The sequence below is a fragment of the Paroedura picta genome, chromosome 13 (genome assembly GCF_049243985.1).
Source record: "Paroedura picta isolate Pp20150507F chromosome 13, Ppicta_v3.0, whole genome shotgun sequence".
NCBI lineage: Eukaryota > Metazoa > Chordata > Lepidosauria > Squamata > Gekkonidae > Paroedura > Paroedura picta.
The window spans coordinates 11,651,859-11,722,053 of NC_135381.1; the positions used below are offsets into that span (position 1 = coordinate 11,651,859).

Consider the following 70,195-nt stretch of genomic DNA (forward strand, 5'->3'; position numbering starts at 1 on the left):
CAGGAAAATCAGCTGCAAAAGCACAGTGAAAGTGCATTATCCAGTGTGTGCAGAATGTGTGTGCACACTTGAACTTAGCCAAAAGAAGAGAATTTGCCTAGTGTGAAGGATTGGATTGAAAAATTGGGAGAACTGGCAAAGATGACAAAGTTTACAAGCTTAGAGCCAGTTTGGTGTAGTGGTTAGGAGTGCGGACTTCTAATCTGGCATGCCGGGTTCGATTCTGCGCTCCCCCACATGCAGCCAGCTGGGTGACCTTGGGCTCGCCACAGCACTGATAAAACTGTTCTGACCGGGCAGTGATATCAGGGCTCTCTCAGCCTCACCCACCCCACAGGGTGTCTGTTGTGGGGAGAGGGATGGGAAGGCGACTGTAAGCCGCTTTGAGCCTCCTTCGGGTAGGGAAAAGCGGCATATAAGAACCAACTCTTCTTCTTCTTCTTCTTAGTGAACGGCAGAACGAAGAATACAAAGAACATTGGAGGTTCTTTTCACAATATTTAGATAGCTAGTTACCTCTGTATTAATTAGTTCTAGGGTAACTGACATGTTTTAATTTGGTAGTCCTTTCTTTTTCTCTTTCCTTCTTTTCCTTCATTTTCTAAAAATTTAATAAATGCTGGTGATAGTCAGCATTAACAAAGAGGGGGGACATGTGGTTGCAGGGCGAAGGGCCATGTTCTCTGTGGGGCTTCGCCAGTCAGAAAAATAGGTAGCAGCATCAGATCCTAGTAGATTGTGAGAAGGAACATTTGGCCAATCTGTGTAGACAGCATTGAATTAGATAGGTTACAACGTTGTGCATGACAGCTTCATGCGAACCACACCCATCCTAAGCAAATGGCCTTGTATGAGACACATTGAGATGAATAAGTCTGCGTGTAAACAAAGATGATTGCTTCATTTTCCTAAAGCAAAGGTAATCTAATGACCAGAAATTTGCACATCATTTTAGCAAAGCAGATATGCAGAACAAAGTTCAAGTCCAATGGAGGCACCTTTAAGACCAACTAAGTTTTATTCAAGGTATGAGCTTTCATGTGCATGCACACTTCATCAGATACAATGAAATCGACATTACCCATCCCTGCAAACAGGTGAGCAGCAAATTAGCATGCAGCATAATAAAGGTACTTGATAGATGCTCGAACCAAACTGGAATAACAAGCTTAGTTTATATGGTCACAATTAGTTTCGGGTTAATTCCATAGCAAGAAATATAGTAGAGGAAATAAATATTTCAAAATTAGAGATTGATGGGCAGATGTACCTTTCATTGCTGAGAGGAATTAACTGAGACCCTTCTATCATGCTGCATCCAGCTCTTCTCAAGCATGGCTTTATTAATTTGTTTCTTGACTTCATCAGGTGGATATTTAAGTTCCAACAGGTTTGTTGTAGGTCCCTCCAGTGAGAATCTTTGTCTGCAGGACAAAATGGGGAGGAGGTAATCTAAGATAAATCAAAGGAGACTTGCAATATCATTCTCCATTGTTTCATGGCCTCTGAATTGATAGCTCCCCTTCCCAAATGTAATGCCCCAGTTTTGAATTACAGTCTTCTCCTTCATCCATCAGTGTGTAGTTACAATGGATCTTCAGCCACAGATGAGGCAATTCTCCTTCTTAGACATGCAGTGGGCAGTCTTCATTACCAACATATATGCCAAATATTGCCTTGAATTCAGGGTCCAGGGACAGCAATGTCATCGATGTAATGTGCTCATACAGAGATGTCATCGATGTAATGTGATGACATCAGTGCTTTCTAATATACAACTGCTGGCCATTTGAAGGATAACTGCGTGAGCAGACAGACAGCCGTGTTCGTTTATGGCAGCCAAGTGTACAGAGAGTCCTGTGGAACCTAAAAGGCTAATGAATTTATTGTAACAAACTATCATGAGCCTGTGTACTTAACCAGAAGCAAGCTTTGACTCATGAACATTTATGCCGTAATAATTATTAGTCTTTAAAACCCACAAGACTCTTTGTTATTTTCAATGGGCAGGATTTTCATATAAATCGACAGCCTCTTATTATGACTAAGGTCGTGACTTTCATGAAAGCCAGTTTTTCAGAGCTCCGGTGGACTTTGATAGAGGACGTTGCACACTGTGCATTTTGGTCTACCGCATGCCACTTTGCCACCTTGCTTGTGGCTAGTATACAAGCTAACAAAGACAGTCAAAAATGCTGTCCGTTGCCACTGATTGCTTTTTGGGCATCCTACAAAATTCAGCATGGACATGATCCCCAGGCAAACGAGACTTCTTTGAAATCTCTTGATTACATGCAATGGGAGCCCTTCATAGGATTGCATCAATGTTCCCTGCCAAAGTTCATCTCATGCATGGCCCTGTCTAGCTATCTAGCTTTGCACCTGTGAAGTAGCTGGCCGCAGGGCCATTTTGTAGCAGTTTCTGCCCAGTCCATAAGCTAAATGACCACAATAAGCAGAGGAGAGAAATCAATACACTCAGGAGCAATGGTTGGATCAAGAAATTGACTGGCTTGTATAAAGCACAGAATCTCTTGCTATTCACCCAGTCTTAGCACCTGGGCACTTGAATGCATCCATGAGATAAGTCACTTTGGCGGGATTGCATTGCCTGCTTTTTGTACCTGTGTCATCAACCGTATTGATTTGAGATATTATTGCAAGAGTTGATCACAGGGTTAGATGGTTTTCCAGGCAGACACTGAAGACACAGAAAGATACCTCAGTAGTAAGTCTCAACTCAAACACTTTAGAATTATATTTTCCCCATTTTTTCTTTGCGTTTTTTTCCCATTAGAGGTGGTAGCTGCAGAAGACGGTGGATTAGCATCTGTCAGAAAGCCATCAGATTATACAAGAAATCAGAGTAATTTTGCAAACTGGAGACAGACAAATTTACCCTGACTAATCGAAACAGCTCACCAAGCAATTGACATGCAGCTCACGACCAGAGAACAGAAAATGAACCAAATTGGCAGGCACTGAAATATAATTCATTCTTTCACAGTACACATTTCCTGTTGCAACCATGGAGCTCTGATGCCCAGGATGGGGAGCCTGTAGTCTTACACAAAAAACAGACCTCCGTAGTCAGCTGTAGTGACCAACCAGTGCCCCCCTTCAGCTTCTTGCATAGAGCAGATATGGTAAGAGCTGATAGGTGCTGAAATGACACAGGAGTTAGTCTCTGGCAATGTCCACTAAGGCACATTATAATGAATGGATGTCTTGAAAGAAGGATCTTCCACTAGGGAGAAGCGCTGCATGCTTGTAGCAATGAATTCTGCCAAGCTTGGCTTGTGTTGGGTTGCCAGATGGAATCCATATTTTCTTCCTTGCAGTGAACTCATGCCTTGGCAGATGAGTCATTTTTTAATGGGCTCTGGAAGTAAAAATTTAAAAGACAAGATGTGCCCTGCAGCGGGATGCTTATGGCCACAATCCCTGCTTCTTGGGGGGGAAATGGGTGGTACTTGAGCAAGAGCCAGTGTGTTGTGGTGGCCCTGACCTTAAGAGAACTTCCTTCCCTCCCCAGTTGTACATGCCTCTTGCAGAGATTGGACACCAAAGCTTGGTGTGGTGTGGATCCCACATAATAGATGATTCTACTCTGCTCTGATCCATGGGGATCAGTGATGGGGACACCTCCCTGCTAAAGCGACATGGGTTCTGGCACAGCCGTGAATGCTACTAGCTGCAAGAGAAAAGTACAAGGAAAATTGGGGAAAGCTCAATTGCTCGGTTCAGTGGAGGGACTTACCTATGCCTTTTTCTCCCTGGCTGTTTGAAGCAGAATGTCAAGGCTAGTAGCTTCCCCTGCAGAGGCTGCTTGGACCCACGTGTGAGGGGGTCACCACTACTTTAAAGAGCCACCTGGAGATTTAAAGCTCCTTGACTGAATAACAACAATGCATTGAACATTGAATGGTAGTGCTGCTGGAAAATTGAATGCTCCAGTGAAACATGCAACTTTTGCAGGACACGGTCTTCAGTCGCTAAGGAAGTTTTTTTTGGGGGGGGGGGCAGTATTTGCTCGTTTCAGGTTCAAAGTGAAACCCTGTGTTTCCCAGCCAATAAGCAGTCCCTATCTTAATTCAAACTTTTTATTTCAGAATAATAGGATTGGATCGGACCCAACAAAACATTGTTCTGTAGATGCATGGAACTCTGGTATACTGCTCTGTGATCACATAAGAGAGGATGGAGTATTTTAAATATATATATTTTTAATGCATGTAACAAATTAATGCAATACATGTCCAATACCTAAACTGACTTTTAGGAGGGGAAATGTCAGTTTCAAAGCTTCTTAACCTGAATCTTCTGCCAAAAAAGCTGGGAAAGGGCATTTTTTTGCTGAATTCCAAATCTGAGAGTTTCCCTCACCTCCCTTTTAGATGCTTAGTTTGTTTTTGGGATTGCAGTTACAGCAGCGTATTGGCTGAGAGGACAACCTGCTCCACCAATTGCCAGCTAAAGGATAGAAGAAGAAGAAGAAGAAGAAGAAGAAGAAGAAGAAGAAGAGGAGGAGGAGGAGGAGGAGGAGGAGGAGGAGGAGGAGGAGGAGGAGGAGCAGGGAGAGGGAGAGGGAGAGGGAGAGGGAGAGGGAGAGGGAGAGGGAGAGGGAGAGGGAGAGGGAGAGGGAGAGGGAGAGGGAGAGGGAGAGGGAGAGGGAGAAGAAGAAGAAGAAGAAGAAGAAGAAGAAGAAGAAGAAGAGTTGGTTCTTATATGCCACTTTTCCCTACCTGAAGGAGGCTCAAAGCGGCTTACAGTCGCCTTCCCATTCCTCTCCCCACAACAGACACCCTGTGAGGTGGGTGAGGTTGAGAGAGCCCTGATATCACTGCCCGGTCAGAACAGCTTTCTCAGTGCCGTGGCGAGCCCAAGGTCACCCAGCTAGTTGCATGTGGGGGAGTGCAGAATCGAACCCGGCATCCCAGATTAAAAGTCCGCACTCCTAACCACTACACCAAACTGGAAGAGGAAGAGGAGTTGGTTCTTATATGATGCTTTTCTCTACCTGAAGGAGTCTCAAAGTAGCTTACAGACACCCTGTAGGGCATGTGGGGCTGAGAGGATTGCTCGATCAGAACAACTGTATCAGGGCTGTGGTGAGCCCAAGGACACTCAACTGACAGACTCCAACCTGGCTCTCTGGATTGGACGTCCATGCTCCTAACCACTCCACCAAGCTGAAGAAGATTTTGGGATTTAACAAAATCCAAACATTAAACTAAGAGCCTCTTGTGGTGCAGAGTGGTAAAGCAGCTGTCTGAAAGCTTTGCCCATGAGGCTAGGAGTTCAGTCCCAGCAGCCGGCTCAAGGTTGACTCAGCCTTCCATCCTTCCGAGGTCGGTAAAATGAGTACCCAGCTTGCTGCTGGGGGGTAAACGGTCATGACTGGGGAAGGCACTGGCAAACCACCCCGTATTGAGTCTGCCATGAAAACGCTGGAGGGTGTCACCCCAAGGGTCAGACATGACTCGGTGCTTGCACAGGGGATACCTTTACCTTTAAACATTAAACTTCTGCTCCCTTACATTTAGCAGGAATGCTTTGCAAACCTTTGCACCACTGACTTGAAGGATTCTAGTAAAGCTTCATTGCGCCAGGTGATCATCCCAATAAATCAGCCTGCACTTTTGAAGTTGTGCAAAAGTCTGCAACGTGTAGGCTATTATCCTCACCTTTGCTGATTTTATTACACAATTTATTGTGTGTCCTCCCCCCCCCACCCCTCCCCAGCATAGCTGACTCACGGTGGTTCCAACATTCCATCATCCACCATTACGAAATTAGATTCATAAAAATACAATTAATTATTTTTAACATTAAAACATAATAATAACTTAAAAAACAATTGAGCCGTCTATCAGCCAACAAAACTCTCTTTCGGTGCTGTCGTCATAGCTTACTACTTAAGTTTCTTCGTTTCGTGGTTCAGGGGGGCTGTAATCATACAGAGGGAGCCCAGTGGTATTCTTAATGTTGCTCTTGGGATACATTGGACCCAACCAAGTGCCTGGCGGAAGAGCTTCATCTGCAGGCCCTGAGAACTAAGGCAGCTCCAGCAGGGCTCTCAATTTCAGGAGCTCATTCCACCAGGTGGAGGCCCGGTCTAAAAATGCACTGGCCCTCGTTGAATCTGAACATCCCTCTCTTTGGCCAGGGATCACCAGCCTGTGAGTGTTGGCAGAGCAAAATGCCCTTTGAGGGGTATAGTCATTTAAATGGTACCTCAGGTGCGCTGGACCCAGACCAGAGCTGAATTTGCATGGAGCTTTTATTCCAATCCAAGCTCAATTCAGTCCCTGCTGTCTACACTGAATGCAATTTCCATTTTGATTTTGGGAGCTTTAAATTTTCTCTCTGCAACAAGCAGGATTGATCCGGAGTGACCCTACCTTTCCCCCGCAATATCCTGGAGAAGATACAGATATAAGCCTCGAAATTTGAAAAATCGGCATGAGTAAAGGTTGTCCAGAACTAACTAGCTACCTCTAGCCTCCAACACTGTAGAAAAGCCCCGATTGGCCAGGGAGTTAATTCAAAGGCTTCCTTGTTACCAGGCAGCAAGGTTTCCCTTAAAGGGGAAGCTCTAACTTATCTCGGCAGAAACTCCAGAAGCCCTAATTTTCCTCAGCAGAGATTTTCCTCTTGGATTTATTCCCCCTCCTTTGCTGTGTCCAATGCTCTTCTCGCCCCCCTTCAAGAAAAGAAAGATTCCTGCTGCATTGGTTCCCCCCCCCTTCTGAGCTTCCCTCATCACATGCAGAACACATTTCTGTTTCAGTGGGGGTGGCGATAGAGGAAGACCCAAGTCCAAATAGATGTGAATTCAGCAGGATCCACAACACAATAAACAAAGTAAGTGCAGAATCAGCCCCTGTATGCCAGGGTGGCCAAACTGTAGCTCTCCAGATGTCCATGGACTACAATCCCCATGAGCCCCTACCAGATGGCCATGGACTATAATTCCCATAAGCCCCTTCCAGGTGCTCATGGGAATTGCAGTCCATGGACATCTGGAGAGCCACCGTTTGGCCACCCCTGGCATATGGCCTTAAAGGCAAACGTGTTTCTTTTGCTCATGTGACAGCACAGTTCTAAGAAAAAACAAAAGTGTAAACCGTTTCAGACACTATCCATGATTTCATCAAAACAAAACAAAAATCCTGCAGAAGTCCTTAGAGGATTCAGATCAGTGAGGGTCTCAGCCAGCATTACAGTGTGGCAATGATTTCTATGTCTACGACTATTTCTACGACTCTCTAAACCAGGGGTAGTCAAACTGCGGCCCTCCAGATGTCCATGGACTACAATTCCCAGGAGCCCCCTGCCAGCATTCGCTGGCAGGGGGCTCCTGGGAATTGTAGTCCATGGACATCTGGAGGGCCGCAGTTTGACTACCCCTGCTCTAAATCAATGGTTCTCAACCTGGGGATCGGAACCCCTTTGAGGGTCGAATAACCCTTTCGCAGGGGTCACAGCAGGACAAGCAGCTTGGATGGAGTGGCACCATCCACACAACAGCCTTGCAGGGTAGATTGAGAGAGAGTTTGTCTGTCTGGAGCAGCGGAAAAGAACGAGATCGGCATGGCGGGGCAAGAGGCAGAACTGAACTGAGAAACCCCAGAAAACAATTTCTATACCATCATGAACAAGGGATCTTCATGCCATTGGTCAGTTTCGGTTTAATGTCTGTGAAAGAACACTGGCATAATTTTATGGTTGGGAGTCCCCGCAGCATGAGGAACTGTCTTAAAGGGTTGCGGCATTAGGAAGGTTGAGAACCACTGCTCTAAATCCAAGTATTTTGTTGTCATAATCCGCTTTGACCCGCACCGTTCAGACCTGTTTTGCAATTGCTTTATACTCTCCTTGGCGGAAGTGAGAGAAAGCTGATGGGGCTTTAGATTGCTTCCTTGGAAAAGTTGTTTCTTTTCCTTTTTGTTTTTAATAAATCCAAAATATCTGACAGAAGCAGCAATAGGTGGCAGAGCAAAATGAAGGGCAGACGAGGAGGAAGAGGAGAGCGAAAGGTGAAAGAGGAGAGTGAATTTCACCTGTGCCAGGTGAAAAAGGAGGGACCGTGCCCTGGAATCCTGAGCTGCGATCCACCAGATAGTTGCCGTGGTGCCTGCTGAGTGTTTTGCATTGCTTTGATAGGCTCCATGGGAGAGACAGAGCGGGTGGGGCTGAAGGGAAACCTCTTAGCAGGGACGGATTGTTAGGTCGCTATGGTTCCGGGGGGTGAAATAGCATCCCCTGGCATAATTCCTTCATCTAGACCGTTTTAATAGTTAGGATGTGGGCGTAAGAGAGTGTGAATTAAGTCTGCCTGGGGTGCCAAATGGTTTTATAGCTTTAATTCTAGAAATTAGATTTGGGGATGCCAAGGTATGGCAAGTCTGCTGTTTATTGGAGGGCGGGGCGAGGTGTTCTTACAGTTTAATTTCTCTTCGTCAGTCAAATCGAAAGGTGGATTCTGAGAATCAGCAAAAGAATGAAAACAAACGAGACGGGGGGGGGAGGAGGAAGGGCAATAAATATAGTACACAGTAAAGAAGTTCCAGTCTTTAGTGCAGCCTCTCTCCATTGTTTTACCGCTGAGAAACCCCTGAAACCTTCTTCAGGCTTCGAGAAACCTCAGAAGTGGCAGGATCCTGCCAAATATGGTTGGGAAGCAGAGCTGTGGACATGCCCACCTGGGGCCCCTCCCCTTCCTACTCCCCCAGACCCATCATTGGCCATTGTGGGAAGGGGGGCGGGTTGATCACAGATGGTCATATCATCTGATAAATGTTTAACAAATTTAAATATATATATATATACAAATTTAATTAACTCCCACCTGTTCGGGGAACCCTTCCAAGGCAAAACCTGCTATATTGCATTAGAACAAAATTTGCATACAGTGGTACTTTTTAAGACCAACGAGGTTTTATTCAAGCTTTCCTGTGCAAACACATCTCTTCAGAGATAATTATATCTCTGCAGAGATATGCTAGCACACAAAAACTTATCTTTTGAAACAGGCTTTGCACAGATGGTTTCTGACGTCACAGTTTCCCTGGGAGGGTCAGACAAAAAAGGGACTGCCAGACAAAATCTAGCCTTCAGACCACTAAGGAAACCACTGGTCACCTCTGACTCCATCGTGGTCCACTGTTATCAGGCAAACTGTGGCCTCTCTGATGCTGAGATGCTGCGCATCCAGAGCCGCTTGTGACCCGGGAGAGCCAGTTGCAAATGAAATCTTCTTGTTTCTCAGCTGTGGTACCCAGAGCGCCTGGCTGGAGACCAAATGGGAGCCTCTGGTGTTCCTCAGCAAGCCACGGGGGCTCCCTGGAGGAGGGCCTACTTCCCTTCTACGAAGCGTCGGACCAGATGCCTGCAGTTTAACCAGAACAGCAGCTTCAAGATAATCCCTCTCCCATCATTTGGCAGAACAGAAGGCTGGAGTGTTTGGTGCTGGGGCTCAGCTGTGGAATGTGTGAAGTCATATTAAAAGAAAAAGGCTAAAGAATACGGGGGCTTATGCGTTTCGGAAGACAGGCGCCCAGGCAGGGAGGGGATGTGGTAGGCTAGAGGCTTATAATATCGTTCCTGGCATGGAAAGTTCTTGCCCCCTACTATTAGAGCTCAAGGTCAGCTGTCAAGGTCGAAGTGGATGGGCACCAGATTCCAAAGGGGCCAACCTTTCTCACACAATAGCCAGTTCAGGGGGTTATTAGAAGCGGTAATTAAGAATAGAACCTCCACGTCTGAAGGCAATCTACCCCAGGCAAACTCACCACACGCGCCCAAAAACCTGAGAGGAAGGTAGTTGCGTTCATGCCTTGCTGGTAGGCTTCTGAGTAACTGTGGGAAACAGGACACTGGGTTAGTTAAAGCTTTAGATTGTTCCCAAAGACGCTTCTTGTTTCCTTAAGTGATACTTTTGAACATGAGCCTTTATTTCCTCCTCCCTTCCCCCCCAGGGATAACCATGCCCACACAATCAGGGCTTGTGTCCAAAAACACTTAGATCAGAGGAGCTAAGTCATCCAGGTCACCTTGAGCCACCTGGTTTGGGTAAGCATCTTCTGCCTTCAAAGGAAGAATCCAATGCTAAAGTGCAGAAGTAGAATTCATCAAGGAGTATTCCTTCTCTTCCAGGTTTGGATAAAGACCTTGGCTCCCAACCACCACCACTAGGGGTGCTCATGACTCAGCAGGATTCACACTTTGTAGACATTAATTATTTCAGTTCTATCTTTGTGTGATCTTTGTTACCGCCCTATTGTATCTACTTGATGTCTTACATCATTAGATTTTCTGCCCAGATCTAATCTGGGAGTATTTATCACCCACTCTGAATGGACTGTTTAACCTTTTATCCGTGGGTATTTTTACACTGACCTCTACTTGCAATCTTCTCTCTACTGCATCTCTTTTTCCAGGGGCTACTTTGGAAGGACTATAGGCATCTGACAGAATAAGCCAGGCTTCCTTAAACCCTTGGGTTTCTTGATGGCCCTGGAAGGGTTTCCCAAATTGGTAGTAGTTAGTTTCTAATAGACAAGCTGGGTTTGATTCCCTGCTCCGCCACATGCAGCCAGTTGGATGACCTTGAGCTTCTCACAGAACTGATAGAGCTGTTCTGACTGAGCAGTTCTGTCAGAGCTTTCTCAGCCTCCCCTACTTCACAGGGTGTCTGTTGTGGGGAGAGGAAAGGGGAGGTAATTGGAAGCCGCTTTGAGACTCCTGGTACAGAAAAGAAGGGTATCAAAACCAACTCTTCTTCTTTTTCTAAATTTGTTAAATATTTATCATATTGACCCCCCACCTCCCCAAATGACCAATGATGGGCCTGGAGGGGGTGGGAAGGATGAGGGTCCCTAGGTAGATGTATACACAGCTATGCTTCTTAATTGTATTCTGCAAGATCACACCACTTCTGGGGCTACTTGAAGCCTGGAGACCATTTCAGGAGTTTCATAATAGCCAAAAAGTCTTGATCTTAAATGTCCTATTGGATGAATTTAATTTCTAGACCATCCCTAAGACTGGACTCCTACACATTGTCCAGAATATCTTTGAGTATCTGAAGAAGTGTGCCTGCACATTCAGGTTTATGCCCAGAATTAAACTGAGTTGATCACAAAGGTGCCACTGAACTCTAACTTGGTTCTATTACTTCACAACAGGCCTCCTGAATCTATAGACCAGGGGTAGTCAAACTGCGGCCCTCCAGATGTCCATGGACTACAGTTCCCAGGAGCACCTGCCAGCAAATGCTGGCAGGTGCTCCTGGGAATTGTAGTCCATGGACATCTGGAGGGCCGCAGTTTGACTACCCCTGCTATAGACAGTACATTCTGCTCAAATAAATGGGCTTTACTCTCAACTTGCTTGGGATATAGCACCATGACTGTTCATGGCAGAAGACATTTTAGGGGGTGATGGGTTGCAATCAGCAACTTCCAAGCATCTCTAAGGATGGCAGCAACCGGGAAGAAGGTTGAATTCTCAGAGCTAAACAAGGGCTAATCTTGATCCTGGTGTAAACTCCATCCACATGCAAATAAGAGAAACGGCGGTAGGGGGAGTGGAAAACAGGGCCTCTCCTAGGCCCAAGGAGCATTCTTGCCTTTGCAAATTTCAGCTGATAAAGCAATCTGGGCAAAGCGTACAAGATACCACCACAGTGGGCGTGGGCCACACCCAACCAGCCATGAATTAGCAGAGCAAGATGAATAAAGGCTGCCCAGGGGAGAAGATTGTTTTCCACAGCAAGCCTGCCACTCCCTGCAGGACAGGGTGAAAATTGCAAATTAACTCGAAACTCAGCAGTTTATTCGACATGGAATTCCCAGGAATCTTCCCCCGCCCCCCCAGACCCAACTCTCTTTAGCTGTTGCTTGCTGGCTGCACTAGGAGACTTGCAGTCAAATCTTGGGACTTTAATATGGTTATTGATGGTCTTTCTTGCTGACCCTCAAGGCGGATTCTGTAGTGAAAATCAAGTAGAATCCCCAGGATGAGACACCCAGTGAGTGATACAATTGGGCTTGGACTACAGAACTCTGGAAATAGACAGAAATCAGAAATAGGGTCGCAGCCAAGCAGGTGCTTTGCGTTCAGCCATGTGGAGCACACACATTTTAGACAGCTGTGCAGTGGTGTAGGCCAGCAGACAGGAGAGGTCAGGACTATGGAGGGTTTTGTGGCACCCGGTAATTGTTGGGCAGCTCATGGAGGGACTGCAGGAAGGGGGGGGTGATGCACATGTTCCGCCGAGCCCCCCCCCTCCCAATAACCTAGCTTCGGCATTTTCAACTAATTGATGCCTCCAAACAGACTCGGAGGGGAGACCTAGGTGGAGTGGATTGCAGTAGTCCAGCCTCCATGTTACAATGGCGTGGATCCAGACCGCCCCGCACCAGATCTGCAGAAAACCAGCTGAATGCTTCTTGGCAATCAAAGCATCGGGTCCCTTCCCAATTGCCTGTAAAACGTTCAGCTTCCTTAACAACCGCACTGCTTTCCCGTTCTCAGTGGATCCCCGCACCTCCGGCTTCCTTAAACAAATCCACATTCCTGCCCAACTCTGTTGCGATCCAACCCCGCCGGGCCGACGCGACTTCCCTGGCTCGGATCGACCCGATGTGTGATTAAGCCGCCAAAGGAGAAAAGCGGCGAAAGGCGGCTTTTGAGCAGCATTTTCAAAGCCAGCCTGCCGGGGAGATTCAGGTCGGAATACCCCACTCTTCCGTAAAGGTTGTGTGGGTGGCCTTGGGGGCCTGTCAATGTCTCCCAGCCTTCCTCACAGGGTTGTTGTAGTAAGATTTAAATGGTGTGTGTGTGTGTAGAAAGAATGATGCAGTATCAACTAAACTTTTCACCTAGGCTCATTCTGCACACCTTGGATAAAGCGCTTTCAAGGTTCTTTTGCAGCTAGATTTCCCTGCGTGAACCAGGAAAGCCTCCTTCGAAAGTGCCCTGGCAGTGCATTGTCCAAGGTGTGCCGCGATGTCTCTAGGGACTTTGATGAAGGCTAAGAAACAGAGAGCCTGGCATAGAAGAAATCCGAGTTCCTACAGCTCTTTGGCTGCTGGCGGCTCTCTGTAACAATTAAAGACAGGTGCTATGGTCACAGCCTCTCCCGTGCGCATGGGAGTTCCCGGCAGAGCCAGGACAGGGACTGGTTTGAAGGGCATAAAAGATCCAGCGATGTGGTGGACCCACACTGCTGAAACGGACGACTGACCTATGCCATGTCCTCTGTTGCCAGGGGCGCTTTCTGAAGGAAAACGCGGCCAATTAAGTCATCACAGAAGCAATTAAAGGCTTCGGGACATGTCCAGGCTCACCTGGGCACAAAGTGGAATTGGCTCTCAGGAAATTGCGTGGCTAAAGGGATCGGGACCATGGCCTGTTGCTGCCGGTCACTGAGCATGCAGGGGTAGTCAAACTGCGGCCCTCCAGATGTCCATGGACTACAATTCCCATGAGCCCCTGCCAGCGACCGCTGGCAGGGGCTCATGGGAATTGTAGTCCATGGACATCTGGAGGGCCGCAGTTTGATTACCCCTGCTCAACAGCCTATCCCTTTTGAGTGCCTATGCTTTGTGTCCGATTTGTTTCTGCTGCATTTCTGGGCTTCCGACCGGGTTGGTCCTGCTGATTGCCTAATGTTGTGTCATCCACCTTGGGCCTCTGCCAGAAAGACGGACTGTAAAGAGCCTCGATACAGCAAACATGGCAGGAGGATTTTGTAAGCGAAAACAGACTCTCTAAAATTTAAGGGCTGATGGAATTGGCAGCCAGGAGGGCCTTCAAGAGGCATTTGACCAAGGTGTGGAGGAGAGGCCGATCAGGGGCTTCTGGCCACCGTGGCTCAGTGGGAAAGACAGCAGTGGTGAACCTGGGAAGACCAGTTGCTCCGTGGCGACGGGGGAAGGCGGTTGCACATCCTGCGGGATGCAAAGCTAGACGGGCCAGGAAGACTCTCTTTACCTCCTGGTGTGCCTCCAAGCACCACGCAATGCGACCTACGAGCATAACCACATAGGTGGTGGTGAAATGTGGCTTTGTGCTCAGGGGAGGGGCCGTGGCTCGGGGGCAGAGCATCTGCTTGGCATGCAGGTTTAATCCCCCACATGTCCAGCGAAACGGATCAGGCAGGGGGTGATGTGGCAGACCTCCACCCGAGGCCCCTGGAGAGTTGACAGTCCGGACCTCGAAGGACCAAGGGCCGGGTTCGGCATCAAGCGGATTCCAGTGTCTCTTGGCAGGGAGCCCGGGGAAGGCCGCAGAAGAGCCCCCCCCCGGGGGGGGGTGCGCGTTTCTTGGCGTGCATGTGTGCTCCCGAGCGCGCATGCTCGCCTGTGCCACTCTTGATTAAGTGCTCTTCACAAAGGAATCCGACATGAGCTAATGAGGCAGGGTGGCAGCGCCGAGGTCCGCTTCCACGGAGGGGCTCCCCCCCGCGCCCCCGCGCCGCCGCCGCCCTCCTTCCCCCTTTCCCAGGGAGGAGAGCTGTCGCCAGTTCACAAAACCCACCGTGTCGCCCAGCACCACGCTACTCGCCTCCAATTTGTCCCTCACAAAAGCTGATCCTCAAATCCTTCCTAACAAACCCGGCGCTGCAGACAATTCGGCCGAATGTTTAGTTTGCTTCGTTTCTGGACTAATTAACTGGAAGCGCTCTTTCTCTCCTTCGCCGAGGACCCAATTAATCCGCAATGTATGTCAAAGGTCTTTCGCCCAGCGAGACCTTTGTCAGGGGTCTCTTCTCCCCCTGGCCAGACCCTCCCCCCGGATTGATCTTATTAGGAGCCGGTTTGCGCTTTCCCTCCTCCCGTCAGCCGAGCCAAAACCTCCACCCCCCCACCCCAAAAAAAGAGCTTTCCTTTTAAAAAGTTAATGCGATTTTTGTAACTCCTCTTCTCCCCCCAATCTCCTAAAAGGCAAGCTTTAAGCAAGAGGGGAGGGGACTCTCAGGCCGGGAGCAAAGAAGTCTTTGCAACTTTTGCAAATTGCTAGTTTTTTGTGCGCGCGCGGACACGCGTTTGGGAAAGGCAGCAAACGGGTCCGGCGAGGGCAACTCGCTCACTCCGCCCTCTGCCCCCTTTCCAAATCCAGGGGTTGGACTCTTGCACCGCGACGACCGAGCTTTGACTCTCGGGGGGCTCTCCCCCCCCCCCCCGCCACTCCTATAGGTCTCTAAAGTGCTTCTGGATCCGAATCTTGTTGGAATATTGACGCTTATAGCAGAGGCTATAACTCTGCTAACTTTGGGGAATATTGCCCAAATATCCCAAGAAGATCTCACGGTCGTGCCGCTGAAGACCGACAGACGCCTCCACCCTCTGACACCCCCAGCTTAAAGATCCTCAGCCAGCATAAGAGAAATCGTGGCGGCCTTAGCTCTGCGGACCGTGATTTTTGTTCGCGTTCCCAAGCGAGGTGGAAGGACGGAGGCGGGCGGGGAGAGGGAAAGGACGGAAGAGGGTCTTTGTGAGCCAGCCAACCTGGGAGAATTTATTAGCTTTCAGGCCCATCAGAGGAATAAACATTGATTTTATTGACCTAATTAGGGACCAAATGACCTTTTCCATCGATCAAGTGAAATGAAGTGTGGGGAGGAGGGGTGGGGGTGAAAGAAAGAAAGAAAGAAAGAAAGAAAGAAAGAAAGAAAGAAAGAAAGAAAGAAAGAAAGAAAGAAAGAAAGAAAGAAAGAAAGAAAGAAAGAACCTTTACAAATGTTTTCCATCTCTTGCAAGTGTATCTGCTTCCTAAATTGAAATCTAATGAAAAATCTCTCCCAGGCAGGAGATGAGAAAATTGCATTGACATCGAATCCGTTTGGTAAACGCCGACTCCCTCGCTGGTGCCTTCAGATCCGGCCGGTCAATTTGACTAAAAGAGCATTAAACAAATGGCCAGGCGCATGTTGCGCCGGCTTTCCTTCCTCCTCCGCCTCGTCCTTCCTTCCAAACGCGGCCGGGGCGGGGGGAGGGGGGAGGGGAGAAGCCGCGGAGAGCCTGTTATGGACCCCGACCAGGCGCGATCGCCTCCGGGCCGGATAGTCTCGGGGCTGCGATCCGGGGAAGGTCTGGCCGTTTCCCTGGCGGGCTCGGCAGCTGCTGCTGTCACGAGAAAGCTTGCAGAATAGCCGCTTCGGGTGAAATGCAGGCAGGGCGTGTCTCCCGAGCAAAAGCGAAAGCGGTCCAGTTTGCTCTGACCGAGGGCCCCTGAAGACTCCGCTCCGGCTCTCCTGGCTGGATCCGAACCTCGTTCACGCCGGCCAAGAGGGGCAGGCACCCAGATGGTGACTCGCTGGTCCCACCCCATCGCATTTGCTTGCATGTTTTGGAAGCCAAGGCAGCCCTGCCTCCCTGCAAACGTGGATTGAGTTGGCATAACAGGTCTAGCGCCCCAGGGAGAACTGTATTCCCACCTGACCTACCAGAACTCGCCTTCAGCAGCCAGGGACAGGAAAAGCAAGCTATATAACTCAGAATCATAGAGTTGGGAGGGGCCATACAGGCCATCTAGTCCAACCCCCTGCTCAACGCAGGATCAGCCCTAAGCATCCTAAACTAGCATCCAAGAAAAGTGTGTATCCAGCCTTTGCTTGAAGACTGCCAGTGAGGGGGAGCTCACCACCTCCTTAGGCAGCCTATTCCACTGCTGAACTACTCTGCTGACTGTGAATCCTGCGTCCCTGGGCTTTGATTTTACTCCGTTGCACGTGTGAACAGACACGGTGATGGGGGGGGGGGGGAATGCTGTCTTGGTAGCTATGAAAACAGTTCTGCCTGTGGGTGAAGCTAGGATTTGGGCGTATAAGAGGAGAGCAGAAGGAGAGCTGGGGCGTTTTATACCCCGCTTTTCATCACCAGAGGGAGTCCCCAAAGCGGCTTACAAACACCTTTCCTCTCGCTGCCACAGGCAACCTGTAGGAGGGGCTGAGAGAGCTCTAACAGGAGTGCTCTTTGAGAACAGCTCAGAGAGAACTGCGACTGGCCCAAGGTCACCCAGCTGGCTGCATGGGGAGGAGGGGTGGGGAATCGAACCTTTTCTCCAGATTAGAGAGCGCCACTCTATAATCAGCATACCACACTGAAGAGTAGAACAGGACTACTATTTTGGAGCAGATGTCTTCTGCACCAGGACCCATGATGAGAAAGTGGAGATTAAACAGATTAATCTGGTTGTCATTAATCATCATATTCCTCTAATGGTGCTCATAACAAGCTCCCTGATAGTAAATTGGCCTATCGGTCCATCAAGGCTAATATGACGATCTACTATGATCAACAGCTGTTCTTGGGGGGGGGAGGGTGGCAAAATCCAGAAGAAATGGGCCAGTTCCAGGGAAGGACAGAGTTTAGTAAAGAGGAAGCTTGGACCAGATGAGACACCATAGAATCCACTTTTCCAAGCTTGTGCTTCCTCCTGGGAAGAGCCCACGTGGTTTAGTTGAATCCCCACTTCTCCTCCACATGCAGCCTGCTGGGTGACCTTGGGGCAATCACAGTAATGTCAGAGCTCTCTCAGCCCCACCTACCCCACAGCATGACTGTTGTAGGGGGGAGGAAAGGTAGATGATTGTAAGTGGCTTTGGGGTTCCTTTAGATCGGGGGTAGTCAAACTGCAGACCTCCAGATGTCCATGGACTACAATTCCCATGAGCCCCTGCCAGCATTCATCTGGAGGGCCGCAGTTTGACTACCCCTGCTTTAGGTAGTAAAAAAACAGGGTTCAAAAATATCCCAGCTCTTCTTCTTCTTCTGTAGACTGGAAATCAATTGTCATTCCAGATCTCCAGGACTCATTGGGAGGTTGGTAACCCTGGCCATGTCTTGGGTGCAGATCCTTTTATTTGAAGCTGCCAGGGGCTGAACCCCTGCAGAGTAGCTGCTTTATTCCTAAGCCACACAGCCAGGCAGGTAGATCTCAGCTGTCAATTGGTTTGTGGCGCCTTTATGAAACCAGAGAAGAACTAACAAGACGAGAGGGAGAACTGAACAGTTAACTCGCGGCAAATACCCTTTCTCCAATACTAACAGGGATTGAGGGGTTGCCCCCAACACTCTATGATCACCCTAGATCAGGGGTAGTCAACCTGTGGTCCTCCAGATGTCCATGGACTACAATTCCCATGAGCCCCTGCCAGCAAATGCTGGCAGGGGCGCATGGGAATTGTAGTCCATGGACATCTGGAGGACCACAGGTTGACTACCCCTGCTCTAGATGACTATTCATTCTCAACTTGCTCAGAAAACATATATGCACCAATGAAACTACTTAATATGAAGTGATTCATGTGGCGTCTGCCTAACACCACCCATGCTCAGGCCGATGGAGGCGGGGAAAGTGCTGACCCAACAACACCAGCTGAGATCCCTTAAGTGGCTATCGGATCTGGGACCTTGCACTTTTTGAGACAAAAAATTTTGCACCCTGCCCTTTTCCTCCGAGAGAGTCCCCATATGGCTTACATCATGTTACCTTCACAACAACCCTAGGAGGTAGGTTAGGTTGAGGGTGTAACTGGCCCAAAGGCACCCAGTGATCTTCCGTGGATTTGACCCTCCCTGGGTCTTCTAGTCCCGCATTGCAACCCCGTTTTACCATGCCGCCTCTCACCTCTATCAGTTCTGCCATTCGCCCTGATCAGCGAGGGGCCTTGTTCCTGCCAGCCAGAGTCAAAAGTATTTGGAAGCCCTGTTCTTTCGGCTGCTGCATTTCTGTACAGGCCTTGGGGTGCTTGATCATGGCTGATTCGTGCCCCTTGTTGCTGACAGTCCACCCCCTAGACAACTTGTACCCCAAACTCTCAGCCCAGGCATCAAAAGATGTGACCCACGTGTAAGAAGCAACTCAACTGAGCAACTCGGAAGTGAATTCCATCGCGCTCAAGCAGTTTAGTGTCAAGGAATCTCTGGTTAGTACTACGATGGGAAGCCACCAAAGCAATCCAGAGTCAGGCAATGTCAATTCAGAGGCAGGCAATGTCAAAAAACAAAAACAAAAACACCCTCGGATCGCCTCTTGCCTTCTTATGCTGTCGCCATAAATCAGCTGATGCTTAACGACCATGGCTGACACAATAGAAGAAGAAGAGTTGGCTTTTATATGCCGCTTTTCCCTACCAGGAGTCTCAAAGCGGCTTACATTCACCTTCCCTTTCCTCTCCCCACAACAGACACCCTGTGAGGGAGGGGAGGTTGAGAGAGCCCTGATATTACTGAAGAAGAAGAAAAGTTGTTTCTTATATGCCACTTTTCTCTACCTGAAGGAGTCTCAAAGTGGCTTGCAGTCACCTTCCCTTTCCTCTCCCCACAACAGACACCTTGTGAGGTGGGTGAGGCTGAGCGAGCCCTGATATTATTGCTCAGTGAGAACAGCACTATCAGGGCTGTGACGAGCCCAAGGTCACTGAGCAAGCTGCATGCGGAGGAGGAGATTGCCAGATTTGAAGCTGCCACTCTTAACCACTATGCCAAAGCACGTGGCAATGACCCCCACGAATAAAGGCGCATGAGAATGACCTTTTGAAACACCAGGTGGAAATGCAAATAGAACAAATGGTACCCAATAAAATCAGAGTCCAGGAGCACCTTTAAAACCAACAAAGATTTATTCAGTGCTACCCAAAAGCTTGGCATTTGGTTCGGAAGTGGACTCACTGGGAACTTGGGCCAGATAGTGAGGTTTTTCTGATCAGGGATTTGGGGAGAGTTGAGATGAGTTAGAAACATACAATCATAGAATAATAGAGTTGGAAGGGACCTCCTGGATGATCTAGTCCAACCCCCTGCACTATGCAGGACACTCACAACCCTATCGTTCATCCACTGTCACCTACCACCCCCTTTGCCTTCACAGAATCAGCCTCTCTGTCAGATGGCTATCCAGCCTCTGTTTTAAAATCTCCAAAGATGGAGAACCCACCACCTCCCGAGGAAGCCAGTTCCACTGAGGAACTGCTCTAACTGTCAGGAACTTCTTCCGGATGTTTAGACGGAATTTCTTTTGAATTAATTTCATCCCATTCGTTCTGGTCTGTCCCTCTGAGTTGCCGGCCCCTGGAGCGCCCTCAAGCTGCAGAGAGGCGAATTCCCCGGGGTTTAACAGTGGCCTGGGTGACGGCTGAAGCAGAAGCAGAAGCAGATGAGACGATGAGGGGAGAAAAAGAGAGAAAGAGACCGGCGATGATCCAGTGAAGCCTTTCCGCTAGTGCGCCTGCGCCTTGGCTAGCAACATCTGTCCCAGCCGCTCCCCCAGTTCACGCAGCGTTCACCACTCTCTCCCCCTCACTCATTAAAGATGGGCGGGGGGGGGAGGTTATGCAGAACATCTGGGAGGCCAGGCCAACTCTAGGACAAGGCTTTTTACACCACTTCCTACTTAGCTCCGCTTTTATGTGGCTCCTCCGGATTTTCCGAGGCTTTGTAGCGTTTCAAGTCTTGTTCCAATGTTTGTAACATGCTCGGCCCTGGCCAGCTAATCTCTCAGTTCCGTCCCGCTGCCGCTGTGAGCCGGAGAAACAGGGCCGCCCCTCCGTGTAATGTGCTTTAAACAAAACCCAGGCGATGTTAGCAGTTTCAGGGGAGCAGATGTGCGCGCGCGGCCCTGCGCTTCGCTTTCCTTGGCCGATGCAAACAGACACGGGGCGGGAGAGCCGTCGGGAGAAAGGCGGACTCCCTAGGTTCTCTTTCTTTCTGCAAGAGCCGGCTTTCTTTTCTTTTTTCTTTTTTGCTGGGAGCTCTTAAATGACCCCCCTCCCTCAGTCCCCAGGCTTTAGTGACAGTTGCTCTGGGACTGGAAAAGCAAGACGTTATGCGACATATGAAGCCTTAGGCAAGACTCCGCGGGACCTGAAGTTTTCACTGTTTCACAGTCAGGCCTACCTCCCAGGGTTGTTGTGAGGTTGAGACGAAGAAGGGGGAAAGCATGTCTGCTGGCCAGAGCTGCAGGAACAATGCGATAAAAACACGTGGATGAGGGAGGGAGGAAGAGGAAGGAAGGAAGGAAGGAAGGAAGGAAGGAAGGAAGGAAGGAAGGAAGGAAGGAAGGAAGGAAGGAGGGAGGGAGGGAGGGAGGGAGGGAGGGAGGGAGGGAGGGAGGAAGCGTCAGTCTCAGTCCTAACTTTATGGCAGAAAGTGCCATTAAGTTGATTGAGGGGGGACATTCTTGAGTTTTCAAGGCAAGTGGAGTTCCCTGGTGGTTTGCCATTCCCTGCCTCCGGGTCAAGGCCCTGGTATCGTTCTATGTCTCCCATCCAAGTGGTGGCCAGGATCGACTCGGCTTCCTGGGCCAACCAGACCAGAATCATTCAGACTGTCCTTCTGAGCAAGCTGGCTTCCAAGGGCGTTGGAAAATGCAACCCAGTTGGGTGAGGGTGGGGGTAGAGATGGGATCGTCATCTTCCTGAACATCTCCTTCCGACCTCATCACCCTTAAGCTGAGCTCAGCATGCCTGCTGTTGCCGGGAAGGGACCCAATGTTACCTACTAGGCAGCCGAGGACAAAAGGCACCTTTCTATGGGTGGAGGAGAGATGTACATCTGAACAGCGTGCTCAGAGAAAGTACTCTGCATGAATAGGGGCAGGGAATAGGCCCGCTGTGCAGGGGTTGCCCAGTAGGCTTCCGCACACGCTAAATAATGCCATTCCGGTCCACTTCAGCAGTTTCAGGCCACTTTGCAAGTGGGTTTTGCCATTTCACCCAGCGAAGTCCAGGAGCCAAGGGCATTGAAAGGGCTTTGTGTAGTGTGTGAAAGCTTTTCCAAAGCTTTTCCACAAATGATCCCAAGTCCTTGGAAACACGGCGGGGATGCTCACCTGCGTCCTTTCTCGACGAGGCCATCCCAGTTAATGCAGAAACCTGCAAGAGAAGCGCCCTCAGTCTATAGGACAAAGGCTCTCCAAAGGGCGCCGAAGGCCCTTTCAATTAGCACGGCCTTCTCCCCAAACTTTCCCCTCCAAGCATAGCTCTAACACTGTGCCTGCAAGATCCTCAGGGTAGTTCAGGCAATCCGGGTTGACTCCAAGCCAGGCAAGAAATGAAGCTAAGGAAATATTTCCCCAAAGATGCGAATTCCCCCCTTCCCCCAGATGGGAATTTGCTAGTTTCAGTGTCTAGCAAAACTCCTTTGGAAGAAACCGGGGAGGGGAGGGGGGCACAAAGGCCTACTGATTTCTACAGCAAGAGGGCAGAGATCCAACCCAAACTGGGCCCTTTAAAATCTCGTTGTTTTCTATTGGAAGTGCCTGATTTCCATGGGAAACAGCCAGGAGAAATCATCTTTAGCTTTGATGGGTGCTAAAATGTTACCATCTTCTCCACCTAGCAGGCATTAAGGGGGTTATTTTGTGTGAAGAATTTGTTTGTTTGGACATTTTATCTTCCTTCTCCAAAATTAAAAAAACACACGCTTAAAGCAAGAAGTATCTTTGTATGCTCCACTATGTGGCATGCTATGTTAGGATATTATTGGGCTAACGACCTTGGGCTTGCCACAGCACTGATAAAACTGTTCTGACCGAGCAGGAATATCAGGGCTCTCTCAGCCTCACTCACCTCACAGGGGGTCTGTTGTGGGGAGAGGAAAGGGAAGGTGACTGTAAGCCACTTTGAGACTCCTTCGGGTAGAGAAAAGCGGCATAGAAGAACCAACTCTTCTTCTTCTTCTCATAACTTCACACACTTCTGTCCCTTTTGTTATGTCATGCCAGTGATCCTGAAACAGGCAGAGGCTTTCTAGAACAGATTGGCCAGGCCCCCTGCCCAGCTCCCTGTCTACGAAGTTGCAATGGACGACCCGCCCGTTTAGCTTTTACCGCGGTGAAAACAATATAGAGCCAGTTTGGTGTAGTGGTTAGGAGTGCGGACTTCTAATCTGGCGAGCCGGGTTCAATTCTTCACTCCCCCACATGCGGCCAGCTGGGTGACCTTGGGCTCTGATAAAACTGTTCTTCTTCTAGACCCTGCCCTTATCCAGGATTACTACGGTGTCTCGGCCAGTCTGGAGTCTGGCCCACTAAACCGGTTAATGGGGAAGAAGAACCCAGCGGGGCGCTTCAGGTTTTCAAGGAGAGAATGAATGCAACGTTTTTATGCAGCAGTACTGGCCGGGCGGGGGGAATGGGGGGGGCTAGCAGGTGAGAGATGGAGGAAACGAAAGACAGAGGCGGCCTCGCATCTTTCCCCACCGCCGGTTCACATCCTAGGCGACTCTCACCATGTTCCTGAAGTCAGCCGCGAAGTGGCGTTTAGAACTGTTAAAAGCCCTTCGGGTCCCTTATACTCAAGCAAAACGCTCTTCTGGGGGCCAGCTGGGGTCGCCCCTCCCCTTTTGGGACGGGGGGGGGGGCTCCCGCTTTATAGAATGGGCATCCTGGAGGAAGTGCAAGGACCGCTCTGTTTAGAAAGCATTCCGAAGCCTTTCATGATTGATTTCTTTTTTTAAGGATAGATTCAAACGGGTGGCCGTGTTGGTCTGAAGTAGCACAATGAAATCAGAGTCCAGTAGCACCTTTAAGGCCAACAAAGATTTATTCAAGGCGTGAGCTTTCGAGTGCAAGCTGGTCTGACGAAGCATGCTTGCACTCGAAAGCTCACACCCTGAATAAATCTTTGTTGGTCTTAAAGGTGTCACTGATTTTCTTTTTTTTAAGTTGACGGGGCGTTTGGAATTGGGGAAGGTGTACTGTTTATTGGGGGGGGGGTGTTAGTGGGTATTCTTCCTGAGTTTAGTGACCTGGATTGTCAGTCCATTTGAGCTACATGGGAAGGAGGGGTTGTTTACCTGTCCTTGCCAACAGTCAATGAATCCGAAGTCACATCCGTTTGAACACCGTTTTCCAGAACGTTCTTCTCGCTTAATGCTATTTGGGCACGTTTGAATAAGTCACTTTTTTTTTAAAGAAAAGAAAAGGTTCATCCACAAGGTGTGTTTCTAATGTCCTCTCCGGGTTCCGCGGGGATCCTTCTTTCTCCCTCGGTCCCCCTCCCCACTCTCGTCCTGCCACAGAGCGACCCTGCAGGGTGTTCACCGCGAGAGACGTGCAGAACTCTTTGCCGTGGCCTGCCTCTGCGGCCCGATCCGGCCGTTTCACGGGTGCAAATGTTAAGCGCGGCCGATCTCGCTTCAGCTCTAAGAATAAAAATGCTCCCGGGGGGGGGGAGAGAATTCGAGAGCAGGGGTGGGTTGGTGGGTGGGAATGAGCGGGCCAAGGGAGCCCAGAGAGAAACGCAGACTGCGGTGAATCTGGGTTGGGAGAGGGAAGCCCCCTTCAGCCAGCCTTTGGGCGTCACCCACTTGTTGGGAGGGTCTCCTCGGACGCTCTCCGCTCCCTCCAGTAAAAACAGGAAACATTCGAGTCGAGGGGCTCGTGCCAAGAGCAACAATTCCGTCCCCCTTCATCTCCACCGGAATCCACACCTTTTGCTTGGCGACTTTCCGTACTGCCGCCGAAGCCCATGCCCGAATTCCTCGCGAGTAAGCGCCCTGAAATGCCCCAGTAGTGGTTTATAACCTCTCCCCCCCCCATCGGCAGAGGGGAGCCGGCCGCGCGATCGAGCAGCCCCCCCACGGGCCGATCCCGAAGAACTTGAGCCGAGGGGTGGGTTGCAGACGTGAGCGGACGCACGTTCTCCCGGCGCGGAAGGCTCCTCCGGGGGGGGGGGACTCTCAGTCCAAACTCGCGGCCCGACCGCGGAATTCTCCCCCACTTCGGATCAGAGCGGGTCGGGGGAGGGGAGGGAGGGGCGCTTTCAGGCGGAGGGTCAAGTCAACGGCCCCGCCTCTTTGCCGGGTCCATTATTTACACCTGCGACGCAAGGATGAGCGTCTCTCGGTTCCAATTGGCTTCACTGTAAATCTTTTCCTTATGGCCTCCGAACCCCGGGCTTCATCTGGGTTTAATAAAGGTTCCCAACACCCCTCCTGCCAAAAAAATAAAAATACGACGGCAGGAACCGGCTTTGCCTATTGCACTGAACCCTGGCCGGACGGTAATTACGGCGAGCGGCCTAATGGGCCAAGGCTTGCTCGGGGTGCGCCGGGGAAGGGGAAGGGGAGGGGGCTGTTATGCAGGGGGGCTTCGGCCTGGCTTCCCCCGGCTCCGAAGCTAGACGCAAGCGCCGGGCCCGGCTGGAAACCGCATCTCAGCGTCTCCTTGAGACAGGGCGAAATTAGAAAGGCGTTTGGTAAATTGAATTAAAGGCGACTTTCAACTCGGCGGGGATTTTGTGTTGATTCTTTCCACCTCTGACTTTCTGGGATAAACTAAAGCCCCACTTAAGGGGGGAAATAATAATAAAGGCGCCATTGCCTCTTGGATCCCTCCCCCCCCCTTTTTTTTCCCTTTTCTTTTAAGTTAGCGCATTTTGAAAAGTTGATTAGTTTCTTGACCAAAAAAACCCCAAAAGAAAACAACCGAGAAAACCTTTAATGCTTACACTGTGAGCAAAGTATAACGCAGCCCTTCCCTTCCAAGGGGTCTGTCAGGACACTGAGAGGGGGGAATAAGTGCTACTGAAATTAAGAAGATTCATTTCCTCCGAAAGGTGGTCGGAGTGGGGGGTGGGGGTGGGAAGAGACGTTACACTGTGACCTGTAATCGGTTGGTTTAGAACTTTTCCTGTGGTGTGAAAAGCATGTGGAGTTCTGCATGAAGCGACATACAAAACAAATTCAGCGTCTTCTAGCTCTCTCTCTCTCTCTCTCTCTCTCTCTCTCTCTCTCTCTCTCTCTCTCTCTCTCTCTCTCTCTTTCAAGACAGAGGGACCTTACATGACCTGCACTAAGACCCGCAGGTCAATGGAAGCAATCCACGGTCAAGTTTGGTGTGGGTTCTAATTTTGCTCAACACAGTTTGCAAAGGGAAAAATTTCCCCTTTCGATAAACTGCACAGGGCGGTTTACTCCAGGTAAGGCCACCCTCAATTTTGGAAAAGCAGCAGCAGCAGCGGTTAATGGTAGGACATCTTGCTGTGTGTGAGAGAGAGAAAAGGACAGAGAGGGGAAGGGGGGCGTTATTAGGACCGGCTCCAGGCCGAAAGTTTGGATGGGAAGGATCCTCCTGCTGCTTTTGCACTTTCCCAGCGGAACAACAAGGCTTCTTAAAATAGTCTATACCTGAGCGAGACAGATACATTTCCTGTATTTATCCTAAATGAAATAAAAGAGTGTGCATGTTAAAATAACAGCCGACAGACGGAGGGGCGGTCGGGCAGGCAGGTCTTGGGTAGGCGGCGCAGAGGCGCTGTCCCTCGTCTTCCCTTTTCTTGAAGACGGACGGGGCACGGTCTTCCATGCCCGGATTCCCAGCCCAAGAAACTGCCGGGGGCGGCAGTCCCTTCTGCAGGATTCCTCAACCGGGAATTCTTCAAGTGGGCGGGACCGGTCCCGAAAAGACGCGCAAACCTGAAGTCCCCCCCCCCCTGGGCAGATCTGGCGCTTTCGCCTCTGCCAACTCGCTTCTCCTTTCCCGGATCGTCTGTCTTTTCTGCCCTGGGAGAAGTTCTTGTCGCCCCCGCGCCTTGACTCTCTCCCCCTCTCCTAGCCCCCCACACAAGGAGTCAGACTCGCCCACCGTCCCCGGCTCTGCGAATTTCCCGCCCAGGATCTAGGCGCTGACTCGTGAGTAAGGCCCACGCTGCTGGACAGCACTGGATGGACATCTGGAGGGACGCAGTTCGACTACCCCTGCACTAGATGATCGAAGGGAAAGGCCAGATTGCCTACCCCTCCTACGCACACACACACACACACACACACACACACACACACAAGCTATAAAATAAAGTAAATAAATAAGCCTCCCACCTTAGGCCAAAATACCTGCTCTTTTGGGGACCTCCCTCCTCCCCACAAGGAACTCCTTATCTTCGGGGCTCTTGGTAAGGTGAGAATATAATGAGGGTATTTGGATATGGAGCTCCACGGCCACGGATGGGATTGCTGGGAAGGGATCCCTTTGGTTCAAACCGTTCCTTTGTCCTCTACTTATTTTAGCTTTGTTCCTTCCCCCAAAATCTCGGTTTCCCCTCTAGGTACCTTTTTGTCAGCGCCCTTTTCTCTCCCACTCCTTCACCCAACTGTAGTGTAATGAAGACAAAAAACGGGTCCCCCCCCAAAAAAAAAAACCATTTCTCACATACACACTCTGCAATATATGAAAGGCAGACAAATGGCCCAAGCCATCTCTTCAGCCAGGCATTTTGGGATGCAGGCTCAAACTAAGCAAATGGGGAAGGGGCATATTTTAACCCGGGCAGCTTGTCCGGGTTACAGAGCCTCGTGGCTGCGGCAGGATTGCCTTGTGCAATTTCAGAAATAACGTAGATTCTTTCTCTTCCCCTCCCCACCATGACTCACTGCATTATTATGCATGGAAGGGAATGGGCAGGGGGGGGGGTGCTACAAATTTGCACCAAGCCCCCTCTCTCCCCCCCTTTGAGGCGGTGATGCTTTGAATGGGGGGAGGATGTGGACAATTGCAGAGATCTGCGGCTGTCAATCAATGCCTGTAAAAGGGAGGTCCACAACTGCAACCTAATTTTGTGTGTCCTTACCCATATACTGTATGTATGCACACACTCTCTCTCGCTCTCTCTCTCTCTCACACACACAACTGTATCTCTGGAAATTATACGCTAAATTAAAGACAGTCCTGGATATCTTCCCCAAAGCCAGACGTTCTTTCCTCTGTAACTAGCCTGTAAATCTCAGGTCTGTATACGAACACATATAGACTCTTTAAAGAGGCGGGTGTTTAAGACAGGCCGAAAAGAACCCAAGTCTTTTAACATTAGAGCTTCCAAGATGAGCAGATAGGCAGCTTCCTACCTGGGTTTTTTTTTTTGGGGGGGGGGACTATTTCACAGGGGAGGGGGAAGTGGCCAGAGGAAGATTACAGGAGCACAACATCTGACAGCACACAAGACAGCAACCCGATTTCCCTGCTGTTTTGGAGGCAAGTGTGTTTATCTTGCGCTGGTTCCCACAGGAGAGGAGAGGAGAGGTTTGGCCTGCGACCCGCGTTCTTCCTGGAAGGGAACGACCTAGTTGGTTGACCAAACTGTACTTGACAAGTTTTGGTTAGGCGAGTCTCCATCTGCTACTGAGAAGGAGCCTGCTGCACTGTTACCCGGCCGGTACTCAATGGCTTTTCAGTCTTCAGTATGTGTCTACTCGGACGCACTTACTTGAGAAAAGAAACAATTTGACTTTGATAAAGTTGGAGTCTGTCTTTCTTTCTTTCTTTCTTTCTTTCTTTCTTTCTTTCTTTCTTTCTTTCTTTCTTTCTTTCTTTCTCTTTCTCTCTTTCTTTCTCCCTTCCCTTCCCTTCCCTTCCCTTCCCTTCCCTTCCCTTCCCTTTCTTTCTTTCTTTCTTTCTTTCTTTCTTTCTTTCTTTCTTTCTTTCTTTCTTTCTTTCTGCCACCTTCCCTTTCCTGGCATGCTTCTGCCCTCTGTAATTGTAACCCAAAGAGGTAAGGCACCGAGCTTAAATTGAGAAAACGTGTCTCCGGCTACGAGATGAGCGTTAGTTCAGCATATCTGGAGGACTACGTCCTGCTCCTGCCTCTCACTCCCCCCTCCCCCCCAAAAAAAGAAAAAAAAAACAACAGCCACCCCTTTCCTGTCTCTACCGTACCTTCAAATGCCATGCCCTCCAAGCTAGACCGCCCCACCCCCACACTCCAAGAGACATGCGTGTTCGTGTGGTTTTTTTTTCCTTTCTTTTTTTGCCCAGCTTCATCGTTTAGCAGCGGCCCCCAGAGCCACGGAAATCAGGAAGTGTCCTGAACGCCAAGGCCGCTTTGTTTCGCTCCTCCGAATGTGAAACCAGAAGTGGAACCGACTTCTCGGTTTTCATACCCGGTTTCCCGGCTCCGTGGGAGGGGAAGGTGAGAGGTGGGATTCCTGCAAGGACCCCCTGCCAAAAGCAACTCCGCCCAGCCAGCCCCTTGGCTTGTTCTCCTCAGGGGAGGGTTCCACTTTCCTCACTTGTCTGTTGAGATTCTGGGGGGAAAGAGGCCTGAGAGTGAGAAGGGAGACCACGGGGGGGGGGGGCTTCCTGGCCATACCTGCCTGGTCTGCCTTGTTGCACCGGGTTTGCCAGAACGGGCGCTTGCGGGGAAAAGGCAGCTGGGGCAGACGGCAGCGTGCACCTTCTCCGGATCCTAAACACCTCGCTGGAAAGAAAGTTCTGCTGGCCGGAGTGAAACCGAGGGCCTGCGACTGGAAGTCCACTTTGCGGAGGGCACAGTGGGGTTGGTTCTGGGAGGGGACATGCAGGCCGGTTTTAAGAAGCTCATTTTAAATCCGGGTCAGGGAAGAGGAGGATCGCAGCAATATCTAAAGGCACCCTCTAGATGAAAGTGTATAAATGCCATTTGGGGAGTACTGCCTTTCCCCCTGCTTCTGCTGCCAGATTCAATTGTTGTATGATCTATTCACACACACACCACAAACAAACACATTTTTTAAGGGGAATAATTGTGCATTTTAAATGTACACTTAGAGCTAGGAGAGGCAGCAGGTGAAGAAGAAGAAGAAGAAGAAGAAGAAGAAGAAGAAGAAGAAGAAGAAGAAGAAGAAGAAGAAGAGTTGGTTTTTATACCTGGCTTTTCACTACCTGAAGGAGTCTCAAAGAAGCTTACAATCCTTTCCTCTCCTTACAATAGTCATCCTGTGAGGCATATGGGCTGAAAAAGCCCTCTGAGAACTGTCCTGCAAGAACAGCTCTAAGAGAACAGACTGGTCCAAAGACACCCAGCTGGCTGCATGTGGAGGAATGGGGAATCCAAGACAGGTCTCCATATTAGAGTCAGCTGCTTTTACCGACTCAACACAATCCCTTGCCCTTTAGCTGGCCTTAGCCCCGAGTAAGCAGGTGGAGGAGTGCCATGCCTGGGAAAATTGTGTCCTTTGTAGTCTGAAAGATGGGGGAAAGAAATGAAGCTCATTAAAAATAACAGGAACCCTGTTTTAATTGCAAGACAAACTTTTCTGAAAGGCAGGCTATATTCTGAATAGTTTTTGAGACCAACCACACCACGACTCCGAATTTAGATCTCCGACTGAAGCTTCCTAAACAACTTTTGAAAATCCCCCCAAAAGAGGAGTTACTTTTAAAACTTTTTTTTTTACTGTCCCTTTTAGATGTTATCCAGGGTGGCACAGTCATGAATTAGAATGAAAGTCCGAAAAAGTCCCCATCCAACCCGTGATTTGCTGGTGTTTTGCGTTCAAGAGAGGAAATATTTCAGATTGGAGGAATATTTCAATCTGCCAAGCGAGGGGAGAGCGCTCCGAATACGCTCTGCGTGCCAGGGCCACTAAATTCAAACTAATGCATATTCCAATCCGAAATATTTCCTTTCAAGTATATCTCTCTGTCCTAAATCACCCATCCTCAGACGACAGCCACGATTCTTGGGTTTTACTATGTCACAGGGAACCGGCAAACTTTCCGGGGCTGCAATCTTTAACCCCGGCCGCCCCCGCCCGAATTTATTTGCAAGAAACACCCCCTTAGCGCAGGGCGACTCATTTCTACGTGAGGCCGAGTGAGATATCCCGGCAGCCCTGCGCGGTTAAAAAATCACCCGACCGAAATCAACCAACCTCCGCACCACGGAGCTTGAAAAGAGCAGTAAATCAAACCGAATTCACCCGCCCTAGGAGAAAGCCCCATAGGTCAGCAAGCCTCCTGCCTCCCCCTTGCAATTCACTGTCTCACTCCTAAGTCATTCCGCGCAAACCGAAATCAACGTCGGGAGAAGACGCGAAGCGGGTCTTTTCCATTCACTTTTGGTTTGGTGCTTGGAAAGACGGTAATTCGGGGCAGAGGGCGAGGGACGGAGAGCTCGTGGGCTGTATGCAGCGCCTATGAAGATGCTTCCGAGCGGTTCTAACTTCTAAGCCGACCGGCGCCAAAGCTCGGTCTATAAGCTAAAAAAGAATGCAGCCCGCAGCAAGACGACCTCGCGAGCGCACAGTCAATATTCTTGGCTGGGGTGCTAAATCGGCAGGATTCCTCGTGCAAAGACGCTTTTAAAGGCCATGCCCGTGCAGGGGAGCGGCTGATGGAGGCATTTCTTCGGGCTAAAGACCGAGAGAGCCGGCAAAAGGCCGTCTGATTCCAGGAAACCATCCGAAAAAAACGAGAGAACTTGAATCAGAGGAAAGAAGTCTAGGTCGAGCTGTGTTTAAACCAAAAGACAGGTGACGACGTGCATTTTGGACACTCGGAAAGGGTCAGGGTTCCCATAACCTTCTGCTTCTCCTCAGCATCCGATATACTGCTCCGGAACAGGGAGGGTTTATTTAGCGACAATAACTTTTTATTGGGTCTGATCTTAGGTGAACTCACTTTCACGATTCCTTCCTGGGTCTATAGCATGAAAGGGGGAGGGACCTGAGAGATGTAACATTTGGTGAGTAGCCAATCCACTAAATGTATGGTCATCTTGATCCAGTTCAGCCGGGGAACTGGAGTCTAGGGCAGGGGTAGTCAACCTGTGGTCCTCCAGATGTCCATGAACTACAATTCCCATGAGCCCCTGCCAGCAAACGCTACCCCTGACTACCCCTGGTCTAGGGCCAAAAGCCTCCGGGAAGTTCTCCAGAGGCGGCCTCTGTGCAATGAATTGGCCTTTGCAAAAAACCTTGAGCCAGAATAGTAACTTTGCACCGTTGAAGGCGCCGTACAAAAGCCAAACCGTAGCCGCATTTTACAATCTTGTTTGGTGTAATGTAAACGGAAGGCTCAAAGGAAGAAGAGAGAAGATCTCAAAGGGCTTTGGAAAGCAGGGAGGTGCCAGATTCATCTCCGAGCCTTTGCTCTTGCTGCCTTTTCCACACCCAAGGGACAGCACCTGCTTTCCCAGATGCACCCAGGCAAACCTGTCTTGGAAAGGGTCAGAAGTCTTTCAGAACCGCATCTCTTTGGTTGTGTTCTGCGTGAGACCTGGACACTTACTTCCAGTTGATCTCCCTTTGACCCCATAGGCTTCCCTTGTGATCTGAGGTCATGGGCAGAGATTACTCAAGGAGTAAGGATCCTCACCAACAGGCCTTCACACCAGGGAGAAATCCATGTCCCTTTATCACACCTTTTCCCTCGCCTGGTCTCAGTGGCACCCTTTGCTATGGCGTTGTGAAGTCAGCATACCCGGTGAGAGCTGTGGGCAGTGTCCTCTTTGCCAATCTAGGGTAGATTTGCCCCTCCCAAGATGCCAAGCTTCTCAATCAAAGGCATTCCTGGGTGGGGTCCAGCCTCAGTGAACTCACAGCCGAATTTTGCAGGGCCTAAATCCCAATTCAGCCGCAAGCAGTTATTTTGCATGATTCCTGAAACATTGTGTGTGTGTGTGTGTGTGTGTGTGTGTGTGTGTGTGTGTGTGTGTGTGTGTGTGTGTGGTGTTGGACTACACTGGGTTTTCAGTTTGTGGGGGGTATGTTGAGCCTTTCTCCTAGGGTCATCTGGAATCTCCACCCCCACCCTCAGGGCCAGCGAATGGACAGGGAAACCACTCACTGGAGGGGAAGTTGCTCTAAGCGAAAGTCTGAAAGTCAAAGGGACCTGTTGGTCCATAGCAGAAGAGCTGACTTCCAGTCCCATCGCACCTCAGAGACCGGCTAGGCTCCGGTCTACCTGCATCCAACTGGCGTTGCCCCAAGTAGCCTGTAATAGCCATTCCCAACTTGGTGATTCTCTAACTTTGTTCCAGACCCTGGAGGAGGCTGCTTGAGCTCTGAATTCCAATGGGAAGAAGAAGCCAGCTTGGTGTAGTGGTTAGGAGCGTGGACTTCTGATCTGGCGAGCCTAGTTTGATTCCCCTGATCCCCCACATGCAGCCAGCGAGGTGACCTTGAGCTAGTCACAGTCCTGATAGAGCTTTTATCACAAAGCAGTCCCGTCAGGGCTCTCTCAGTCCCACCTCCCTCCCAGGGTGTCTATTGTGGGGAGAGGAAAGAGAAGGCGATTGGAAGCCGCTTTGAGACTCCTTCGCTAGAGAAAAGCGGCATATAACTCAAAGAAGACGGCTGGTTTCCTCCTGGCATCCTATGCTTAGCGTTGCAAACCTCCCCCCACCCCGAAATTGCGTCAGAAGCAAGCAGGACAGGCCCGAGATAGCTGAACACGCGTTCAAGTCATACGGTACAGGAGCATGATGCCGATTAGGATTTTATTCATTGCTTTATTTATTCTTTCATTTATACCCCGCTCAACATCTACGGCTTCATCGTGATCCCCGGCTGACTCCGGTGGCGCTGGAAAGGGGGAGGGGACAACACCTCAAACCCCCCCCCCCGCCAGGTGTAAAAGTTTATGTAGTCCGAGAGCTTATTAACTCACTCCCCAAGGGACCGCCTTAATGAGTCTTCGGCGCGAAAGGAGGCGGCTGTGTCAACGCACAGGCGCTGCTCCCGGGCGCCGCCTCCTTTTCTGCCAGCTCTGCAAACGGGGAAGGAGACGGGGTGGTGGTAGGGGACGGGAGGGGGGGGGGGGTTGAGAGTTTAACTTGGAAAGAGCGTGTAATTGCCGCTGGCCGGACCTCACACGTGCCTCCTGGAATATTTACGGCGAGGACGCCAAAGTCAAGCTGGCCTCCCCTCCTTTCTCCCACCGCCGCCCCCCCCGCGGCCCGAGGCATTGTTGATAAACGCTGCCTGTGAAAGACAGGGAGGCGAACCGCTCGGAAAGAACCGAGCGTGAGCCGGCAAGGGAGGAGTCCGTCCTCCCCTCCGCCATGAGGGCAGCCAGGTAAGCTTAGGTAGGGCTTGACCCTCCTCCATCCCTCTTCCCCCCCCCCTCCTCCGAGAGACTGCGGTTAACAATGACGGCAAGCTAATAGATGCCAAGCCTGAAGAACTGAGCCAAGTAGGCGGGTTAGTGACCAGACGCTCTATCGCTAACGTGACCAGAGGTGCCAGAGTGGGTCTTCTTGAAACGTACCTCGAGTCCCTGCCTACAGAGACCAGCTGTGACTCTGAGCCCAATCCACGCAGGTTAGAAAATGCACTCTAGCAGGAGATTGTCGTGTTCTACACAGAAAAAATCTTCTGAAATGCACATTGAAAGTGCATTATCCAGTGTGTGCAGATGGACCCAGAAGTGTGATATTATGTTAATTGTCAATTTCACCTTTATTTCATCTCCCTCCCTCTTTCTTTCTTTCTTTCTTTCTTTCTTTCTTTCTTTCTTTCTTTCTTTCTTTCTTTCTTTCTTTCTTTCTTTCTTTCTTTCTTTCTTTCTTTCTAGTATATCACACTAGGTATATGACACCTAGATATATACCGGTTCACCACACATTTCAGTACCAGGTCTATGTCAGCTGCACACGCACCAAACACTTGTGAAAGCACTGCCAGACCTTAACACAGATCGGAGAAATGTCTACAGCTCTTTAAACGTTTACAAGGCATCCATTACCACAAAAATAAAGTCCTGACACTGTCTAGGAAGCAATTCTTGGCAAATAAATGAACTCCCTCTGTACAGAGGCAGGACCAGATGAGAGGGACAGAAGAAGCCCATTTCCTTCCTGTTCTTCTGGGGAGCTTCCGGAAAGGGTCGGGCAGACCGTTATTGAAAACAGAATTCCCTGTGTCCGGCTCCCAGTCCCCCAGATCATCCCACAGTGCGGGAGGTCGTGCTGCTCCTGCGCTCCAGGTGGTTCCAGCAAACAAGCCAAACCGCATCACCTAGAGTTAATCAGCCTCATTTGGTTTGTTTCTCAAGGACCCTGGCCAGATCTGGAGGGGGAGGGGGGATCTTCTCAAGCAACAAATGCAACCATCAGTCAAGTTCTGGAGAAAAGAGCTGGATAAATAATTGTTGTCAATGTAATCTCCTATAATTCATCAACAGAAACACTTTCAAAATACTTCTCTAGTCCGCCTTTCTGGCTAAGACTCAAGGTGGATTGCTGAGGGATATAGAACAGCCTGAAAGAGTCCGGAGACCAAGGGCAAGGAACCTCGCAGCGTTCTCCAGGGAGGTCAGCATGGCTCATTTAACCCGGAAAGCCACCTCTTCAAGGCGAGCTGCGAAGATGGCAGCCGAAGAAGACTGGTTTGAATTCAGTGGAACTCACTGCTATGAGTCCTGCCTCCCCCCCTCCCCCAAATTCACATCTACCTTATGGGGACAACTCCTTGCAAACCCTGGGCCCAGAGAGAGAGAGAGAGAGATTGAGAGAACACATCTGTCTTGTTTGGTCCCCCCTCCCCCCAAGTGACTCTCTTCACGACTAGAAAAGCTTCAGCTGCCCATTTCACAGCCCTCTGCAAAAGGGACGGGACATTTCCACCTATTCCCGGCCTGTTGGCAACCCTAAGCGCTAGGCTCGGGCCGGGCACCGCCGCTGTCCCGCAGGACCTAGGTGAGCGCTGGAGGGTCGCTGCCGCCCGGATGAAACTTCCAGGCAAGCAGCAGAAAGGGCCCGGGGCTCCAGTTTTATGGCTGCCCCCACCTTCGCCCTTGAGGGAAAAGAGTGAATGCTCTCCCACCCACCTCACCCCACCCCACCCCGAGGTTCAGCCACTTTGGCTAGAGACAGGGAGGAAAGGGTTGTGTTTTCTTAATGGCCCTTTGAAGAGGCGTGATGGAGCCGAGCCGGCTTGACTGGAGTCTCCAAAGGAGGAAAGCCCAGCCTTATCTCCCCGGCGGCCCCGCCCTGGCCCTCTTTGGCTCCTGGCCCTTCTTTAGATATGTGGATATGGCTCTTCCGCGACTCACCCCTTCCAGCCTGCGACCGGCCAGCAAGTAGCTGGAAGCGCTGGCCAATATTTAACTAAGATGGTGGGCTGGCAATCGCCCCCCCCCCCCGGCTGGGGCTTTTGTTTGCTTGCAAATTAATCATCCAGCGCGCAGTCGGCGCCAGTGTAGATTTATCACACGCAGGAGGTGGGGGCGAGGCGGCCGGGGAGACACAAAGAGAGTTCGCACCTTCCCTGCGTTTGATCCTAGATGGCTGCGGCCTCGTTTCAGAATACGAGTCTCCCAGGGGCTTCGTCTGGCAGGGGGCGGAAGTTTGCACGCTGTTTGGGAAGAGGCTCCGAAATCCGCGCGCAGTTTGGAGCCTGAGCTATGGACGAGGGCGGCGGGAGAAAAGCAAAACAGCAATCTATCTGCCTGTCTTTCTCCGAGCAGAGAGAAAAAGCACAGGGAAAGTCCCCCACAGCGAGCGGTTTGCCCCCCCCCGGGGGGGTCTATTCAAAAGTCAGCCCGGGGCGATTTACTCCTAAGGGAGGACCGCAGTCTCCCTTCTGTTGTGGGATCGCATCCATCCCACATTCATTCACGGTCAAAGTGTGTATTGTGCGATTAAGCTTTCCTAGGCCACGCTGCCCACAGCATTGTCCTGCACGCGGCCTGGTGCCCTTGCACTGGGAGGCATATTGACTCATGGCTACAAGAGAAGCAGAGGGGAAGGAGTTTGTAAACGGCAGCCACGGAGGTCATGCATTCACGGAAAGGCGTCGCTCTGGATGGGAAACGATTAAATATTTTGACTTTTCGGGGGAGGGGGGGCACAGCGGCTTCCTCCTGGACTTCTGTTGCCCCCTGCCAAGTTCAGTGACCTGCAGCCGTCAGGGTATCTTTGCCAAACAGAAAGTTTTGCAGCGCGCCCCCCCCTACAGACTCCCTGCTTTTCTGGCTGGTGCTCACCGCCCCCCAGAGACGTTGTCATTCTTCTGCCCCTTCACACCCCTTAGAAACTTTTTTAAAAATTGCTTTTCAATAATAATGCTTTTTTTGGGGGGGGCTTTCGGCTTTCCCTATGCAGCTGGTATTTTTAGAGGTTTTTTTACATAACCCCCCTGGAAGCCTGAGTTGTTTCGGAAACAAGAGCCCCCAAATAAACCTGGCTTAAGGCCTGGCTCAAGTGGGTTGCCTTGTTGGTCTGAAGCAGCACTACAAAAGTTGAGTCCAAAAGCAGCAACCAGGACTGATTCAAGGTGTGAGCTCTGGCTTGCAGGCCTACTGAGGAAGAGAGCCTTGAATGAATCTTGCTGGTCTTAAAGGTGCTATTGGGGGCAGATTTTGTTGGCTTAGGCCTGAGGGACAGTTTCCGGTTCAGGGCTGAGGGGAGTCGAATGTGCAGCTTTAGGCTGAATTTCGGGCAGGCTGGTCTACGAGCAAAAGCCTTAGATCCCACAGAAGCCTACTTCTAAGTCAACAAGCCGAGGGTCATGAGAGAGGGGAATGCCAGGCGCTTGCTCAGGTCCGGAACAGGTAAGCAGAGCCCACACATGTTGGGATCGGGCCTTGTTCAGTGTCCCGGGCTGGCGGTAAGGCACACACCGGGCTTCCTTGCTGAGTTCAGGATAACCCCAGAGCCTCCAGACTCCTGCAGCACCAGCAATCGTGAAAACGGCCCTTCCCCGGTTGATTTCGGAGCCAAGTTGAAACCACAACGGGACCGGTTGAAGGGGAGGACCGTTGCATTATTGGACCTTCTCCCCCATGGGATTCCTGCTTTAAAACTGAACAGCTTGGTCTGCTTTCTGGCCCCAGTGAGAGGTCCCGCCTTGTCACGGCTGAACGGGCTAGGATGCAAGGGATGGAAGGCCAGGCTACCGATCTAGTCTCATCTTGGAAGCCAAGCAGAGTCGGCCCAGAAGAGTGCTTGGGCGGGAGACAGGCCACCTGGAATGTCCGGGTTCCCAAGGCATGCAATGCGAAAAACACTGCAGGATCGTCTTGCCACCTGACGCATGGGTCACCAGGAGCACCTAACTAGCCAAGGCTCGCTTGGTTCCCGGGGAGTTACTCCCCAGTAAGGGATTGGAACCCTTCCGTAGCACTGCAACACTGAGGTTACTTTCAAGACTGGGGGATTGGTGCCTGCGCAGGAAAGCTTCCACCTCCAATACAACTTGGTGGGTGTTCAAGGTGCCCCTGGACTCCAACTTGGGTCTACAGCTTCAGAGCAACACGGCTGCACACCTGAATCAATTTGAACACGCTAAGACCCCCGCAATGTACAAGCCGTTTGCACACGACAACGGATTCTTCCGTGCTTCGCAGTCTGCCTTTCCCTTCGGCCCTTTCCCCTCCCCTACCCCGGAATCAGCCCACGGGGCGGGGGGGGGGGGGAGAGCACATTTCAATGGGGAAGGCCGGAGAGATCCTAGACGCTGGTTTGTCCGCGGATCTCACCCGCCTGGCGCCAAGCGCTCTTAACCCTGTGCGTCAAAAATGCCATCTTAGAGGAGCTAATCGCGTTAGATGTTCCGCTCCTATCTCTCGCGCCTGCCTCTCGACGCCCCAAGCCGGCCTCCCCTCTTCATAAGCACAGGCCGCCGGCCTCGCTCCACTTCCAACACAGACCCCTTTATCTCTGGCAGGAAGCGGAGAGGAGCAAATGGAGAGGGAGACTCGCCCTCAGGCCGCCCCCCCCCCCGGCCAGGAGAAAGAGCAGGCATCTCCCCACCCCCCACCCCCATGTGTATTGCATGTTCATACCTTCAAATGTGCACAGGATGGCCCTCACACCAGCCCGCCTGCCCTCTCTGCACACTCCCAGTCCTTCAAGACAGACAGACAGACAGACCAGGCGCTTCTAGTCGCCTTGAAGACTCGACCCCCCCCCCCCCGCCTTCTTTGCTCAGACCTAGGGGCTGAGGGGGGCTGAGGCTGGGGCAGCTGAAGCAGGCGTCTGTCTGAGGGCGCTTTGAAAGAGGCCCGAAAGGAAGCTCAGTTGCTCAGATTAAAGATGAAACTGGACTCAGATGAAGGCAAAGGGGCACAAGGCCCACCCGCGACACCGTTTCCAGCGAGGGATATGTCTCTCCTGGGGCAATCTTCGGCCAGTGCAGAAAAGTTCACATGGTGGGTGGGTGGGTGGGTGCTCGGGGGAGCATGCTCTGCATGCAGCTGATCAAGCAAAAGCCTCTCTCTTGCTGCGCTTGGGAGTCTGTGCGGTCGGAGCCTCCTAAAAGAATCCGGATAATTGATTACTATCTCCGGGCACCCCGCTTAGCCGCCTTGAACACGAGGCCGCTTGCACACGAGATCCGCGCCTTCCCGTGTACCGCAAGGTCCCAGGCAGATCTGCCCGGATTCGGCTCCCTAAGATGACCCGGGGGGGGGGGAGAAGCAGGCGGTGGGTGGAGATCCCAGGACGGGGGTTGAGTTTGGGGGAATGCTCTGCTCCTCACATTCAGGCCCCTTGGGAATTAAGGAGGACCGAACAAGGGGAGTGTGTCTGAAACAGCCTTTTGTCGTCGCCCGCCCCAGTTTCTCTTCTTAGACCTCGAACCCCCCCCCCAATACCCCTAACTTCCAAAACTCCTAGCGCCCAGGGGTAGTCAAACTGCGGCCCTCCAGATGGCAGGGGCTCATGGGAATTGTAGTCCACGGACATCTGGAGGGCCGCAGTTTGACTACCCCTGGCCCTAGGGAAAAAAGGAGGTGTGAATTAGCAGTTGAATTGGAGTGTAACTCATTAGGCGCCAGGGCAGAGAGCGATAACTTCCCCCCCCCCCAAAAAAAAAACCTCAACTCCCTCCTCCAGCCTTTTCTCCCCTCCCCCCTCGCTTGTTCCTCCAGCCCCTTGTCTCCCCTGCAAACGCAGACGAGGACAGACAGAGGGATTTCGCCGTTTGCCTGTTCAAACGCTCCGCACCAACAAACAGACCGTCAGGAGGCACCGCTGATCCCAAGAGCCGATTAAAAACGCCGAGAAGAAAGAATCCAGCGGGGCGAAGGAAGGAGACTGCAGGCCCCAGGCGGGTCATAAAGGCGATCCTGGGAAAAGATAGCCGAGACCCCGCTCCTCCCCTCCCCTCCCCTCCCTTTTCCCAGCAAGTTGCGACAGCCCAGCCCTTCGCCTTTTCTCCAAACAAGTCGGGAGGGGAGGGAAGGGGGAGGGAGATAAGTGAGACAGCTTTGGAGAGGGGGGAGATTGAGATGGGCGCTTGAGACCCCGGGAGAGCCAAGCAAGGGGCGAGAGACACGCGCTCGGATGCCCAGAGATTCTCCAGACCCGGACCTCCGCTTAACAGTCTTATTGCTAAGCACAGGGTAGGGAAATACACATCTCGGGGGCCGCAGCTTGTTTGCGGCCGTCTCGCCGAGAGGTGTCATCCATTCCGCCATCACTGTGTCGCCCTTATTGCCGCCTTCGGGGGTCCTTATCTCTCTCCCTCTCTGCATCAGAAAGCAAGACCCCTCCCCGCTGGACGAGATCAAAGGCTACTCTAGTCTCGCCTTCTGTTTCCTCGCAGGGGCTTAGCAGATGCCTCCCGGGAATGTACAGGCATGATGCCCAGCTGGGAGCCCAGCGATTCAGGGGCGCCCCGCCAGCCGGCGCGGACAGACCTATTTCCCGCGAAATTCTGCGGTCACCTGACTCCCCCCCTACCTATCCAGGCCGATCCCTTGAGAAATTGCTGGGATTCGGTGGGGGGGGGGGGTGTAAGAATCACAGATTCTTCTGGGGTTTGTAATACCCATCTGCAACCCGCCCCCCCCCCTTTGACATACCTGGTGTAGATTTCAGTTAAAATAGAAGCCCCATTCCCAATACTCACGCCAAGCGGCGGTAACGGGCGTGTGTGGCTGTGTTCCTCCGGACTCTGCTTCCCCGCTTCTGCAACCTCCTCGAATAAAGCCAGAGGAATAGCGTGTGTGTGTGTGTATGTGTGTGTGTGTGCGTATGGGGGGGGGGGATGCTGCTTGCAGCCGACAGAGAAGCCAGAAAGAGCATCCAAGCCGGAGAGTTCCAGTGGCTAGAAATTTGGACTTTTGTGGGGGGGGGGCGTTGTGCACCGGGAGGGGAGGCTGGGAGCCGATCGACGCGTGTCCCCCCCCCTTCTGTTCACCTCCGACCACTCTCGATGCCTCCCCCACCTCTTACCCCCTTTTATCTTTCCCTGCCAATGAACGGGGAGAGAGAGAGAGAGAGAGAGAGAAGGCGATGAAATGAAAGCCGGGCCCGGAGAGGCTGTTGATAAGTCCAAATTGAAACTGTCCAAAGCCGGGTCAGCGAGCGAGAAAGCGAACCGGATCCCCCCCCCCTCCACCTCCTTGGCTGGCGCTCCGGAGCTGGCGCTTGGCTGCTCCACGGGACGATCCGCCTCTCCGAAGCCCCCTAGAGGCGGCTCGCCTGCCTAGCTCGCTCCCTCGCTCGCTCTCCGGCTTCCTCCCTCCCAGCCTCGCCTCCCCCGTGTTTGCTCCTCGCCCTCCCGCCCCCTCCCCGCGTCCCCTCCCCCCGCCTGCCCTCCCCTCTGATCATGTTGACATATTCGCCCGGCACCGAGCAGTGGGGATGCTTCGCTGCAGCGTTACAGTTTCCGACACCTTCTTTTTATAACTCGCCTCTGTCCCCCTCCGCTCGACCTGTCAAAACCACGCCTATGGAGCCACACAATTGGTCCGAAAGCGTCAAAGAGCCAATCAAGTATGCCGCAGCTGCCCTGCAACCCCACAACACGTCCATACAATCCGGCGCAGCCAGGCAGCTCAGCTCAGACACGCACACTCACACGGCGCGCTCTCGGAGGCCAGCGCCTCTCTCGCCGCCCGCTCCCGCCGCCTCGCCTCGCCAGCGCTGAGCGAGAGACCAGCAGCAGCGCCCGGCTGCCCGGCGCGGGTGGGCGGAAGGCGAACGGCGGGCCGCCCGCGTTCCCTTTCTTTCTTTTTTTCCTTTTCTTTTCTGGGGGGAGAAAAAAAAAACCCCAAGAACCCAACCAACATTAATAAAGGCTTTGAAGGAACAAAGAGCGGGAAGGCAGGAGAAAACCCGACGCGGACGCCGGAGAGGAGAGGAAGCGAGGGAAGAAGAGGCTGGCTGGAATCAAAACTTTGGCAAAGGCGCCGCCGAGGGGGAGGGGAAAACGGAAGCCACCTTTTCCCGACAACTTTTCGGGCGCCGCGAATCGTAAGAAGCCTGCATTTAAGAAGAGAGACATTTTTTTTTTCGAATCGTAGTTTCTTCTGCTCCTCTTTCTTTTTCTCTCGCTGCCCAGGCGCGCAGCGGCGCTCACGCCTTCCACCTTTCTTTCCGCTTTGGTGTTCGAAATAAAAAGGGAGAGAGGGGGGCAGCCGCAGGACGGGGGGGGGAGCTCGCCCTCTTCCCCACCGTCCCACATTGGCAACGCGAGAGCTCACCGGAAGAAGATCACCCCGAGGCACAGCTACCTGCAAGAGCACCGTCTCCTCTCGCCCCTTTTTGCTGAAATACTGGCCAAGGTTTGGGGATCCGAGGGGGCTTTTCTGCCCGCGTCCCCCCCTCCCACTGTTCCTCCCAAAGCAGACATTGAATAAAAACAGCTGTCGGTAGAAGAGGCTTTAACCCAAGAGGCAGAAGCGCCCCAAAGCGCCTTAGTTCCGGGTAAAGATGTTTCCCAGCGAGGAGTCGGTGGAGTGGACTCTCTGATGGCCGCGTGTGTCAGCCTTCTGCTCACACTCCCTCCGGTGGCTCGCCGCCTTTTCTGACGACCCCCTTTCCCCCTTCCTCCCTCCCGTCCTCCTCTCCTTCAACCGTGAACTGTAGCTCCAGGATGAGCTGTTAAAGGCCGCTCCACGATTCGGGACTCGTTCAGGCCGCTGCCAGACCCCATCCGAGGGAAGCATTGGATGAACATCTCCATGAGAGAGCCCGTAATCCCTGGGACCAGCATGGCTTACCACCCCTTCCTACCTCACCGGGCACCGGACTTCGCCATGAGCGCCGTGCTGGGGCACCAGCCCCCATTCTTCCCCACTCTGGCTTTGCCCCCCAACGGGGCTGCTGCTCTCTCCCTCCCGGGGGCTCTGGCCAAACCAATCATGGATCAGCTGGTCGGGGCGGCGGACTCGGGCATGTCCTTCTCCTCCCTGGGACACCAGGCGGCGGCTCACCTGAGGCCTTTGAAAACCCTGGAGCCGGAGGAAGAGGTGGAGGATGACCCCAAAGTCCACCTGGAAGCCAAGGAGCTATGGGAGCAGTTCCACAAGCGGGGCACCGAGATGGTGATCACCAAGTCCGGAAGGTAAGGCCAGGTCGAGGCGAGTGGAGCGGGGCTTCTTGACCACCTCCCCTCCTGCGGTTTTCCCTCCTGCTTGCCCGAGCAGACCTCCAAACAGTCCTCATTTTCCAAACTGCCGGGGTGGGTGGGTGGGGGAGAACAGCCATAAGAACGTTGCCCCCTCTGAAATTGTGGCAATATTTTGAAAAGCCCTCCACTCTCCAAAAACCCAGGGATGTGAGCCTGCAGTGTGCATAAGCCTGTGTATCTGTACTGACTTGCACACGCATACCCAACGCGTGCAAAATGCATTGTAGGCGTACAAACGCCATTTCCCTTTGCACTGAATCCAGATTTACCTTAGCGCTACCAGGGCAGGAAGACCGGGGTCGTAATTCCATAACAACAGCCTGCAACCCCTGCCCTTTTCCTGGAGGGTAAGTCCCACTGAAGTGAATGGGACTTGCTTCCGAGGAAAGAGGCAGGAGGCCCACAGGCGGATCCGCCAAGGCCCTAGCAGATTACTTTCCACTTTGATTAGATTGCCCCTCATTCCATGGCCAGAAATTGAAATCTGTTCCATTTCTTTCCACCGAAAGGAAATCAGGTTCTGGGGTGGGTGCTGAAGGGGGCTTTCTAGGGGAGGAAATTCACCGTGAAGCCCACCAGCGTGAAAAAGACACAAGGGCACTGAGGACCTGGGCATTTAGTCCTAGTTTTAGATTCACTGGTCTGTATGTAGGCCCCACGAATCGCAGCCAATCGTACAGAACTTTTTGTCCGCCATAAAAGTTCACAACTCTTCGAGCGAGCAATGGCGGGAGATGAGAATCGGGGATATTTTTGGCCCCCCTCCCACAGGGCTGCAATTTGGAAATATCTGATTGACACTTAATAGCAATTCTTGCGTTGAGTGCCCAGGCGAAAAAGACCACCTTTGGGGATTTATACCACCCCCGAGGAAGGCCGCTTAAAATTCAAGGCAGGACTTTTAAATGTGTTTTTAAATTATTATTATTATTCCTGCAAATGGCATTAAATTGACGGAGAAGGCTGAAAGGCAGAGGAGGTCTGTGGCCTCGGTATTCCCATGAATTGCCAGGAGAGCATTTTCCATTCTCCGGGGACCCATTTGTTTTAATGTTAGTTTTTAATTTGCGTGTGTGTGTGTGTTTTTCCGGACAAAAAGCGTACTTCGCAGCCTGGAAATTAACTTCAAGAACTGGGGAGGGGTGTGGTCATCTTCCTAGGTCTCCGGTATTTGTGGATTAGGAACCTTATCTGGAACATTATTGTATGTGAGGCTATGGATCCACTCACACACACACCCCAGCGCTTACATTCCAACAAGGGCCTGTTTTATTTTGCATAGAGAGAGAGAGAAAAAGAGAGCGCTAGCCCCCCTTTTCCTCAATAAAGCAACCCATTTTTAAATGGGGAGGGGGTTTGAGGGGAAATCCTTTTACAGAGATGGAAGCAAGCCTATTTCTGCAGAGGAATCGGCCGCCGATTGTTCTGTTCCACTAAACTCTTCGCCTTCCTTGTCTCTCTCCTCTTCCGCCTTCCCTTTCTGCCTGTTAGGAGAATGTTCCCCCCCTTTAAAGTGCGGTGCACGGGGCTGGATAAAAAGGCCAAATACATTTTGCTGATGGACATTGTGGCGGCGGACGATTGTAGATATAAATTCCACAATTCCCGGTGGATGGTGGCCGGGAAAGCTGACCCCGAAATGCCCAAGAGAATGTATATCCATCCGGATAGCCCAGCTACTGGCGAGCAGTGGATGTCGAAGGTCGTCACGTTCCACAAACTGAAACTGACTAACAATATTTCGGACAAGCACGGATTTGTGAGTGATTTTGCATTGTTATCATTAATATTACAACGCTTGTGTGCGTCGGTTGCCCCCCTCGGGCTCTCCCCCTCCACTTTTCCTTGCCAGGGGGGAGGGGAAGAGAAAGTTTGCAAAGTTAGAAGGGCTTTGGGCTGCAACTGAGACATGCACCCACCAGGTCGAAGGCCCTGGACCGATGCAGGAATGCCAGGTTTTCAAAAAGAAGGGCTAGCTAAAAAGATTTTCTGGCAGTTAGTTCAGGAGATGTGCTGCGTGTTGTGGGTTTCTTTGTGTGAGGATGTGGGGCGAGGTGGGGGGGGGGGAGCGTGCCTTCTTCGGCCCCTTGTCTATCGCAGGAGCCAATGGCAGGAACTAATGGCTTATTCGTCAATTTCATCTGCAAATTTATACTGCTTTATACACGCTAACATACACGCATTGGTATGCATACACACAGAGGTGTAGGTAGATATATGGCATCTACAAGAGGCTGATGTGGCTGGTGGGGGGCAGCAGAGAGGAGGGCACACACATGCACACCCACTGGGGGCCTACGTAAAATTGACTTGCCAGGCGACTCCATCCCCTAATCGTTTTGAAACCCCCAGTATGGCTTTTCGAAGGAAGTCGAGAGAGGCTCCAGGCCGCCCGCCCGGGGTTACTTTAGCCGGTGTCCTTGCGCCCTCGCTGTTTACTGTTCGCATATGGGCCTTTCAAGCAAACACTCCAGTAATAAGTACAGCGACCGGATCGATACTTCTTTCATCGGGAGAAAAGGGGGGTGGGTGGGAAGAGCGTCGCTAGCTAACAGGCGGCTGCCGATCTTAGGCGCTCACCACAAGGCCTCGGAGTTCCCAGGCCCGGCTGGAGTAGTCTGTATTTATAGATCCCACCATCCGCTTGGGTCCAATTGTCGTTCCCTGCAGCGAGGCTATTTTCGTTTGGAAGGGGAGGGGGGGGGGAGAGAGCATGTTCCCCTCCATGCCAACTCTTTCCAAGGGCAGACCTTGTAAGATGGCCGGCAAGGAAAGGCAGCTTGACGGTCGGTCGTGGAGAAGCGCCGGCTTCAGTGGCGGGGACCAGGTTTCCTTCTGACCTAGTCTTCCGTGGCTCTTGTCTCCCCTCCCCGCATCCCTCAACCCACCCACCCTCTTGCAGACTATCTTGAACTCTATGCACAAGTACCAGCCGCGGTTCCACATAGTCCGGGCCAACGACATACTCAAACTGCCTTACAGCACCTTCCGCACGTACGTTTTCCCGGAGACCGAATTCATCGCGGTTACCGCATACCAGAACGATAAGGTAAGGGGGATTAAGAGGAGTGTATTTAGGGGGAGGGGGAAAAGTATGCCTGAGCCTTGGATAACTCTTTGAAATTGGCTTAGAAAATTCCCAACATTTGGGCCTCTTCCCCCCCCCCCTTCCGCTTTCCCTTAGGCCGCTTGCAAAATCAACTTAAAAGGGGAAATTAAAATCCTCCTGATGGCGAATGTTCAATCTATCCAGAGAAAGCTCATTAAAGGGGGGGGTGATGCGTTACGAGGGGGTGGAGATAGAGCTTGCTCTCTGCGCCTGTGCGAAGATTTTCTACCTTCATGCATCGAGGCCTCGGTGCAACCCAACCGAAATCTGTTTTTTATTATATTTCAACACCACCCCGATATAAGGCAGTGTTTTTATTAATAGATTTTGAATTCTTTTATGGTGTTGGGGGGGAGTGGAGGGGGGAGATGGCACGCACGAAAGAGTCCACTCTGGAAGAAAAGGGGTGTTTAAACGCTGCCACCAATGCCCATTTAAAGTCTGCGGATAAGAGGCTGACCACCAAAGTGGGAGTCGGGCCAAGGGGGGAAATTTATGGTAATGGATTCAAGGCGAAGAATTCCCCAAAGGTGCTTCCCAGCCCTTTTGCTTGCTGCCAAGGAGAGAACTCCCTCCCTCCCTCCTGTGGCTGGTGAACTTGGGGAAGGCTTGGGAGGTGAAAAGGACTCTGGGGAGTGCCCTAGTGTGGCCAGACTTAGTGGACTGACGAATTCTACTCCGTAGTTGTGAAGGCGATGGACTTCTGTGCTCAGAATCTGGATACAGGGGAGGGGGGGAGCTCGAGCAGGCCTCCGCTTGGTCTCCTTAATGGGTCTTCTGGGGGCTGTTTTGGTGGCTTCTTCAGGAAATCAAGGCCACAAAAGTTTGCAAAACTTGTTCCGAAGCAGTTTCTCGAGCCACTCCGTATTTTCCCAGTAGGGTGGCCCAGGACCTTCCTGCGCAAGTTTGCCTTCCGTCTCCCTTTCATTGACTCCCCCCCCCCCCCCCCCACACACACACATACCTTCTCTCCTCCTGGAACTTAGCCCCATCCAATGAGAAAGGCGCTTGTCTGATTGCCGTGAAATTTACGTGTAAACGCGCATGGTAATTGAACCGGAGGGCCTTCTCCCATCCACTATCTCGGCCGATCTCTCGCAAAGGTCAGAACCCGCCATTCCAGCCCTCGCCTAGGCGGGCCCCAGTCGGATTCATTAAGTATTTTTCCTGCGCCATTCGGGGGTAATGGGCTGACCCTGCCAGGCCTGCTTTGCCCTGGCTCCAAACCGAAAGGCTGGCCTCGGGCCTCTAGGATCCCCCCACCCATTCTGAAAACAGAACTGAGCCCAGACGGAAGGGACAAGGAGGGAGAAATCTGATCCAGAGTCTGAACGCCCGAAAACGTGGCCTGCTCGGCAAAATCCCCAGGGGATAGAGGGAAAGGAAGAAGTTTGGGAACAGATCCCCCCCTTCGGGTCCCTTCCCACCTTATAGGGCCCCCCACCAGCTCCTATTAAGAGAAGTTAATGGCGGCGAGTTAAGCCTGTCGGTATCCCAGCGATTCCATAACCGAGCAGGTGTTTTGCTTTCTCCCCCAACCCTGCAAGGAGTTGTATGGGAACTTGCCAATGTTTGACTTTGGCCCAAATAACCTTGAAAAAGAACGCCAATCAGGAAACCAGAAAGGCGCAAATATTTTCAGCGCGATCTCCAAAGCTTGAAAAGGGCTCTAGATCGTGTTTTAAAACCTCCATGTTTGGCACCAGACCTGCTGCGTTAGCCCCCTCCCCCACAGTACACCCCTCCCCACGCCATCCTTCCACACACACACACACACACACACACACACAAGCACGATCGCTGCAGAAGGTAATTACATAAAGCATTTTATTATAGCAAGCGGGTGTGACCACCGTTCCTTTGCGGTTTAATTATGGCAGGTAAAGAGTTTAAACTGAAACATAACTTTTAATGGACGGCGGGGCTGCATTCCATTCATTCCTCGGCGCGGGTTTAGGAAAGCCAAAAGCAAACAGCCGCGGCGGTGTAATTGACGAGTCCGAGCGGGAGATGTAATTGACTAACAAAATGACTAGGCCTACCCTCGGGCTGCTTAGAGGTGCCCCCAAGGTAACCAGCAGTCCGGCTGTAAATGTAAGGAAGACAACTGATATGTCCTTCACGGGTGACTTTTTAAAATTGTAATTACGTTTGATTTTGAAAAAGAAATCGGTGGCGCAGGTTCTATTCATCCTGAGCAAACCCCATGGAAAGGAATGGGATCTCTGAGGCTTGTCCTTAATTTCATGGGAAATGTGCAGGAGAAGTTCTTGCCGGGACGACCTTTCCTTGATGAGGGACAGATTTACAGACAGAAATTATTGCAAACAAAAATTATTCTCCCTTGACTATATTTTCCCTCCCTCCCTTTCTCTCTCACCCTTTAAAAATAGATAACTCAATTAAAAATCGACAACAACCCATTTGCTAAAGGCTTCCGGGACACAGGAAATGGACGGAGGGAAAAAAGGTAAGTCCGCATATTCCTGTGTTTGGTTGGAGTTTGCAACTCGGCTGGGGAAGTCCAGAGGTCAGTTTGAAAAAAAAAATTCTCTCTTCCTTCGAGGCGTTTTGGTTAACAGCCAGTTGTACTGGGAAGGAGGGGAAAGAGGAAGAAATGCCTTCCAGCTTAATTAGGAACTGTCTTTTTAAGAAACCGAAAGAGAAAGAAAGAAAGAAAGAAAGAAAGAAAGAAAGAAAGAAAGAAAGAAAGAAAGAAAGAAAGAAAGAAAGAAAGAAAGAAAGAAAGAAAGAAAGAAAGAAAGAAAGAAAGAAAGAAAGAAAGAAAGAAAGAAAGAAAGAAAGAAAGAAAGAAAGAAAGAAAGAAAGAAAGAAAGAGCGAGCCCAGTATGGTGTTCCATGCCACCCAAGGGAGAAATCTTCTCCCAAAACAAGGATATTGGCTGAGACATGTGTTTGTAATTGGTACCCAGCTGCAATGAGAAATGTCGAACAGAAAAGGGGGGGGGGGAGAGAAATGTGGCAAGAGCTGTTGAGCTTCTGAGACATCGTAGCAGTAAAGGGATCTCCTCAGCGGTTGTATTAACCTGATCTTAAGCCGCCTGGACAGGGTGCGTTGGGTTTCAGCTATGACTTCATGAGAAAAGGGTGAGGTTTAAAGCATACCGGGTGAGTGAAGGGGAAAAGAAAAATGAGCAAAGTGCGATTTAGGTGGGCTCTGAACCTGGGATGGGCTTGGGAAGGCATCTTTCCCATGAAATATTTCTTTGGATCCAAGAGCAGCCATCCCAATATGTGGGAACCCGCTCTCTTTCGGTCCCGTAAAGCAGGGGTAGTCAACCTGTGGTCCTCCAGATGTCCATGGACTACAATTCCCATGTTGCTGGCAGGGGTTCATGGGAATTGTAGTCCATGGACATCTGGAGGACTACAGGTCGACTACCCCTGCTGTAAAGCGCCCTTTCCATCTGCTTATGCAGAAAAGTCTCACTGATTTCAAAAGGATTTAGGCCGGAATCAGGGCACATTGAGGGCAGTTGTAGGCATGTGCTTGGCTTCTCCCATGGAGAGAGGGTGCTTTTCTGCGGTAGGATCCTCCTCAAGATGTTTTCCTTTTACTAGAGTTAGAGGGAACAGCTTGGTAGGGGTAGGGGAACAGAAGGGTCAGGCAGAACTCGGATTCGAGAGAGGCCTAAGATTATTCCTAGTTTCTTGCCAGTTTGGTTTGGTTTTCCAAACTGTTAATTGTTTGCAGAGCAAAGGAGATTAAAGCGATCCCCCAGCAACTCTGAAGACCCCGGAGATCCCAGCAGTAATTTACCATTTTGCTGTCGTCTCCTTGGCCCTCCTCTGGGCTTCATTTTTTATTCGATCGCCACTCCACAACATCCCCAAACTTCAGAAAGTTGTGTAGCTCCCGTCCAGAATGAGTGATTTGCAGGGCATCTTTTTCAGAAGTTAAGATCAGGGGAAGAAATGGGGGGGGGGGGTGGCGGCTTACAATGGACTAGGAGGGGCGTCTGTGGATTTTGGGAAAGGCCGGTATACGGAGTAGGCTGAAGTACAAAGGCCTTTGGTGGCTTCCTGAACATCTTCAGGTGGAGAGTGCTAAACAGTAAACCGGAACCCCCTTAAATGGCCATATTATTTGGGTCTTGTATGTATTAACTTCATATAACTTGGTCTGAACGACTGTAATAAAGTTTGAACCCCCTTAAACAAACTATGGAACCCCCTTAAACAAACACCCTGTTTTGTTCCAGCAAATAAATGACCTAGGAGGTCGTAATCTCGGCCCGAGGAGACCATTTTAGAATTGTTAACTCAGTGGGGCTCTGTGGCAGGGGTAGTCAACCTGTGGTCCTCCAGATGTCCATGGACTACAACTCCCATGAGCCCCTGCCAGCTGGCAGGGGCTCATGGGAATTGTAGTCCATGAACATCTGGAGGACCACAGGCTGACTACCCCTGCTCTATGGGACTTGAGTTCCCAACACGCTGGGTTAGAAACCAGAGATTCATACCTTAAATATCTACCTACTCGTAGTTAGGGGTCCTGCTGGTGGCCAGTGGTGACCCCCCACCCCTGCGTGTTTAGGATCCAATTGCTGTCTTGATTTGGAAGCCGCTTTGTGGCGTAAGACCCCCAGCCCAGCTTGGGCTGCACTGAAATAAGGGGTGGGCTGGAATGCCTGGAGTGCATGTGCCTCCCTGCGATACATGTTTTGTTGTTGTGTATTTGAACCCGCTAATCCCTTCTCTTGCTTTCTTCTACAGAAAACAGCTCACCCTCCAGTCCATGAGGGTTTATGATGAGAGGCAGAAGAAGGAGAACGGGACCTCAGACGAGTCCTCTAGCGAACAAACCGCTTTCAAATGCTTTGCCCAGTCCACCTCCCCTGCTGTGTCTGCAGTGGGCACCTCGAATCTGAAAGGTGAAGACCGTCGGCCCTCCCTGGTAGGGTAATCAAATTGCGGCCCTCCAGATGTCCGTGGACTACAATTCCCATGAGCCCCTGCCAGCGAATGGACATCTGGAGGGCCGCAAAAGATCTATCTTTTCTCTGTGCCAGGCTTGTTCTCTCTCTCTGGCTTTCTCTGTCTGTCTCTCAACTTGTGGGTCATTACCCTTTTGGCATGTTCTTTGACTTGGAAGGAGCTTGGCTGAGCAGAAATCGTACGTGCATACTTTAAAAAGAAAAAAAGAACCTGGTAATTTTGCAAACAGATCTGCAGAGAGGGCTCCAAACCATAAGAAATCCCACTTTCCCTTTTCCGCCTTGTCTCTATATTTCTTCTGTGGTTTGAAGGGAGTCAGCCAGCCCTGGCTGAGGCAGGGGAGCAAAGACAGACCACGGGGCAAAAGTTCAGCGTTGCAACCACGCTATTAATATTCATATTGGAATGTTTTTTTCCCCTTGTATTAAGGGTTTCTTCCTCTGCTGCCCCCCTTCAGCCCCACCTAGCTGCAGAGAAAAGCAGTGAGAACTTTTCTTTCTTTCTTTCTTTCTTTCTTTCTTTCTTTCTTTCTTTCTTTCTTTCTTTCTTTCTTTCTTTCTTTCTTTCTTTCTTTCTTTCTTTCTTTCTTTCTTTCTTTCTTCATGAATATATGGGCTGCAGTGGAACTGAAGCAGTTTGGCTATATGACTTGGAAGCTGGCTCTACTGGCAGAAGTGATGAGAGTTAAATTGGATCACTTGGATTTTTTTAAAGCGGACTTTGGCTTGCTGCGTGTGTGTGAGTGAGAGAGAGAGAGAGAGAGAGAGAGAGAGAGAGGCTCAAAAGCCTTCAACCTGGAAGGAGAAAATAAATGAAGGGGGGTGGGTGGGATTAGTGTATATCGCAGGCAGTGAACCCAAAGCTAGAAAGAAGCCAGACTCCCATCTAAACTTGCCTGCATTTGAAGACCAGGAACTGTTCCAAGAACAGCCCATAAATAAAACCTGGGGAAGCGAAGGTTACCCTTCCTCTTGCCACAACTGGAAATTTAGCGCTGGAAGGAAAGAGCCCATTCCAGCCTCTTGGATGGGTTTACTTGCATGCAAAGAACTTTTCCCTTGGTGTTCTGCAGAGGACGGTTGAATCTGTCCAGTGCCTCCTTGAGAGCTGAATGCTCTCTGCGTTGGGGATGCCGGCAGGAGTTCACAGAGGGCCTCTCTGCGTTCTTTCCCGGGAGAAGCCTGGGCCTTTCCCGGGATAAGTCTTTCAGGGCTTTCTGGAGGACCCTGTATCAGCTCCTTCTGGCAGCATCCGGGCCATACCTGGACAGAAAGACGGAGGCCTTCCCTCCCAAGTCTGCCTAAGTTTGGCCAGGCAGGGTCTTCTAGGCCAGACTGGAGGCTGCAAAGGAAGGTGGGGGGGATGCAACAGAAAGGAGTCATTTCCTGTCATTTCCGCCCTCCTGAAAGTTCAGCTTCAAAGGCCTGTGCTGAAGCCCCAGTTCAATGGGGGGTGGGGGTGGCATGGAGGAGAGGGGATCCTTGGGAGAACCTGCAGCTGGAGTCCTTTCCCAGAGCTCCTCATCCCCGCCCCCCATCCCTCCCCCCCACCCCAAGCTCCTCCGACCTGTTGCTCACCCAGCTCTCCTTCTCCTGCTTCCCAATCCAGATTTGTGTCCCAGCGATGGTGAAAGCGACTCGGAAAGCAAAGAAGACCCGTTGGAGGCCAGCGATGCCGGGAAAATCACCACGACCACGACCACCACCGCCGCAGCGGCCGCCGCCCCCGCCGCCATCAGCCAGCAGAGCAGTTCAGCTACGGTGGCCCCCGGCCCCGGCAGAGGGGCGGCAGACGCCCGGGAGAAACGCAGCCCTTCCAAAGCTCCTCTCTACCCTCCGGACTCTGCGGGCAGCCGGAGCAGAGAGGGCGCCTCCAAGGCGGCCCCGGACTCGAGGCACAGCCCGGCCACCATTTCTTCCAGCACTCGCGGCCTGGGAGGGGAAGAGGTCAAGACCCCGCCGCGGGAGGACTGCCGGGGCCTGGCCAAGGAGCCTTTCGCCCCCCTGACGGTCCAGACGGACAGCGCGGGCCACCTGGCCCAAGGACACCTGTCCAGCCTGGCTTTCCCGCCAGGCCTGGCCGGCCAGCCTTTCTTCAGCCCCCTGGGAAACGGCCACCCGCTCCTGCTCCACCCCAGCCAGTTCGCCATGGGCGGTGCCTTCTCTGGCATGGCCGGCATGGGCCCTCTGCTGGCCACCGTCTCAGGCGCTTCAGCCGGCGTCACCGGCCTGGATAACACGGTGATGGCCACGGCGGCAGCGGCGGCGGCAGCGCAGGGACTGTCCGGAGCTTCGGCGGCCGCAGCCGCGGCGGCGCTGCCCTTTCACCTGCAGCAGCACGTCCTGGCCTCGCAGGTATTTATGGCCCCGGCCTCTCTTCGCGTCGGGATGGGAGCCCATTTTGGGCGGGTGGGGGTGGGAGCTGAGTGACTCGGGGGGGGGGGGGTCTCTTTCTGTTCTGGACCAGCTGGAGGATGCCTCTTCAGCTCCAAATGGGGGGGGGGGGAGAATAGAAGTCGCCAGGCCACTTGTCCCAGAAAGCATCTGTCTTTCTCCTTGCCCGGACCCCATCTCCAATAGCTGTTGCCGCCTAAGGTCCCCTCCCCCAAGATCTGCCCATTCCCAAAGTCAACCCTTGGAGGGGGGGGGCACCAGTGTCTTTGCGGAATGGATTTTGCTCGGAAATGCGGCTGTGGTCTCTTCGTTTTGGGCCTTGGTACTTTCCCTGCCTTCCTATGAATTTAGGGCAGCTCCCCCCCCCACCGGCCCCCTTTGTCTTTCCAACTGCCCCAGGAGGGTGGCTTGGGCGAAGCCGAGACTCAGCCGCAGGTCACACACATTCGTTTTTGTTTTTTTGGCTGAGTGGAGACTGGAATGCAGGTCCGCCCGGTCTATAAAATCGCACCCGTAGATCCTGTTTAGCTTAATCTCTCTGAACCGGCAGCCAGGCGGCCATCCGTGGGGCGTTCATCCAAACTAGGCCTCCAGGAGGCCTGGGAGGAGAATCCCTCCCCCCCCCCTCTCTCCCTCTGAAGCCTCCCTCGCTGCCTCTCTTTCCCAGCCCCTGCTGCCCTGAGCCAAGCCAAGATCTCCCGGGGTTTGTCTTCCTTTCTGTCTCAAGGGCCGCTTCCCTCCTCGCTTCCCCGTTTTCTCCCGAGGTGTTGAGAGTCCAGCGGTTGGGATGGCAGCCGAGGGTGCTCAGCGCCTCGGGGCGATGAATGATGGAGACGCGCCTCGCAAAGGAGCCGGGGCCTCGTGGTTGGCTGGACGCCCTTGGCCTGCGAGACGCAGCGGCGGCGCCAGGGAACGAAGCGGGGATTGGCCGGGAAAGGCGTCTCGGGGGCTCGGAGCGAGTCCTGCTGTCCACGTGCCGCGGGGGGCGCGCGTGCGAAGTGTGTGCGGGGGGGGGCGGAGGGAGAGGCTAGGTTGTGCGCAGGCGCGCTTTCTTAAAGGAGGGGTGTGTGTGGAGGGTGATCCCGGCGGGGGCGGCCCGGTGCCCCTCCTGCGCGCCCGCGTTCTTCCCCCAGCCGCCGACTGACCACCGCCTCCTTTGCTGCTTCCTTTCTCCTTGCAGGGCTTGGCCATGTCTCCCTTCGGAAGCCTCTTCCCTTACCCCTACACCTACATGGCGGCCGCGGCCGCCGCCTCGACGGCAGCCAGCAACTCGGTGCACCGGCACCCCTTCCTCAGCGCCGTGCGCCCTCGGCTCCGCTACAGCCCTTACTCGGTGCCGGTGCCCCTGCCGGACAGCAGCAGCCTCCTCTCCACGGCCCTGGTCGGCGGCGGCGGTCCGGCGGAAGGCAAAGCCGGCGCCTTGGCATCCAGCCCGGCCTCGGGAGCCTTGGATTCCGGCTCGGAACTCAACAGCCGCTCGTCGACGCTCTCCTCGGGCTCCGTCTCCCTCTCGCCCAAGCTCTGCTCGGACAAGGAAGCCACCAGCGAGCTGCAAAACATCCAGCGCTTGGTGAGCGGACTGGAATCCAAGCAGGACAGAGCCCGGAGCGGCTCGCCCTAGAGAGCCTCCCCTCCCCGGCCCACCTCCCTTCGGAACCGGGGACCCCTTCCTTGGCCTCCTGCCTCGGACCCGGACTCTCCCGAAGTTGGGAGGGGCAGAAAGGGAAGGAAGGCCGAGGGGGTCCCGTCGAACAAGCTGCTATGGGGAGCCAGGCTGCCTGCGGGGGGGGGGGGCGGGCACCCATAGAGGCAAAGCGCTGAAGTCTGGTGTCGGCCTTCTTTTGTGAGTCCTTGGCTGGAGGCCCCAGAAACGGAGGAAACCGGAGGAAAGGAGTTCCACAGAAAGGCTCGGAGGCATCTTTCCGGGACTGAAAGGGAACTTTCCATCGCAGCCGGTTAACACACACAGGCAGACACACAAAAGCGCCTGATCTTGTCAATCGTCGTTGGGGGAGGGTGTGACCCCTTTAATCGTGTGACGTCTGTCAGCCGCCGGAAGCTGACTTTGCATGCTCTGGTCGCCTTCTTTTGGAGGGTTGCTTTTTTGTTTTTTGTTTTAAAATGCTTGCTTCAAAGCCCAGGGACCTGTTTTTTTTTCCCCCTTTACAAAACTTTCCCCCTTTTTATTCTCAGTTCCTTCCCGTAGCAACAATTTTAAAATGTAGATTTGGGGGGGGGGAGGACCAGGGAGGTGGGTGGTTTTGCTTTACTTAATTTTTTTTAAGGGCCTCGGCTTCTTGTAGAACTTTCAGATTCACCCCCCCCCCTTTTACTGTATATGCAATAACAAGGTTTAAAACATATTACGAAGAAGAAGAAAAGTGGACACTATTGATAAAGTATTTATGTAATTAATGGATAACTTGTAAATAGGTGGCATATGAAATACTAGAAAATTAAAATTTAATTTATTGAGATTGTACATAGGACTGTAAATACGGACTGCAGCTGTCTTCTTTCCGGGTTTTTTTAAAAAGCCGCTTTCATTTCAAAATCGGGAGCCCCCTCGAAAATCAGGGGACAGGGTGGGGTGGAATTGTTTACATGGATATTGGGAGCTTTCTTTTCTTTTTTGGTTCACTGTGGTTTTAGGGGGGAGGGGACGCATGCAGAGAAAGACAGAAAAGTTACAGGGGTGGGAGAAGGGGCGACAACAGGACTGTACAAGGGGGCGCTGTCGGACTGGCCCTCATTCTGGGGGTCGCCCCCGTAGAAATGGTTCAATAAATTTGTTGATTAAACACCAAGACACTTCTCAAGTGGGTTTGTGAAAAATCAGTCTAAGCATCTGGGATTTCCCCCACCCCCTCCCCATTGTCTCGATATGCCAATCTCGCTCTCCTAGCCCCCCCCCCTTCTCCCAATGAGTTTTCACTGCTAAATTATTCCCTTGTTGGGCCAATTGAGTGCTCAGATTTTATATATAAAAATCGGGTTAGTGAAAGTTTAGTTTGAAAAGTTCTTAAGGGTTTTTTCCCCCATGTCCTCCCCGCACTTCCCCACCCCAAACTCGTTAAAAGAACTGAAATTTCTATAATTTTTTTTATTGACATCTCATTGGGCCTCACGTGATGTGCCTGGAAGGGGGAAATCTCTCGTGATTCGGTGGGGAAATATTTTAGGCGATTATATTTCGGGACCTAACTGTTCTCTGAATTACAGCGTTTGCCAGAGTACAGAAAGAGTCCGCTGGTATCTAATAAGGAAAGAAAACGCCAATTCTTCAGTATCTTATTTTCGTTTCTCTTTAGAAACACCGGTGTGTGTTTGTGCTTGTGTGTGTTTGTGGGTGCTTGTGTGTGTTTCCAACTTGATTTAATCCACGGGTGTGTAAGATCTGACCGGATCCTTAATATACAAGTTTGTAAATCAGGACAATTAAACGTGCTCCCCCCCCCCCCCGCTGACTCAGGGCATTCAACAGGATTTACTCCCGAGAAAGCGCAGAAGGGATGGCAAGCAATCTTCACCTCCCAAAAGTTATCCCCGATGAATTTTTTTCCTTAAAAAAAAAAAAAGTCACCGGTCTTTCCAACTTTTTATGGCTTTCTCCGTGCAGATATCCGAACGACGCGAAAGATGCTAGGCAAGGGGGTGGGAGAGAATTCGGGTCCCCAGATCTGAGGGCAAAACTCCGCCCCTCCTCCTTCGACTTCCTTTTTCCAAATTGCTATATTTAATAGGGGGGAAGGGTGCTCTATTGAGGAAATATTAAGCCACAGTCGGCGAAAGACCCCGGCTTCATTATTCGGTGGCTGGCTGCGCTCGGGCTCCAAGGCCGGGACTTCGAAGGGAAGGGACGAATTCTCAATTGGGGACCCTCCATAACCGCGCCGGAGCCTCGGCAAGCCGCCTTGATAAATGGCTGCTTTTAAGCCCTGCTGCCTCCAAGCCCTCCTCGCCGTCCGGACGAGGCGATTCAACCCGAGCCAGCTGCAAATGTGATTTGGACGGGGGGGGGGGGGGGAGGCGGGGAGGAATCGTTTCCAGGCTGTGTCTGCCACGCGCGCCCCTTCCTCTGAATGGTGTCCCCGGGGCCCCTCCTTCCCACGGGGAACTGCGGAGCGTCTTTGCCCCCTTCCTCGTCCCCAAAACGAGCGGAGGCTAAAACACTCTCTCTGCGTGCGTGTGAAGTTTATCCACAACTCCCGGCTCGTTTGATTAACATCTGCTGAATGCGGCCTGGGCAAAGCAAATATTAGCTCCTGGGCGCTTCAGGAAACGCCGTGAAGTGCCCCTCGACTCCGACTCTCTCGTCCACTCCTGAAAGAGGGGGGGGGGCGCGCGGGGGCGGTGGGATAAAGAATGGCTCCGGGTTGTCTTCCTAGGCACACCGACTGCCGTGTAAACAGTCCGAGGATTGGGAGATCAGGCGGTCACCCGGCTTTTTTGCACGCCCAGGAAGAATTCCTGGCCCTTATTCCCACCCACCGGTGTGTATTTGTGTGTGTGTGTGTGTGTGTGTGTGTGTGAGAGAGAATTCTGCAGAAGGAGCAGTGGAGAAAGTTGACGGTGTGCTTTCTTGAATATCCCCCCCCTCCCGCCAGATTGTACACGGGCTTTCCTCCCCAGCCCATTTCAATGCGCACAGAGGACCATGGTTAGTCGCCTCGGGCTCAGGGGCCTTTCCTGAAAAGCCAACGCCTTCAAACGTCCAGGTGGGTCCCCAAGTTGATCTGAAGCACAACACAAAGTGCGAGCCCAGGGGTCCCTTTAAGACACGGAGAGTTTTATCCAAGTTTAATCCAAGCTTTCGTGCGCACAGGTACCTCTTCAGGGACGGCGCAGTGGAAATGACCGGCCCAGAGGGACGGGGAGAGGGGTGGAGTAGGAGACCGCGTCATGAAGACGTCGAACGGATGCAAGGACCAAACAGGAATAACAAGCTTCGTTTACAGGCTCACCATTTGTTTTGGGTTTGGGGGGGAAACGGAGCGAAGGAAAGAAATGCGTCCAGATTGTGGAGATGGAGGGGCAGAGGCGTCATTGAAACGAGGAGCCGCATAGCGCGGGCTCGCCAGATCTCGGAGGCGAAGCAGGGTCGGACCTGGCTAGCAGTTGGATGAGAGACCTCCAAGGAACACCAGGGTCGTTCGGTGGAGCCAGGCAACGGCAAACCACCGCCAAACCCCCACGGGATCGCCACAAGCCAGCCGTGACTTGGCGGCCTTCCCACCTCCCTCCGGGGGCTCCTCTCCCTCGGCCCAGAGCGAACGTCTCGCGGAAAAGACGTCGAAAACGACCCTCTTTTCCGACCCCTCGGAGAAAGGCGCGGCCTCTGCCCCTCTCCCCCCCCCCCCCAACACGCCATCCTTTCAGCCGCATCCGGAACCCCTGGTTTCCTCCTCGGAGGGTGAAGGATGGAGTTCGAGCGAGATTACGGGCCTTCGGACCGGGTTTCCTTCAGCCACTCGCCTCTCCCCCTTCCGCCTCAGTGTCTAAGGCGGTTTACTGTTTTTAAAAACAACAAGCGCGGCAGGGCAGGCGGGAGAGAAGCGCCGATCAATGCCAAGCGAGCTGGCCCCCAAGAAGCGGACGCGGCCAAAAAGGGCCGCCGGGAAGGCTAAGAAACTCCAGCGCAGCCTGACACCTTCTGCTCTGGGGAAGGAAGAAGCTCCCTTCCGTGGCGGCCGGACACTGGGTTGGGGGCCGGGGGAGGAAAGCGAGCGGGGGACGCGGAAAACGCCCCGTCGATCGCCCGGCCTCCTCCTTGTGCGCTCCCAAGCGGCGCCCCGACCGACGCCGGGGCGATTCACGCCGAAGGAAGGCAGCGTCGGCAGGCCCAGAGGACTGAACGGGCCTTACTCCCAAGAAAACGCCTGTCGAGCCGTCCGCGTTCGTGTCGGCAGGACTCCAAGGGCGGAAGGGCTCCCCGAGTCCCGTCTGAGCGCCGCACAAAACGCGCGACGACGCCATCCCGCTGCAAAACCTGGCCCAATAGGAGCGGCATTTCGGGACGCACGTGTGCAACTGTTGAACCAGCTGGTTCGGCTTTCACGGAGACTTACTCTCGAGAAGGGCCGCCGATGTGCAAAACGGCAGTCACTGGGCCGCAAGGCTCCGCATAGGACTGAGCGGCTTCTACGGTTTAGTTCCGGTTTATGTCGCCGGAGGAAGGCCGGATCCGTTCAGACGGCAAGCGAGAGCGGGCCAAGCAGGGCTCAGGGGTTTGTACCCCGCGCCAGGGGGCACAGCTATAGCTCGGGATGGGGGGGGGGTGAAGCCTTGGGAGGGAGGTTGACAAGAGGAAGGAATTGAGCAGGGAGGTGATGCCATAGATTTCACACACACACACACACACACGTTCTCAGCCGTTTTCTTGCGGGGGGACTGATCTCTGCCATTTGGAGAAGTGTTGTGATTCCGGGAGATCGCCGGCCTCTGCCTGGAGGTTGGCAACCCCGGATTGTGCGAGACGCGATCCCCGTACTGCTGGGACAAACCTTAGCGAGGCAAGAGTCGCTAAGGGCCTGTTGGCTTCAAGCCCCGCACAACCCGTGGAGGTACGGGGACAAGACTAGCTTTGCGCAACCAGTTGGATGCCCTGCGTATCTTAGGTGTAAGGTTACGCTCTTCCTTCTCGCACCCCGCCACCCGCCCCTTAAGCAGCCTGGACAATCTTTCAGAAGAGCTTCCTGGAGTTTATTTTCAACCCCCCTCTTCCCGCTCCCGCCCCCCCCCCCGAAAAAAAAGATGCACCACGTTAAGCGTAGGACTCATTTCAAGTAACGTTAATGAGTAACTCTTGCGGCGCTTGTTGGGGGAGGCAAACAGCGAGCAATCGCCCGGGATTATCCTGTCTATTACTCACCTGGCGCCTCGGGTTGATATCCCGAATGGTTTTATGGCTCTGCAAGCCGGGGCAGGGCTAGGCTCGGCGGCTCCGGGCTTCTGCCTTCTGCGGGGCCGCAGCGCCACCTATCGCCGGAACCGAAGAACAACACCCAAGGGGTCCTCCCCCTCTCTACACACACCCACTTTCCTCCGGCGTGTGACTACTTCCTGGGTCGGCTCTGCCCTCGGCAGGGAGAGAGATCCACGTGGGGAGTCGTGTTGGTCTGAAGCAGCAGGAGAGAGTTCGAGTCCAGGACCAACCAGGTTTCATTCCGGGCAGAGAGACACAGCGAAGGTAGCTGCCAGGACCCAGGGGACTTTGTGATAAGGAGAACAGTTCAGTTTAAGCCGCCTGGCTGCAACTTTCCAGGGTCCCAGGCATCAGGTAGCACAGGTGACTTTCAAGGAGAGCTCCAGGGATGCAGCCCGGTAGCTGGATGCTCTGCCACGGAGGCAGGACTCCACCAGCTTCTATTCCTTATGGCGCCTGGAATTCTGCTGGGCTTCCATTGGTTGCCTTCTGGTTTTGGTGTGCAATGGCTGTCAAAGCTCCCCGGGAGAGATAAGACTGGTCAACAGCAAAATAAAATATTGTCCATTTGGCCACAGGGGGCGGGGCTAGACAGTGACTCCAGATGTCCATGTTCTGTAATAACCAGGAGCTCCTCCCAGCATGGCCAACTGGCTTGTGGGAATTGAAGTCCACCATGGACATCTAGAGAGCCACCGTTTGGCCCCCTCTGGGTTAGAAGACATGGCAAATGACTTATCCAGAACCTTATTTGACAAGACAGGAGTTGCTTTCTAGGAGGAAGTCCTCGGAGGGCCAAGGTACAAACGGGTGAGGAAGGACCTCTCTCTGCCCCGGCTGGCTGCAGACCTTGCAGTGATCTGGCTTCGTGATCTGGCTCTGCAAAGGTTCTCTCCATCTCCAGTGGATTCACAGCTGCCAGGGCCTTGAGGTGGTTTGGAACTATCCCTGTATCTGGTCTTCAGAGACACACCACCGGTGACCATAGCTTAGGTGCCAGCCCAGTAAACACTTCCCTGGGAGGAAGCCACATTGAGTAATGAGCTGATCTCGGTAAACACTTCCCTGGGAGGAAGCTGCATTGTAGACTGAGTCAATCTCTACTGGATTGTCCCCCCTCCCCCCAATTTCAGCCATGCGGAGATTGGTGAGGAGGGAGGGGAAGTATTCACTAGGAAGGAAAATGAGCACTGAACACATCTTACCCAGTCTCCTGCTTCCAAGGCCCAAGGGAAGGCAGCCCAAAGAGTTGGAATGGGGTCTAGGCCTGTTGTGGGCACTGGAATGCCCTTTCCAGCCACTGACCAGAGATGAGGCTGCTTAGCTTCCATGGGCCGTCCAGGTCAGGGCTTGGAGACCCACCTCTGCGGTCCATCCGAGACAAATGTTGACTAGGGATGAGGCAAATGCAGGAAATTTCTCCTCCTTCTCCATGAGGGGCTCATGGGAATTGTAGTCCATGAACATCTGGAGGACCACAGGTTGACTACCCCTGCCTAAGAGGACACGGAACACATGGGCCTCTGCAAGCCTTGGTGACACAGTCACACCTCGTTTTCACTTGCTCTATCCCTGCACCCCTATACAACCGCATACCTTGACTGCACCATGGGCAACACCATCTCGAGGCCAACCTGACAAAGTTCAAGGACAGGATCACGTTGAAGAAGAAGAAGGAGGAGGAGAAGACGAAGAAGAGTTGGATCTCCAGCCTTATATATCGGTAGAGGGATGGGGGTGTCAGTTGTCCAGAAGGTCTAGGGCAGGGGTAGTCAAACTGCAGCCCTCCAGATGTCAGTGGACGCTGGCAGGGGCTCATGGGAATTGTAGGGGTTGGCAGGGGCTCATGGGAACAGACATCTGGAGGGCCGCAGCCTGACTGCCCCTGATCTAATGTGTGTTGGAACTATCCCCGCCATGGGGCATTCAGCAACCCCTGTATCGGGACGTGAGAAGTCCTGGAAAGAAAGGAAGGGGAGCATCGACAGTCACCGGATTCCTAGAGCGGTACAGAAACCACAGCCCAGGAGGAGGCGATTTTAACAAGGAGCTAGCAGCCACCGCCCCATCGACCACAGTCATTTCGTAATTCTTTATCTAAGGCCAGTGTGTGAAGTCAGTTCATCGCTGACGCAAATAAACAGCCTCAGGAACAAAATTGGGGTGGGTGTGGGGAGTGTGGGAGAATTCCCTGCAAGTAGAAATGTAACCTTGCAGGCCGGCCTCGTCTTGGTTCCGCCCGTCGCTGGCCTGTTGCGCTTCAGGCCTGGGGAGGTGTGCGGGTGCCGTGCTGCTGTTTTTCCAGAGGACTCCTGCATTTTGCAGGGCGGGTCCAAACACGGGGAGGATGAGCTGTCCAGATTATTCGGGTGTGGCGAGCCGGGGGTGGGTGGAGAGAGAGTGAGAGGTTAATGGGTCTCGCGAACATTGTTATTTTCACTAATTAATTGATTAATGAAAGGCACGAGGCGCTTCTTGTTACTTTTGATGCCTGGAACACGAGCGATTAAAGATGTAACCAAGGAATTCAAAGGCACACTCTCCCCAAGCAAACCCCTTCTCTCCCCCCCCCCCGAACATCTGAGCCCCTGAGCTTTTAATTTTGGAAACCCTAATTCTCTCCTTTGCTGGTTTAAGTAGGTTCTGGGGCTCTACTGTGCGGCCTTCACGCTCTTGTCCGGCTTGGGGCGACTGGGCACCGTTTTACAATCCCAGCCCAGGTGCTTCCGTTCCAGTACAGAGAAGGGGTGGGAAATCACCCCATACCCCCCCCCCCAAGTCCACCACCCTGATTTTTTACACTCCCCCTGCTTCTAAATGCATGTCCCTGGTGGGAAACAGGATCCATTGGTTTTCAAGACATCCAGGTTCACCTTGCTCGCAGGGCGCCGGGCCAGAATGTTGCGGATGGCGCAGGGACTTGGTCAGGGCTCCCCGCTGCGTTAGGGAGCTCAGGGTTGCGGGCGAGCAGCCAGGCGCCCTTGCATATTTCCTCGGAAGCAAGGCAGGCAGATTCACCCGGGAACGGATCGTGTTCCTTCCGAATAAATACGCAGGGCTTTGGGATGCGGTGTGGGCCGGCTGTGGGTCCATTTTGGCCATGCTAGCCTGGGAGTAAGAGCCCTCTGGGTCAAAAAGATGGAATCCCGAGGAAAGACTATAGGGCTGAAGTTTCCCCCCAGTTGTTTTCTGCTTTGATGTTACTCACGTCATAATTGTGACCTACTCACCCCCCCTGTTTCAAAATGTACAAAAATTAAAATAAGATCTTTCCGGTGGCGTTATGGCGTCTAGGACTGGGGCACTTAAGAGCCCCATATTTTCCAGTTTGCTAGCTTTGGGGGGGGGGGAGCTTTTTGAAATAATACAATGCAATGCAATACAATGCAAAAACCTTTAAAGGTAAAAAGGTAAAGGTATCCCCTGTGCAAGCACCAGGTCATATCTGACCCTTGGGGTAACGCCCTCTAGTGTTTTCATGGCAGACTCAATACGGGGTGGTTTGCCATTCCCTTCCCAAGTCATTACCGTTTTACCCCCCAACAAGCTGGATACTCATTTTACTGACCTCGGAAGGATGGAAGGCTGAGTCAACCTTGAGCCGGCTGCTGGGATTGAACTCCCAGACTCATGGGCAGAGCTTTCAGACTGTATGTCTGCTGCCTTACCACTTTGCACCACAAGAGGCTCTTACAAAAACCTTACAAAAACCTTAAAATATAAAACAGTCTAATGATGCAATAAACTGTTCTTTAAGACGTTCTGACTTTCTTGAACAATTATCATTGGTGGTAGAGCCAGAGATGTCTTGAAAACACACGCTTCATCTTCCCTGGAGCCACCCCATTTTCTAAAGGTCTCGGTAACTTGTGGGTTTCCTGCAAAGCGCCCTCTGGCATCAGGTTGACTGAGTGTGTGCGCAGGCACGCATGCGTGTGCCATCATGCCCGCATCTGACTTTTGTCAATCTGGCCGGGGGCTTTCGAGGCAGTGAGAAGCAGAGAAGCCTTGCCATGACCTTCCTCTGCACAAACTTCCTTAGAAGGTCTCATAGAATCACAGAGTTGGTAGGGACCTTCAGGGTCATCTAGTCCATCCCTTGCAGGATGCATGAAATTCACAACTACATGGCCACCCACAGTGATCCCAATTCCATGCCTAGATGATGCCTCTCCCCCCCTAAAAAAAAAAAGACCAAACCCCCTAGCCCAGGGGTAGTCAACCTGTGGTCCTCCAGATGTTCATGGACTACAATTCCCATGAGCCCCTGCCAGCGTTTGCTGGCAGGGGCTCATGGGAATTGTAGTCCATGAACATCTGGAGGACCACAGGTTGACTACCCCTGCCCTAGCCAGTCTGGTCTGGTGGTGACTGGCATTTCCCTGGGCATGCAAGAACGCCAAAAGAGCAATCCTTTCCCTCTGGCAGAGGGATCTCTTGGGCATGAAATTGGGGTCACTGTAGGTGGACAGATAGTTGTGAGTTCCTGCATTGTCTGTGGGGGGGGGGGTGGACTAGATGATCCTGGAGGTCCCTTCCAGCTCTATGATTCAGTGATTCTATGATTCTGCCCACCCACATAACAATCTGCCTAAATTCAGAAAATCAGCATTTCTGAGAGGTGGCTCTCCAGCCTCTGCTTAAAAACTTCCAAGGAAAGAGAACCCACCATCTCCTGAGGAAACACTTCTACGGATGTTTAGTTGAACTTCCTTTTGAATTAATTTCATCCCACTGATTCTGGTCCGACTCTCTGGGGCAGGGGGTACGCTGGTTCGCTTCTGAGATCTGACAGCATCAGTCTCTGCCCTGCCACCTCCCCTCATGTCAGATCGACCAGGGGAAGTTTTATATTGTCCCACCGCCCACCAGTCCCACCCCCTCTTCAAACATATCCCCCCCCAAAAAAACATTTGTGTTTATTGGAAGGAGGGGTGTACTACACTCCCCTCTCTGTAAACTGAGCCGATCTCTTTGTTTCTGTCAAAACTTTGCGAAATTCGAATCAAACCCGGACGTGGAGTTTTTTCAAGGAAAAGTCCCCCTCCTCATGTGAAGAAGAGGAGTTGGTTCTTCTATGTTGCTTTACCTGAAGGAGTCTCAAAGTGGCTTACAGTTGCCTTCCCTTTCCTCTCCCCACAACAGACACCCTGTGAGGGAGGTGAGGCTGAGAGAGCCCTGACATTACTGCTAGGTGAGAACAGCCCTATCAGGACTGTGATTGGCTCAAGGTCACCCAGCTGGCTGCATGTGGAGGACAAACCCAGCTCTCCAGATTAGAAGCCGGTACTTCTAACCACTACACCCCGCTGGCTCCCCATAGATAATATGGGGAAATGCAATGTCAAGAAAGGTCCACTGTGGAAGGGGAGGGGCAGCTTAAAAAGACACACTTTCCCTCTCAAAAACCGTGAAATGTCTTGCGAACTGGTGCAACTGGAAATAACCCCAGCGGTCCTTTTCTTCCTTTCTCCTGTGGTTAGTCAACCTGTGGTCCTCCAGCTGTCCATGGACTACAGTTCCCATGAGCCCCTGCCAGCAAACGCTGGCAGGGGCTCATGGGAATTGTAGTCCATGGACAGCTGGAGGACCACAGGTTGACTACCCCGTATATTATGCAGACGAAGCCGAACCAGATGCGAAATAGACACGCGCCGACTATATTCACACGCAGACACGCCTCGAGCTAAGAGTAAAGGCGGGCGGGACGTGATACTAAGAGGTGAGTCGGGCACGACCCGGCCTACAGGGGCGCCCTTCCAGGGGGCACGGATCTCCGCAGGGGGCGAGCGGCCTCGATCCGCCAATGCCAGTGCCCTCGAGGAAAGCGAGCCCCCTTCCCCGGCACTGACTTCCGAGGAGGTGCGTGGAACCTCAACGTCCCCAGCGTTTGCGAGGATCGTGCCCCGTCTCTCTTCTTCCACCCCCTAGCCCCAGAAGCTACTCACAAGCTGGAAGGCAGGCATGCAGAAGGGGATTTTTTAAAAGCCAAGGACATGGTTAAGTTGGCAAGAAGACCGAGGGTCTCAGCAGGACTCCCACCGGGTCCCCCCAAGCAGCACGCCGCCTCCCCGGGGCCCAGGCCCCTGGGGGACTCGCTTTTGCGGAGCAGCAGGCGGGAGGGCGTCCTTGGCCTGGCTCGGGGTCGTCCCCAAAGCGTCGGAGGGATCCCGGCCTTCCTTTCCGGAAGCTCTGCTGGCAGGATCCGGCGGGAGCACCCAGGGAGCAGGCGCCGGGAAAGAGCTCGGCCCCAGGTCCGGGACGGAGGGCCCAGTAAATGCAAGGCTGACTTGGGGGGTGTTGGTGTGGATGTGTGGGTGGGGGGGGGTCTCATTTAGCACCAGACAGCTTCAGGTCTTGCATGGACCGCAGTCCTCGGCGCCTTTACTCGGGAGTAGGCGCTGTTGAGAGCCCTGGCTCTTACTTCCGAGTAAACGGGTTTCGGATTGCTGCGGGGCCGGAGCATCCGTTCCAGAGCATGATTTGGGCGTGGCGGGGGGGGGGGCGCGGAAGGAGAACCACGCCTGCCTCCGGCAGGGCCTCACCACCGACCGCTTCTTCTTCTTCCGACGGCCCCTCGGCCAGCGAGCCCGAAGTCCTACCTGAAATGGGGAAGGTGCCATTTAACTTCGTGCAGCCCCCCCCCCCAACATACACAAGGAGCTGTTTTGATTTTCACGCCTCTTGTCCTTGACCAAATTCAAAGGCAAACTGACACTTCCCCAAATGCCTCCTTATCTAGACTTCATTCTTGTCACAGCCCTGTTAGAGCTGTTCTCACAGAGCATTCCTCTCAGAGCTCTCTCAGCCCCACCTACAGGGGGTCTGTTATGGGGGGGGGGCGAGGAAGAGAAGGTGATTGTAAGCCTCTTTGAGACTTCATTGGGTAGTGTAAAGTGGGATATAAAAACCAACTCCTCCTCCTCCTCCTCCTCCTCCTCCTCCCTTGTAAATCTCTGTGTTTTTCTCTCTGTGATCTTCTGATTTGATACTGCACAATGTTTGTGATCTTGGCACTTTAAAAAAGTTTGGCAGTATGCAGAAGGTCCCTGTAGCTCAGCTGCCGACTTCAGGTTGCAGGGAAAGGAATCCAATTTTGTACAATCCTTGGCATTAAAACAAAAATCCCTGCAAGAACAGAGCTGTGAGAATGGGTCTATCACCTCTCTTGTGATGCTGGCTTTCTATATGCAGGGAGGATTTTGTGTGTGTGTGTGTGTGTTTGAAGGAATATTCAAAACTGGAACCTGAAGCCGTGCTGCCAGTTCTTTCACGTTGCTCTCCTGCATCCACAAACCGGGCTTTGTAGGGAGCTTTCGAACACGGTCGGGTGCGTATAACGTCAAGGCAGGGCTCGCTGCCCCGAGATTACAATCCTAAACTTTAACCAAACGGGGTGGGAGGCGAATAGCTAAAAACCAGAAATAGCAGATGGTTCCCTGACCCTGCCCAAAGATTAAGCACTTGTCAGGAAACTTGTTATAGGATTCTCAATTGCAATAAGTGGATGTCCTTCGAGTCTCCCCCCCCCTCCCGGTCGGACTTCAGCGAAAATCCGCTTTGAACCAAACCCTGGGAAACGTTTCCTTGCCCCAGTCCATCCGTGCATACTTTTAGAGTTCGTGCTTCCCAGAGTCCTTATAAACGTTAGAAATGAAACCTGGACGCCGTTCGCAGAGCAAACCCCGCCATATATATAGTCTGGGAAGAGCGGACGCGAGGGGGAGCGACGAGAGGCGACAAACAAGCCAAGCCAAGCCAAGGGCAGAAGTTTTGAAAGGGAGGGGGAAAATGTATATACCATTATATAAAACGTTATTATGCTGCCACCTGGTGGGCACGTTGTGTAAACGGCAGGAACTGATAATAGATTCAAGGGGAAACAAACCAGGATTTGCCTTTCAAAAATAGAGTCCAATAAACCAACAAAGATTTTTTTTTTTTTTTATAATGATTTTTTTTATTTTCATAAAGATAGAAATATAGTCATCATTTGAGAATATACGACCCCACATTGACTCCACAGTGATATAAACTTTTGCCCAAAACTCTAAGAGCCATGAGTCTAAGAGCCATCCACATTTCCACTACATTAAAAAAAAAAAAAAAGCCTGTTTAGATATACAAAAGAAAAGTTATAATTAATCAACTTACTTGAGAGATCGTAGACCTCACATTAACTGCTTGATACAATCTGAGAGCTATCCTAGCAGATATTTCTAGGTTTGAGTTAGATGCTTAACATTAAACATTTCTTATAGCACAGTATTAGTTTTGGCCCTGTATCAATACCCTGATAAAGGGAGAGGAAAGTAGGGCTTTGCCTTAAAGATGTACAAAGAAAAAAAATTACAAAAGGATTTCATAATTTCTCCTTATCCTTAATACAGATACATCTACAAACCATTTATACTTGGCCCATTCTAAGAGCCATCCTGACAGGTATAAGTTGAGAGCTTTGCATTTTCTACAGATCAATATGAGCTTTGGCCCTATAACAATACACCAATAAAAAAAATAATAAGAGGGGAAAGCCCCATTTTATATTTCCAACGCTAACGATTATATTACCTATATGCCTACTAAGAAAAAGAAACAAGAGAGAAAAAAGGCACTGCTTCCCCTTTTTCATAAAAATAGCAATATAGGATACAGTATATGTTGTTAATACAGAGAATAATAAGATTTCCAGGTTTAGATTAAATGCTTAACATTAAACATAGAACAATATAAGCTTTCAGTCTTCTATAGCTTCTCCTTATCCTTGGTTCTAATACATCTACAAAACAATTTTTGCTTGATCCATTCTAAGAACCATCCTCAGTGTAGGCTTTAGTCCTAGGACAATTCACTAATAGAAGAAAGAAAAAATAAGGGGGGAGAACCCCATTTTACATTTTCAGCACTAATGATTATATTACCTATATGCCTATAAAAGAAAAGAGACAAAAAAAAAAAAACAAGAGCGAAAGAGACACTGCTTCCCCTTTTTCATAAAAATGGAAATATAGAATACAGTATAACATTAAACATAAAACAATATGAGCTTTCGGTCTTCTTAAGGGGGTCTCATCTCGAGGCTTGCTACATCTTGTCGTTCCCGTAAAATTATATTCTGTCCCATTGGCCTTTGGCGTAGAAAGTGCAGTTGTACTCTTTCCCGCAAAATATGCATCGATAAATCTTGAGGCCGTTGCACCTCCTGGACTCCAGTATCAATACAATTTTTTCCCCAGAGAGATCCTTTAAATCGGTTACTTTCACTGCAGATCCATATTTCTTTTGATTGATTTTTGTACACTCTTGCTTTGAGATGGCTGTATGTCTTTTTAAAAAGGGTGTCCTTATCTGGACTGCAGAACTCCGGCATCCCATTTTCCGTCTCCAGAATTTCAGATTTCTCTTCTACTGTTGGTTTTCCACCTTGTTTAGAGCTGTCATCAGCCACTGTTATTGATCCATTATTCCTGTTAAAGACGTCTTCCTTGGCATCTTGGATCTCCTTGAAGATATGAATTTCAGATTTCTCTTCTGCTGTTGGTTTTCCACCTTGTTTAAAGCTGTCATCAGTCACTGTTATTGATCCATCATTCCTATTGAAGACTTCTTCCTTGCCATCTTGGATCTCCTTGGAGATATTTTTGATCAATCCATCTAAGAATACTTTGTAATCTTGGGTTTGTATCTCTATTAGATGAGCCAATCTTTTTAACATAGACATGATTTTGACTTT

At 51.8% G+C, this 70,195-nt stretch overlaps 1 protein-coding gene and 1 long non-coding RNA gene across 2 annotated transcripts; one reads left to right on the forward strand and one right to left on the reverse strand.

Moving 5' to 3' along the window:
* Positions 1–1,010: 1,010 nt before the first annotated feature.
* Positions 1,011–41,021, reverse strand: LOC143822387 (uncharacterized). Its single transcript, XR_013226143.1, has 3 exons — positions 40,569–41,021; positions 9,798–9,864; positions 1,011–1,424 (listed from the first exon to the last, which is right to left on the reverse strand). It is a non-coding gene; the product is annotated as an uncharacterized LOC143822387 (long non-coding RNA).
* A 308-nt stretch (positions 41,022–41,329) lies between these two features.
* Positions 41,330–56,033, forward strand: TBX3 (T-box transcription factor 3). The gene is made up of 7 exons (XM_077307460.1): positions 41,330–43,010; positions 44,568–44,835; positions 45,979–46,125; positions 48,579–48,655; positions 50,923–51,080; positions 52,753–53,498; positions 54,718–56,033. Exons 1-7 carry the CDS (start codon positions 42,616–42,618, stop codon positions 55,156–55,158), a joined length of 2,232 nt encoding a protein of 743 aa, XP_077163575.1. The 5' UTR covers positions 41,330–42,615; the 3' UTR covers positions 55,159–56,033.
* The last annotated feature ends 14,162 nt before the right edge of the window (positions 56,034–70,195 follow it).

Excerpts from the sequence above, each read along its gene's own strand:
- TBX3 (XM_077307460.1), top strand. The coding sequence starts at position 42,616 with ATGAACATCTCCATGAGAGAGCCCGTAATCCCTGGGACCAGCATGGCT. Across the intron at positions 43,011-44,567 it reads GTGATCACCAAGTCCGGAAG|GAGAATGTTCCCCCCCTTTA; the intron begins GTAAGGCCAGGT and ends TCTGCCTGTTAG. Across the intron at positions 53,499-54,717 it reads AGCACGTCCTGGCCTCGCAG|GGCTTGGCCATGTCTCCCTT; the intron begins GTATTTATGGCC and ends TTCTCCTTGCAG.